Source organism: Oncorhynchus nerka, unplaced genomic scaffold (assembly GCF_034236695.1).
Source record: "Oncorhynchus nerka isolate Pitt River unplaced genomic scaffold, Oner_Uvic_2.0 unplaced_scaffold_1465, whole genome shotgun sequence".
In the NCBI taxonomy this organism is placed as follows: Eukaryota; Metazoa; Chordata; class Actinopteri; order Salmoniformes; family Salmonidae; genus Oncorhynchus; species Oncorhynchus nerka.
The window spans coordinates 1-57,500 of NW_027039848.1; the positions used below are offsets into that span (position 1 = coordinate 1).

General features: G+C 42.8%; 1 protein-coding gene across 1 annotated transcript; it reads left to right on the forward strand.

Annotated features, from left to right (window-relative positions):
- Nucleotides 1-7,963: 7,963 nt before the first annotated feature.
- Nucleotides 7,964-38,449, forward strand: LOC115127868 (NLR family CARD domain-containing protein 3-like). Its single transcript, XM_065015389.1, has 12 exons — nt 7,964-8,069; nt 9,444-9,586; nt 15,413-15,529; nt 16,156-16,233; nt 24,915-25,031; nt 25,297-25,381; nt 25,512-25,740; nt 26,103-27,900; nt 28,228-28,401; nt 36,472-36,645; nt 36,861-36,907; nt 37,316-38,449. The coding sequence occupies exons 2-12, from the start codon at nt 9,549-9,551 to the stop codon at nt 37,846-37,848; spliced, it is 3,390 nt and encodes a 1,129-aa protein (XP_064871461.1). The 5' UTR covers nt 7,964-8,069; nt 9,444-9,548; the 3' UTR covers nt 37,849-38,449.
- Nucleotides 38,450-57,500: the final 19,051 nt, after the last annotated feature.

The window sequence follows — 57,500 nt, forward strand, 5'->3', positions numbered from 1 at the left end:
TCAGGAAGACAGAGAGGTGATCTAGTTACTACAGTCAGGAAGACAGAGTGGTGATCTAGTTACTACAGTCAGGAAGACAGAGAGGTGATCTAGTTACTACAGTCAGGAAGACAGAGAGGTGATCTAGTTACTACAGTCAGGAAGACTGAGAGGGGATCTAGATAATACAGTCAGGAAGACAGTGGTGATCTAGTTACTACAGTCAGGAAGACAGAGAGGTGATCTAGTAATACAGTAGGTGATCTAGTCAGGAAGACAGAGAGGTGATCTAGTTACTACAGTCAGGAAGACAGAGAGGTGATCTAGATAATATAGTCAGGAAGACAGAGAGGTGATCTAGTTACTACAGTCAGGAAGACAGAGAGGTGATCTAGTTACTACAGTCAGGAAGACAGAGAGGTGATCTAGTTACTACAGTCAGGAAGACAGAGAGGGATCTAGTTAATACAGTCAGAAGACAGAGAGGGGATCTAGATAATACAGTCAGGAAGACAGAGAGGTGATCTAGTTACTACAGTCAGAAGACAGAGAGGTGATCTAGTTATACAGTCAGGAAGACAGAGAGATAATACAGTCAGGAAGACAGAGTGGTGATCTAGTTACTACAGTCAGGAAGACAGAGAGGTGATCTAGTTACTACAGTCAGGAAGACAGAGAGGGGATCTAGATAATACAGTCAGGAAGACAGAGAGGGGTGATCTAGTTACTACAGTCAGGAAGACAGAGAGGTGATCTAGTTACTACAGTCAGAAGACAGAGAGGTGATCTAGTTACTACAGTCAGGAAGACAGAGAGGGGATCTAGATAATACAGTCAGGAAGACAGAGAGGTGATCTAGTTACTACAGTCAGGAAGACAGAGAGGGATCTAGTTACTATAGTGATCTAGTTACTACAGTCAGGAAGACAGAGAGGGGATCTAGATTATACAGTCAGGAAGACAGAGAGGTGATCTAGTTACTACAGTCAGGAAGACAGAGAGGTGATCTAGTTACTACAGTCAGGAAGACAGAGAGGTGATCTAGTTACTACAGTCAGGAAGACAGAGTGGTGATCTAGTTAATACAGTCAGGAAGACAGAGAGGGATCTACAGTTGATCTAGTTACTACAGTCAGGAAGACAGAGAGGTGATCTAGTTACTACAGTCAGGGGATCTAGACAGAGAGGGGATCTAGTTACTACAGTCAGAAGACTGTCTTATTTCTTACTATAGTCAGGAAGACAGAGAGGTGATCAGTTGTCAGGAAGACAGAGAGGGTGTGTCTTATTTCTTCTCTCCGTGCGAACCCCGGAGAGCGCCCACGAGGGACTCATGACCCCACAACCCCCAAAATACAGCCTCATCGGCACCCTCTCCAACTCGCCAGACTTTGCTGAGCACTTCCAGTGCCCCACTGGCTCCCTAATGAACTGGGGTCCCTGCTGTATGTCGTGGTAGAGCCTGGCAGACCCACTGGCTCCCTAATGAACTGGGGTCCCAGCTATATGTTGTGGTAGAGCCTGGCAGACCCACTGGCTCCCTAATGAACTGGGGTCCCAGCTATATGTTGTGGTAGAGCCTGGCAGACCCACTGGCTCCCTAATGAACTGGGGTCCCAGCTGTATGTCGTGGTAGAGCCTGGCAGACCCACTGGCTCCCTAATGAACTGGGGTCCCAGCTATATGTTGTGGTAGAGCCTGGCAGACCCACTGGCTCCCTAATGAACTGGGGTCCCAGCTGTATGTCGTGGTAGAGCCTGGCAGACCCACTGGCTCCCTAATGAACTGGGGTCCCAGCTATATGTTGTGGTAGAGCCTGGCAGACCCACTGGCTTCCTAATGAACTGGGGTCCCAGCTGTATGTCGTGGTAGAGCCTGGCAGACCCACTGGAGGGCGCTGTCTGCCTGTGGAGGCTGCATGGAGAACCAAGAGGAGGAGGAGGAGGAGGAGGAGGAGGAGGAGGAAGAGAACTAATCATCTAATGTTTTCATCTAGTAATCTTTTCTTTGTACATGGCGCTGGATTACTTGTGGTTTGTGGGTGGAGCAGACAGATCCCAGGTGAGCAAGAGGAAGCGTGTGGAGAGTAACATTGTTGTCTGCTGATGTGTGTGTAATTCCAGTGTTAGAGGAGGGTATTTTCCTCTTTGTCCGTCACATCCCCCACCCCCTCACCGGTGGGGCACAGAGGCACGTTTTATTTATTGTTTGCTGGACTTGGTAGTGGGCCGTCGCAGTCCTCACTGTGTACCCTGTTTACACAGTAGGCGGCCCCCAAGGGTTTCTGTGGCAGAAGAATCCTACATTGTATATGGCTTCATCTCAAATGTATTTAGTTAAAATTCTATTTCCTAATTTCCTCTATTTGCCTTGAGGCACATAAGTCATCCACAAGAGAGAATCACTGCTTCCGGTCTGCATTCCATATATAGTACAGTATATAGCTCTGGTAAATAGTATTGCCCTGTGGGGTGTCATAGAGAATGATTTGAGATGGAGCCATATCTCCTTTTCTTTCTCCGTTGCTTCACAGGAAGTTGTCATGGAAATTCTAACCAGAAAGGAAGAGAGAGACTGTAGATTCCTCCAAAGATTGGCAAAAAGGGATCTGGTTAATAATCACACAACAGGTGCAACAGTCAAAAGCCCATCAAACAAGAGTTGAGTCTCAGCCTTTATAGGAAAATACAAACTCTTTTGTTTCTGTGGGAGTTTAGCAGGTGTGTGAGGTCATGGTGGGGTCAGAGCGTACAAACAAGTGATAATGGCAGTTTTCTTCTTTGTGCTGATAGAATTGTAGCTGCTGCTCCAGCTAGTCTCTGTTCTCTACATATCTCCACCAGCTCTGTTATCTACATATCTCCACCAGCTAGTCTCTGTTATCTTCATATCTCCACCAGCTAGCCTCTGTTCTCTACATATCTCCACCAGCTCTGTTATCTACATATCTCCACCAGCTAGTCTCTGTTATCTTCATATCTCCACCAGCTAGCCTCTGTTATCTACATATCTCCACCAGCTAGCCTCTGTTATCTTCATATCTCCACCAGCTAGCCTCTGTTCTCTACATATCTCCACCAGCTAGTCTCTGTTATCTTCATATCTCCACCAGATAGTCTCTGTTATCTACATATCTCCACCAGCTAGCCTCTGTTATCTTCATATCTCCACCAGCTAGCCTCTGTTATCTTCATATCTCCACCAGCTAGCCTCTGTTCTCTACATATCTCCACCAGCTAGTCTCTGTTATCTTCATATCTCCACCAGATAGTCTCTGTTATCTACATATCTCCACCAGCTAGCCTCTGTTATCTTCATATCTCCACCAGCTAGTCTCTGTTCTCTACATATCTCCACCAGCTAGCCTCTGTTCTCTACATATCTCCACCAGCTAGCCTCTGTTCTCTACATATCTCCACCAGCTAGCCTCTGTTCTCCACATATCTCCACCAGCTAGTCTCTCTTCATATCTCCACCAGCTAGCCTCTGTTATCTACATATCTCCACCAGCTAGTCTCTGTTATCTTCATATCTCCACCAGCTAGCCTCTGTTCTCTACATATCTCCTCCAGCTAGCCTCTGTTCTCTACATATCTCCACCAGCTAGCCTCTGTTCTCTACATATCTCCACCATTTAGTCTCTGTTATCTTCATATCTCCACCAGCTAGCCTCTGTTCTCTACATATCTCCACCAGTTAGTCTCTGTTATCTTCATATCTCCACCAGCTAGCCTCTGTTCTCTACATATCTCCACCAGCTAGTCTCTGTTATCTACATATCTCCACCAGCTAGTCTCTGTTATCTTCATATCTCCACCAGCTAGTCTCTGTTATCTACATATCTCCACCAGCTAGCCTCGGTAGGGTAGGGTAGGGTAGGGTTGGGTTAGGGTTGGGTTAGGTGTAGGGTTAGGTTACAGTAGGGTAGGGTTCGGTAGGGTAGGGTTGGGTTGGGTTAGGGTACAGTACGGTAGGGTACGGTAGTGTAGGGTTGTGTTAGGGTACAGTACGGTAGGGTACGGTAGGGTAGGGTTGGGTTAGGTTTGGGTTAAGGTTGTGAAAGGGTTAGGGTGGGGTTAGGATTGAGTTAAGGTTGGGTTAGGTTGGTTTAGGGTTGGGTTAGGGTTAGGTTAGTGTTGGATTCGTTTGAAACCTAGCATATGGATGGACATGAGTCTAAAGTTTGAGGATATATAATTCATTCTCTGTACTGACCTGATTGAGTCTAAGGTTTGAGGATATATAATTCATTCTCTGTACTGACCTGATTGATTCTAAGGTTTGAGGATATATAATTCATTCTCTGTACTGACCTGATTGAGTCTAAGGTTTGAGGATATATAATTCATTCTCTGTACTGACCTGATTGAGTCTAAGTTTGAGGATATATAATTCATTCTCTGTACTGACCTGATTGATTCTAAGTTTGAGGATATATAATTCATTCTCTGTACTGACCTGATTGAGTCTAAGTGTGAGGATATATAATTCATTCTGTATTGATGTGTTTTAACCAGACTTCTAGTCCTGTAAACAGAGAAAACAGGGTTAGGGTAACATAACTATTCCCTGGGGAAGTGGGTATCAATACCATAACTATTCTCTGGGGAAGTGGGTATCAATACCATAACTATTCCCTGGGGAAGTGGGTATCAATACCATAACTATTCCCTGGGGAAGTGGGTATCAATACCATAACTATTCCCTGGGGAAGTGGGTATCAATACCATAACTATTCCCTGGGTTATTAACAACATACATGGAGATGTTTAATGTTTAGATGTTTAACACGGTTTCATGTATTTTTATTTACTTAAACCAAAACATTTTAATCATGTTAATTTGTAACTCTCTCTGTATGGCAGATTCTCAGTAGGTTTCCATGGTCCATTAACCTAACAGCCTGGCAGGTCTACACAGTGAGAGGGGGGGAGAGAGGGAGTGAGAGAGAGGGGGGGAGAGAGAGGGGGGGAGAGAGAGGGAGAGAGTTCAACATGTTTTAATGTATTTTTAGTTTTAATCATGTTCATTTGTAACTCTCTCTGTATGGCAGATTCTCAGTAGGTTTCCATAGTCCATTAACCTAACAGCCTGGCAGGCCTACACTGTGTGTGTGTGTGTGTGTGTGTGTGTGTGTGTGTGTGTGTGTGTGTGTGTGAGAGAGAGACAGAGAGAGAGAGAGAGAGACGATGTGCTCCTCAGTGGGGGTTCTTACCGCCTTGATGTTGGGGCTGGGGTACAAAATAGAGGTAGAGTCTGGGTGTTGAAGATGGAGGCCGTCGATGTTGGAGCCAAACCCTGAACGTCTTTTTATAACTCCTTGAGTAGATGTTGTTCAGTTCGCCTTGTTGAGGCTGGAGTTAGAGAGGTGGAGTCTGGGTCTTTAGAGAGGTGGAATCTGGATGTTGAGTCTGGGTCTTTAGAGAGGTGGAGTCTGGATGCTGAGTCTGGGTCTTTAGAGAGGTGGAGTCTGGATGCTGAGTCTGGGTCTTTAGAGAGGTGGAGTCTGGATGCTGAGTCTGGGTCTTTAGAGAGGTGGAGTCTGGATGCTGAGTCTGGGTCTTTAGAGAGGTGGAGTCTGGATGCTGAGTCTGGGTCTTTAGAGAGGTGGAGTCTGGATGCTGAGTCTGGGTCTTTTTATAACTCCTGGGGTCGATGTTGTTCAATTCTGTGGACTCAGATGTGCAGATTAAAAAGTTCTGGGTTGCAGTTCGGTTACAGATTCTCCAGCTGGAGTGTTTTTCTCCCAGTTCCCTCTAGAACCCTCCACATTGTCAATTAAAACGTAGCTTGTATTATTATATAGTTAAAAAACAGGGTTGGGTTTGGGGTTGAGGTTGGGTTAGGGTTAGGGTTGGGGTTGGGTTAGGGTTGGGTTGGGTTGGGGTTGGGTTAGGGTTGGGTTGGGTTGAAGCCAGCATGGTGATGGACATGAGTCTATGGTTTCAAGACATGAAATTCATTCTGTATTGATGTGTTTTAACCAGACTTCTAGTCCTGTAAACAGAGAGAACAGGGTTAGGGTTGGGTTGGGTTGGGGTTGGGTTGGGGTTGGGTTGGGTTAGGGTTAGGGTTGGGTTGGGGTTAGGGTTGGGTTGGGTTGGGTTAGGGTTGGGTTGGGTTAGGGTTGGGTCAGGTTTGGGTTAGGGTTGGGTTAGGGTTGGGGTTGTGTTGGGGTTAGGGTTGGGGTTAGGGTTGGGTTGGGATGGGGTTGGGTTGGGGTTGGGTTGGGTTAGGGTTAGGGTTGGGTTGGGTTGGGTTAGGGTTGGGTTAGGGTTGGGTTGAAGCCAGCATGTTGATGCTGATGTGTTTTAACCAGACTTCTAGTCCTGTAAACAGAGAGAACAACATACATGGACTTGTGTTTAACACAGTTTCATGTATTTTAATCATGTTCATTTGTATCTCTCTCTGTATGGCAGATTCTCAGTAGGTTTCCATGGTCCATTAACCTAACAGCCTGGCAGGTCTACACACACACACACACACACACACACACACACACACACACACACACACACACACACACACACACACACACACACACACACACACACACACAGACACAGACACACACACACACACACACACACACACACAGACACACATACACACAGACACACACAGAGTATTGTGGGAATCTTTAATCAGGATGGCTCATTCGTCAGGTCATAGTCGATGTTTGTGAGAGAGAGGAGTGTGGAGACATTATCACCACCTACCACTAGAGGGCGACTAATACACAGTTTTGTTAGTTTGTCAGTTGTTCATGGTAAGAAAACAAACTGGGAAGATTTGTAAGGATTCTGTAAGGAGGAATGGTCTAAGATCACTCCCAATGTGTTCTCCAACTCATAAAACCTTTTAGAAAAAGGCTCAGTGCCGTTATCCACACAAGGTGAGGTATTGAAAGGGGTGTCAATTTTGACCCCGAACCTTTAGAGAGAAATTATTACTTGTTAAACACAATCTCTTTCTCTGAGCCATATTGTATTAGTAGAAAATCATTTAATTTCATAATTTTGTTTGAGTGTACAATATAGCTCAGTCTTAGAATTATTTATTTTATACAGTCAGTTTTACAAATCTTTATTTACATTTTACATTTAAGTAATTTAGCAGACGCTCTTATCCAGAGCGACTTACATCAAGGGTGTCAATAATGTGGGACCCCATTGTATCCTTCAAAGTTAGAGATATGTTGAACCTGGATCCATCATAATGATTCTACATGTTATAGTATGAACCTGGATCCATCATAATGATTCTACATGTTATAGTATGAACCTGGATCATCATAATGATTCTACATGTTATAATATGAACCTGGATCCATCATAATGATTCTACATGTTATAGTATGAACCTGGATCATCATAATGATTCTACATGTTATAATATGAACCTGGATCATCATAATGATTATACATGTTATAATATGAACCTGGATCATCATAATGATTCTACATGTTATAGTATGAACCTGGATCATCATAATGATTCTACATGTTATAATATGAACCTGGATCATCATAATGATTCTACATGTTATAATATGAACCTGGATCCATCATAATGATTCTACATGTTATAGTATGAACCTGGATCATCATAATGATTCTACATGTTATAATATGAACCTGGATCATCATAATGATTCTACATGTTATAATATGAACCTGGATCATCATAATGATTCTACATGTTATAATATGAACCTGGATCCATCATAATGATTCTACATGTTATAATATGAACCTGGATCCATCATAATGATTCTACATGTTATAGTATGAACCTGGATCATAATAATGATTCTACATGTTATAGTATGAACCTGGATCATCATAATGATTCTACATGTTATAATATGCCATGGCCTTTACTGACCAAAGGTTAAACTGCTGTTATGTTTATGATATAATATGGTGTTGTGTCACTAGACTTTGACCAGATATTATTACATCCAAAGATCAACTGAACCTAGAACATAGATACAGAGACACTTGTCATCAGGAAGGTTCTCTCTCAGCACAATGGAAAATATCTCAATGACTTGACATGTTCTGGTTGTGAATTCAGGCTACAAGGTAAGACTCTTCCCAGGGATTATTGTAAAGTGTGTAGAGACATTAAATGTTTGGTGTTATTTTAGTATAGTGAATGACAGTAAAACACTCAGATCTAACAGTCCATTTCACCTGGGACAGCTACGTGACAGTTCAATCATACAAAATGGCGCTAACTGGGTATAGGCAGGTCACATTCAATAACATGTTGTTCATATAGCTAACTGGGTGTAGTCAAGTCACATTCAATAACATGTTGTTCATATAGCTAACTGGGTGTAGTCAAGTCACATTCAATAACATGTTGTTCATATAGCTAACTGGGTGTAGTCAAGTCACATTCAATAACATGTTGTTCATATAGCTAACTCGGTGTAGTCAAGTCACATTCAATAACATGTTGTTCATATAGCTAACTGGGTGTAGTCAAGTCACATTCAATAACATGTTGTTCATATAGCTAACTGGGTGTAGTCAAGTCACATTCAATAACATGTTGTTCATATAGCTAACTGGGTGTAGTCAAGTCATATTCAATAACATGTTGTTCATATAGCTAACTGGGTGTAGTCAAGTCACATTCAATAACATGTTGTTCATATAGATAACTGGGCGTAGTCAAGTCACATTCAATAACATGTTGTTCATATATTCGTATATCGCGGTTATTTTACAATTTGTATATTTTTTATGTATAAATTGTAAGTCGTCTTTCAGAATATCAGAACATTTGTTGTTTTCTAAATTCCAATGAGCTCCTGCTTCCTGTGTAATTTGGTATGAAACCACTGAACAGACTTTTCTTAACATTGTTATTATGAACTGAATTCAGTAACAGCATCATAATATCATACCTGTTGAACAAAACAACACACTAGAATGAGAGAAATTAATATAAGAGAAAGTGAGACATTATTATTATTAATATTATATATTATATTGTTATTATTATTATTATTATAATTATTATTATATTATATTATTATGGACAAAAGGTGAAAAATATAAATCACGACTACATTTTCATGTGATGCATTAAATCACCTGACTGTTTGGATGTGTCTGTTAGTAAATGTTTTATTTCTAAGAGATAATGAATAAATGAGAATAATTGACCTTCAAGAATTACTGTGTTAACCACAACCAACATGTTGGATCTCTGTTTAGTTGTCACTGTGTTAACCACAACCAACATGTTGGATCTCTGTTTAGTTGTCACTGTGTTAACCACAACCAACATGCTGGATCTCTGTTTAGTTGTCACTGTGTTAATAACCACAACCAACATGTTGGATCTCTGTTTAGTTGTCACTGTGTTAACCACAACCAACATGTTGGATCTCTGTTTAGTTGTCACTGTGTTAACCACAACCAACATGTTGGATCTCTGTTTAGGGGTCAGTTCTCTAAAATGAGTCTCTCAGGAGCGAGAAAGAAGGGGGGCCCTGTCTCTAAAATGAGTCTCTCTGGAGCAAGAGAGGAGGGGGGCCTGCCTCTAAAATGAGACTCTCTGGGGAACATGACACCAAAGTTAAGAGGTGAGATTACAATGTTGTTTGTTTGTAAAACGTGTTTCCACAATTTTTTCACATTTGTTATTTATCAGACAGTATTGCTCAGGGGAACCTTGTCTGTAAAATATTGTTGTTCTAACATTTTAATTAATAGTTTTTTGTGTATGAATTTTTGTTTTTCAAAACGCTATATAGCTGGAATGGAATGTTTGTATCCTGTATATTAGACTGTGATATGTGGTTGTCTCACCAGCAAACACACACACACACACACACACACACACACGCACACGCACACACACACACGCACACACACACACACACGCACACACACACACCTCTATAAATTTTTAGCATGACACAATCATTTAGCCTCTTAATTATTATCTAATATGTTGGCAGCAAAACGTTATAGTTTTTATTCTGATCGTTGAGTATACAGTATATATAGAATATATATAGAACCCTTTATAGGAGGTTAGGAAGTGTCTGAGGATACAGTATATATAGAATATATATAGAACCCTTTATAGGAGGTTAGGAAGTGTCTGAGTATACAGTATATATAGAATATATATAGAACCCTTTATAGGAGGTTAGGAAGTGTCTGAGTATACAGTATATATAGAATATATATAGAACCCTATATAGGAGGTTAGGAAGTGTCTGAGTATACAGTATATATAGAATATATATAGAACCCTTTATAGGAGCTTAGCCTGTCTGAGTATAAAGTATATATAGAATATATATAGAACCCTTTATAGGAGGTTAGGAAGTGTCTGAGTATACAGTATATATATAATATATATAGAACCCTTTATAGGAGGTTATCCTGTCTGAGTATAAAGTATATATAGAATATATATAGAACCCTTTATAGGAGGTTAGGAAGTGTCTGAGTATACAGTATATATAGAATATATATAGAACCCTTTATAGGAGGTTAGGAAGTGTCTTAGTATACAGTACATGTAGAATATATATAGAACCCTTTATAGGAGGTTATCCTGTCTGAGTATACAGTATATATAGAACCCTTTATAGGAGGTTAGCCTGTCTGAGTATACAGTATATATTTAACCCTTTATAGGAGGTTAGCCTGTCTGAGTATACAGTATATATTTAACCCTTTATAGGGCTCTTTGGTCAGAACTCTAGAGGTTCTTCTTCACTGAATTGATCTTCATTATATCCAAACACACTGGTGGTCAGGGAGGCATCTCTTTGTTTGAACGATGGCCCACATCAACTCTGGATGACTTGTTTACAATACAATACATTATAATGCATTACAATACAATACATTACATTACAATACATTACATTACAATACAATACAATACATTACAATACATTACAATACAATACATTACAATACATTACAATACAATACAATACATTACAATACATTACAATACAATACATTACAATACAATACATTACATTACAATACATTACATTCCAATACAATACAATACATTACAATACATTACAATACAATACATTACAATACAATACATTACAATACATTACAATACAATACAATACAATACAATACATTACAATACAATACAATACATTGCAATACAATACAATACATTACAATACAATACAATACAATACAGTAAATTACAATACATTACAATACAATACAATACATTACAATACAATACATTACAATACAATACAGTAAATTACAATACATTACAATACAATACAATACAATACATTACAATACAATATATTACATTACAATATATTACAATACATTACAATACAATACAATGCATTACAAAACAATACATTGCAATACATTACAATACAATACAATACATTACAATACATTACATTACAATACAATACAATACAATACAATACATTACAATACAATACAATACAATACATTACAATACATTATAATACAATACATTACATTACAATACAATACAATACATTACAATACATTATAATACAATACATTACATTACAATACAATACAATACATTACAATACATTATAATACAATACATTACATTACAATACAATACAATACATTACAATACATTATAATACAATACATTACATTACAATACAATACATTACAATACATTACAATACATTACAATACATTATAATACAATACAATACATTACATTACAATACAATACATTACAATACATTATAATACAATACATTACATTACAATACAATACAATACATTACAATACAATACAACTTTGTCTATTAGTTACAGCAAACAACCAAAAATGTCTATTCTGCTCCATTCTTACCCCCCCCCCCCCCCCCCCCCGGAATGTTGATTTACATAATCATAATACAATATGAATATTACTAATTACTAATGTAACCCACAAATCCTGTGTTTAGTTATTGTGTTCTGGAACTTCCCACGTCCCTATACAGAACTGTCCTCATCCCCGTACAGAACTGTCCGCGTCCCCGTACAGAACTGTCCTCATCCCCGTACAGAACTGTCCGCGTCCCCGTACAGAACTGTCCTCATCCCCGTACAGAACTGTCCGCGTCCCCGTACAGAACTGTCCGCGTCCCCGTACAGAACTGTCCGCGTCCCCGTACAGTTCGGTGTGGCGCCAAGCATATTGTCCGGTTACGCGCAGAGTGGACTGAGGTGATCTTGGGGAATAACGACGGAGTTTGTTACAGTGTTGAAACACCGAAGTTTATTGTTCAATTTGCTTTTTTCTTTACGGTCAGAGACAGTATGAGTGTAGCCAGATCCTTTTCACTCTCTATCCTTGTTTCATTTTGTGGTTCACTGGATTCATCATCATCATCGAGACGAGGGACAGAACGACCTGCTAACTAACCAAGCTAGTTGGTACAGCTCGGTAAGCTAGCTACCTACTCTACCAGCAGCATCCTAGTTATCCTAGCTAGTCGGTACAGCTCGGTAAGCTAGTTTGCTACTCTACCAGCAGCATCCTAGTTATCCTAGCTAGTCGGTACAGCTCGGTAAGTTAGCTAGCTACTCTACCAGCAGCATCCTAGTTATCCTAGCTAGTCGTTACAGCTCGGTAAGCTAGCTAGCTACTCTACCAGGAGCATCCTAGTTACCATAGCTACCACTACATCATCACCGGCTGTCTGCATTTCTTGTGGACCGATGGAGCTCCCCGGTTGTTTCTTCCACCTGTTAAATCCCGTGGAGGGCTTCTCCCTCTCTCGTTGACGGATGCTGGCTACCTCTGTCCGGTTCTCCTCTCTTCACTAGATGGACGGTAACTTTAGTGTTTAACCCCTCTGTGTCCAAGGACCAAACTTTTGCATATTATTTTCAGGGAGCCTCAGTAGGCTGAACACATGACGTTTTCAACAATGTTTTTTCTGATAGAAACGAGTTCATTGCATCTGCCATGGAGCCCAGTTTCATAACATTACCTTATCTTATATTATGTCTCTAGTTATGAAGTAATCAGGAAAAACAGGTAACTTATTATACTGAGATGCAGTGCCTTAGACCGCTGAACCAGGGTCTGTAGTGATCCTCTAGTACTGAGATGCCTTAGACCACTGAACCAGGGTCTGTAGTGATCCTCTAGTACTGAGATGCCTTAGACAGCTGAACCAAGGTCTGTAGTGATCCTCTAGTACTGAGATGCCTTAGACCGCTGCACCAGGGTCCTCTAGTACTGAGATGCCTTAGACCGCTGAACCAGGGCCTGTAGTGATCCTCTAGTACTGAGATGCCTTAGACCACTGAACCAGGGTCTGTAGTGATCCTCTAGTACTGAGATGCCTTAGACCGCTGAACCAGGGTCTGTAGTGATCCTCTAGTACTGAGATGCCTTAGACCGCTGAACCAGGGTCTGTAGTGATCCTCTAGTACTGAGATGCCTTAGACCACTGAACCAGGGTCTGTAGTGATCCTCTAGTACTGAGATGCAGTGCCTTAGACCACTGAACCAGGGTCTGTAGTGATCCTCTAGTACTGAGATGCCTTAGACCACTGAACCAGGGTCTGTAGTGATCCTCTAGTACTGAGATGCAGTGCCTTAGACCACTGAACCAGGGTCTGTAGTGATCCTCTAGTACTGAGATGCAGTGCCTTAGACCGCTGAACCAGGGTCTGTAGTGATCCTCTAGTACTGAGATGCCTTAGACCACTGAACCAGGGTCTGTAGTGATCCTCTAGTACTGAGATGCCTTAGACCACTGAACCAGGGTCTGTAGTGATCCTCTAGTACTGAGATGCAGTGCCTTAGACCACTGAACCTGGGTCTGTAGTGATCCTCTAGTACTGAGATGCCTTAGACCACTGAACCTGGGTCTGTAGTGATCCTCTAGTACTGAGATGCCTTAGACCACTGAACCAGGGTCCTCTAGTACTGAGATGTCTTAGACCACTGAACCTGGGTCTGTAGTGATCCTCTAGTACTGAGATGCCTTAGACCACTGAACCAGGGTCTGTAGTGACCCTCTAGTACTGAGATGTCTTAGACGGCTGCACCAGGGTCCTCTAGTACTGAGATGTCTTAGACCGCTGCACCAGGGTCCTCTAGTACTGAGATGTCTTAGACGGCTGCACCACTTGGGAGCCCGTATTGGTTTTCAGAAAAGTGTTGAACTTAAACAAAACGCATGTCCCTGTCCTAGTTTTCAAGATGTGGCCGATTTAAGCAGCCAGAATAATTTGTTTTAATTAAGAATGATTTAATTGTTGTGACGATTTGTTGTATCTAAATGGCTGCTGGGTAATTTGATATGAATTGGAATCTTCATTTGTTGACATCGAATTAAATGAATGCTGCGCAGGTTCACTGAGTTGCAAACCACATGGACTAGCTCATTGATTTGTAGATCTGTCGCAGTTGCTACCTCAGATTATGAGCCTAGCAGGTGTCCGCTTTGAGTTATGTAGTACCTACAGAAGGCCACAGGGAGGAGCAAGAGAGCTATAAACACATAATATTGTTTAGCATTTGAATATTTTGTTAATCAAAACCTGTCTAAGCGCTGTGCTGTTTTTATTTTGTAATTAGTTCTTTTATTATATTTATTATTTCAAGGCACTTGATCAACAAGCCACATGTGTTTTTATTTTTCAAATGTGGTTTGAACTGGGTGACCTGGTAACCTCTATGTGAAAGTCCAGAAATTGGCTTAGGATAGATAGGGCATGTTTGAGACTGATCTAAGGAATTAACCAGAAAAACACAGTTTATTTCTCAGCTGCCTCAATGTCTGTACATTAATTAATAACTTTTAATTGCTAAATATTTATAAAAAATATACAGCCAAATAATCACTAGTCAGATGCTCAAACCTCAACCTTAGTATACATGCATTTTCAAATATTTTCTTAATATCTCATATTGGGACTAAACAGCCTCGGAATAGAAAAGATGAGAGTGCATCCAACGGTTAGCGAATTTACCTCAAAATGACCCTCATTTTCGCAAGAAGGCAGAGTGACGACACAAGCTTTTTGGCGGTGGCTGAGTTGTCTGCTTGTGAGAGAAGTTGGAGAGCGGGTCGATGCTGGTTGATGAATTGACAATGAATGTAGTAGAGGGAACATTTCCTGTGAGGGGGAGTGGTGGTGTATCCAGGGAGAAAACTAAACTAATTTATTGTGGTCTTCTGCTTCCATCTATTGGAATTATGTAGCAACTGCAGTAGTACTGAATAATGTGTCATTTCTTACTAAGGTAGTAATTACTCAGAATTGCTAAATATAACATTTTCTAGTTCATTTTACCATTAAATAACCATTTATAGTGTAACAAACATTGAAACGGACATAAACCAAAAACACCATACATTTAGTAGATGAGAGATGTAATGTTTGTCTCTGCTGTGTTGAAGACCAATCAAGCAGGAGAGACCAGCCTCCCCTGTTCCCAGCTGTGTGTCCATGAAGAGTGACCGGTCTATGAATAAACCTATAGAGTTTAGAGATGGAGACTTTTCTACTGAACAAAGGTAAGAAGAACTCATGGGTCCTGGTCAGTGAGTTAAACAACACTGTCTCTAGTAATTTCTCCTCTCCCATTTTCCCATTTATTGTTGTTGTTTTCATAATCCATAGGCTAATCCTTTTGTCCATTTTCATAGTCTTAAAACAAACACAACATTCCCTCCCTAAGTGTGTGTGTGTGTGTGTGTGTGTGTGTGTGTGTCTGAACTCCCTGGATGAGGAGATGTAATCTCTATCCCTATTGCCTAGTCACTTATACCCCTACCTACATGTGGCTATTACCTCAATTACCTCAACTACCTGGTACCCTGCACATTGACTCAGTACTGGTACTCCTTATAGTCTCATTATTACCTCAACTACCTGGTACCCTGCACATTGACTCAGTACTGGTACTCCTTATAGCCTCATTATTACCTCAACTACCTGGTACCCCGCACATTGACTCAGTACTGGTTCTCCTGATAGTCTCATTATTACCTCAACTACCTGGTACCCTGCACATTGACTCAGTACTGGTACTCCTTATAGCCTCATTATTACCTCAACTACCTGGTACCCTGCACATTGACTCCTTATAGTCTCATTATTGTTGTTTTGTCTTACTATTTCCTTTGTTTTTTTTTACAAGGTACAATGTATCACGTCTGGTGAACAGGTTCCACATCCTCAGTCAGACCAATACAAACAGGATCAGCAGCACAACAAGGTATCAGGTCTGGCGGAGCATTTATCAATACTGATAGGACGGGAAGAAAGGGAACGCTGCTCTCAGATCAGTTTTCTCCATTCAAATCTTTGCTTAACATTATAATTATGTCACAATACTGACCACAGATCAGCTTCTATTATCACCTATGGCTTCAAGTATTGAGGAGGTTTAGTCTAATGCTTACCCAATTAAAATGCACTAAATCCCAGATTTGGCACATCATTGTGTTCATGTTACACATCATTAAATATATTCAGACATATTTCAGACTGCAGCTGACAAGTAGCAAAATAGAACTCAATATACTGAACAATGTGATTGAAATAGGCCTACAGCCAACAGTTCATAGTTTAATGCAGTCATCTCGGTTTTCATTTGAAGCAAATTTGTAGAAGTCCCTTGTTTGAATCAATTGTAAAGACATTGTCAACTTTGTTCTGAATTTATCGGTGTCACAGAGAGACAGATAAACCATGTGATTCTATGTTTAGCAGAGATCTTCTGTGTATAAAGTCATGCGGAAGGGCAAAAAATAATCTAACGACTCACTCAGCTGATCTACGAGTGGTGTTAGTTTACTCAGCTGTTCTAGTGGTCTGAGGCAGGTGTTATATTACTCAGCTGTTCTAGTGGTCTGAGGCAGGTGTTAGTTTACTCAGCTGTTCTAGTGGTCTGAGGCAGGTGGTAGATTACTCAGCTGTTCTAGTGGTCTGAGGCAGGTGTTAGATTACTCAGCTGTTCTAGTGGTCTGAGACAGGTGTTAGATTACTCAGCTGTTCTAGTGGTCTGAGGCAGGTGTTAGTTTACTCAGCTGTTCTAGTGGTCTGAGGCAGGTGTTAGTTTACTCAGCTGTTCTAGTGGTCTGAGGCAGGTGTTAGTTTACTCAGCTGTTCTAGTGGTCTGAGACAGGTGTTAGTTTACTCAGCTGTTCTAGTGGTCTAAGGTGTTAGTTTACTCAGCTGTTCTAGTGGTCTGAGACAGGTGTTAGTTTACTCAGCTGTTCTAGTGGTCTGAGGCAGGTGTTAGATTACTCAGCTGTTCTAGTGGTCTGAGGCAGGTGTTAGATTACTCAGCTGTTCTAGTGGTCTGAGGCAGGTGTTAGATTACTCAGCTGTTCTAGTGGTCTGAGGCAGGTGTTAGTTTACTCAGCTGTTCTAGTGGTCTGAGGCAGGTGTTAGATTACTCATCTGTTCTAGTGGTCTGAGGCAGGTGTTAGTTTACTCAGCTGTTCTAGTGGTCTGAGACAGGTGTTAGTTTACTCAGCTGTTCTAGTGGTCTGAGGCAGGTGTTAGTTTACTCAGCTGTTCTAGTGGTCTGAGGCAGGTGTTAGTTTACTCAGCTGTTCTAGTGGTCTGAGGCAGGTGTTAGTTTACTCAGCTGTTCTAGTGGTCTGAGGCAGGTGTTAGTTTACTCAGCTGTTCTAGTGGTCTGAGGCAGGTGTTAGATCACTCAGCTGTTCTAGTGGTCTGAGGCAGGTGTTAGATTACTCAGCTGTTCTAGTGGTCTGAGGCAGGTGTTAGATTACTCAGTTGTTCTAGTGGTCTGAGGCAGGTGTTAGATTACTCAGCTGTTCTAGTGGTCTGAGACAGGTGTTAGATTACTCAGCTGTTCTAGTGGTCTGAGGCAGGTGTTAAATTACTCAGCTGTTCTAGTGGTCTGAGGCAGGTGTTAGATTACTCATCTGTTCTAGTGGTCTGAGGCAGGTGTTAGATTACTCAGCTGTTCTAGTGGTCTGAGGCAGGTGTTAGATTACTCATCTGTTCTAGTGGTCTGAGGCAGGTGTTAGATTACTCAGCTGTTCTAGTGGTCTGAGGAAGGTGTTAGATTACTCATCTGTTCTAGTGGTCTGAGGCAGGTGGTAGATTACTCATCTGTTCTAGTGGTCTGAGGCAGGTGTTAGATTACTCAGCTGTTCTAGTGGTCTGAGACAGGTGTTAGATTACTCAGCTGTTCTAGTGGTCTAAGGTGTTAGATTACTCAGCTGTTCTAGTGGTCTGAGGCAGGTGTTAGATTACTCATCTGTTCTAGTGGTCTGAGGCAGGTGTGAGATTACTCAGCTGTTCTAGTGGTCTAAGGCAGGTGTTAGATTACTCAGCTGTTCTAGTGGTCTGAGGCAGGTGTTAGATTACTCAGCTGTTCTAGTGGTCTGAGGCAGGTGTTAGATTACTCAGCTGTTCTAGTGGTCTGAGGCAGGTGTTAGATTACTCAGCTGTTCTAGTGGTCTGAGGCACACGTGTATCATTTGTATAGTTCTTTATAAAAAATGCAGTTATTTGTTACATTTGACTGTATGACTGATATATATGATATATATTATTACTGTGTAAAACCTAGCAGTACTACTGATTTCTCTGAGAGTGGGGCAGATATATATTATTACTGTATAAAACCTAGCAGTACTACTGATTTCTCTGAGAGTGAGGCAGATATATATTATTACTGTGTAAAACCTATTAGTACTACTGATTTCTCTGAGAGTGGGGCAGATATATATTATTACTGTGTAAAACCTAGCAGTACTACTGATTTCTCTGAGAGTGGGGCAGATATATATTATTACTGTATAAAACCTAGCAGTACTACTGATTTCTCTGAGAGTGAGGCAGATATATATTATTACTGTATAAAACCTAGCAGTACTACTGATTCCTCTGAGAGTGAGACAGATATATATTATTACTGTATAAAACCTAGCAGTACTACTGATTTCTCTGAGAGTGAGACAGATATGTAGCACTTAAGAAAAAAACATGATTATTTTTTCTTTTTGAAAGGAAACCATCAAGTGATAGATTTTAAACAAATGCATGTCTGTCATTGAACAACCCCATGCCGTGATTAGATAGTGGAAAAAAACACCAATCTTTTTCATAATTTCTTTAAATAATAAAAGCTAATTTAGATAATTTTCTGAAAAAATAAATACTCATGTTATATACCAGGTATCTAAACACAGAGTAAATACTCCTGGTATATACCAGGTATCTAATCACAGAGTAAATACCAGGTATCTTACACAGAGTAAATACTCCTGGTATATACCAGGTATCTAAACACAGAGTAAATACTCCTGGTATATACCAGGTATCTAACACAGAGTAAATACTCCTGGTATATACCAGGTATCTAAACACAGAGTAAATACTCCTGGTTTATACCAGGTATCTAATCACAGAGTAAATACCAGGTATCTTACACAGAGTAAATACTCCTGGTATATACCAGGGAATTAAACACAGAGTAAATACTCCTGGTATATACCAGGTATCTAATCACAGAGTAAATACTCCTGGTATATACCAGGTATCTAAGCACAGAGTAAATACTACTGGTATATACCAGGTATCTAATCACAGAGTAAATACTCCTGGTATATACCAGGTTTCTATCACAGAGTAAATACTCCTGATATTGATACAAATAGCGTGTTTGTGTTCAAAATGTTAAACACAGGTTCTACAAATCCCAGGGCACAAAAAGACACGGTTTTAAAAATCTAACTTTTAAAAGGTTGTATTCTGTTAACTCATACCCAAGTAAAACTGAATGCTCTTCAACTGATCGCTGCCTGCACCCGCCCACCTGACTAGCATCACTACTCTGGACGGTTCTGACTTAGAATACGTGGACAATTACAGATACCCAACCGACTAGCATCACTACTCTGGACGGTTCTGACTTAGAATACGTGGACAACTACAGATACCCACCCGACTAGCATCACTACTCTGGACGGCTCTGACTTAGAATACGTGGACAACTACAAATACCTGGGTGTCTGGTTAGACTGTAAACTCTCCTTCCAGACTCACATTAAGCATCTCCAATCCAAAATTAAATCTAGAATCAGCTTCCTATTTCGCAACAAAGCCTCCTTCACTCATGCTGCCAAACATACCTCGTAAAACTGACTAGCCTACCGACTGTCATTTACAAAATAGCCTCCAACACTCTACTCAGCAAATCGGATGCAGTCTATCACAGTGCCATCCGTTTTGTCACCAAAGCCCCATACACTACCCACCACTGTGACCTGTATGCTGTTGTTGGCTGGTCCTCACTACACATTCGCCGCCAAACCCACTGGCTCCAGGTTATCTGTAAGTCTTTGCTAGGTAAAGCCACGCTTTATCTCAGCTCACTGGTCACCATAGCAACACCCACTTGTAGCACGCGCTCCAGCAGGTATAGTTCACTGGTCATCCCCAAAGCCAACACCACTATGGCACTATGGCCTATCTATTGCCTTAATTCCCTAATCGTACTACATCTGCACACACTGAACACAGATTGTTCTATTGTGTTACCGACTGTCCGTTTGCTAATCCCTTTCTATTGTGTTACCGACTGTCCGTTTGCTAATCCCTTTCTATTGTGTTACCGACTGTCCGTTTGCTAATCCCTTTCTATTGTGTTACCGACTGTCCGTTTGCTAATCCCTTTCTATTGTGTTACCGACTGTCCGTTTGCTAATCCCTTTCTATTGTGTTACCGACTGTCCGTTTGCTAATCCCTTTCTATTGTGTTACTGTCAGTTTGCTAATCCCTTTCTATTGTGTTACCGACTGTCCGTTTGCTAATCCCTTTCTATTGTGTTACCGACTGTCCGTTTGCTAATCCCTTTCTATTGTTACCAACTGTCCGTTTGCTAATCCCTTTCTATTATGTTACTGACTGTCCGTTTGCTAATCCCTTTCTATTGTGTTACTGTCCGTTTGCTAATCCCTTTCTATTGTGTTACCGACTGTCAGTTTGCTAATCCCTTTCTATTGTGTTACCGACTGTCCGTTTGCTAATCCCTTTCTATTGTGTTACCGACTGTCCGTTTGCTAATCCCTTTCTATTGTGTTACCGACTGTCAATTTGCTAATCCCTTTCTATTGTGTTACCGACTGTCCGTTTGCTAATCCCTTTCTATTGTGTTACCGACTGTCCGTTTGCTAATCCCTTTCTATTGTGTTACCGACTGTCCGTTTGCTAATCCCTTTCTATTGTGTTACCGACTGTCCGTTTGCTAATCCCTTTCTATTGTGTTACCGACTGTCCGTTTGCTAATCCCTTTCTATTGTGTTACCGACTGTCCGTTTGCTAATCCCTTTCTATTGTGTTACCGACAGTCCGTTTGCTAATCCCTTTCTATTGTTACCGACTGTCCGTTTGCTAATCCCTTTCTATTGTGTTACTGACTGTCCGTTTGCTAATCCCTTTCTATTGTGTTACCGACTGTCCGTTTGCTAATCCCTTTCTATTGTGTTACCGACTGTCCGTTTGCTAATCCCTTTCTATTGTGTTACCGACTGTCCGTTTGCTAATCCCTTTCTATTGTTACCGACTGTCCGTTTGCTAATCCCTTTCTATTGTGTTACTGACTGTCCGTTTGCTAATCCCTTTCTATTGTGTTACCGACTGTCCGTTTGCTAATCCCTTTCTATTGTGTTACCGACTGTCCGTTTGCTAATCCCTTTCTATTGTGTTACCGACTGTCCGTTTGCTAATCCCTTTCTATTGTGTTACCGACTGTCCGTTTGCTAATCCCTTTCTATTGTGTTACCGACTGTCCGTTTGCTAATCCCTTTCTATTGTGTTACCGACAGTCCGTTTGCTAATCCCTTTCTATTGTTACCGACTGTCCGTTTGCTAATCCCTTTCTATTGTGTTACTGACTGTCAGTTTGCTAATCCCTTTCTATTGTGTTACTGACTGTCCGTTTGCTAATCCCTTTCTATTGTGTTACCGACTGTCCGTTTGCTAATCCCTTTCTATTGTGTTACTGACTGTCCGTTTGCTAATCCCTTTCTATTGTGTTACCGACTGTCCGTTTGCTAATCCATGTGGAACTCTAAATTGTTGTTTTTGTCGCACAGCTTTGCTTTATCTTGGCCAGGTCGCAGTTGTAAATGAGAACTTGTTCTTAATAGGCCAACCTGGTTAAATAAAGGTTAAATAAAATGACAAATAAATAACTTAATTACCAATTATTAGAAGGAAAACTATTTCACTCATATTTTAATACATTTTAGGTCAGATTTCATATAAACCTGTAAACACTAGACAGATACTTTAAGGGTTTTTAGCTCAATCATCTGAGCTGGAGTTTACAAACACAACACATAAAGCCAACACATAAACAAATGTAGTCCCAGATATAAATCAAATTTGGTGACATACACATGATTAGCAGATGTTATTGGTCACATACACATGGTTAGCAGATGTTATTGGTCACATACACAGGGTTAGCAGATGATATTGGTCACATACACATGGTTAGCAGATGTTATTGGTCACATACACATGGTTAGCAGATGTTATTGGTCACATACACATGGTTAGCAGATGTTATTGGTCACATACACATGGTTAGCAGATGTTATTGGTCACATACACAGGGTTAGCAGATGTTATTGGTCACATACACATGGTTAGCAGATGTTATTGGTCACATACACATGGTTAGCAGATGTTATTGGTCACATACACAGGGTTAGCAGATGTTATTGGTCACATACACATGGTTAGCAGATGTTATTGGTCACATACACATGGTTAGCAGATGTTATTGGTCACATACACAGGGTTAGCAGATGTTATTGGTCACATACACATGGTTAACAGATGTTATATGTCACATACACATGGTTAGCAGATGTTATTGGTTACATACACATGGTTAGCAGATGTTATTGGTCACATACACAGGGTTAGCAGATGTTATTGGTCACATACACAGGGTTAGCAGATGTTATTGGTCACATACACAGGGTTAGAAGATGTTATTGGTTACATACACAGGGTTAGAAGATGTTATTGGTCACATACACATGGTTAGCAGATGTTATTGGTCACATACACATGGTTAGCAGATGTTATTTACAATGTCTGCCTAGGAACAGTGGTTAACTGCCTTGTTCAGGGGCAGATTTTTACCTTGTCAGCTCAGGGATTCAATCTAGCAACCTTTCGGTTACTGGCCCAACACTCTAACCACGAGGCTACCTGCCACCTCTACACTCTAACCACGAGGCTACCTGCCATCTCTACACTCTAACCACAAGGCTACCTGCCATCTCTACACTCTAACCACAAGGCTACCTGCCACCTCTACACTCTAACCACGAGGCTACCTGCCACCTCTACACTCTAACCACTAGGCTACCTGCCACCTCTACACTCTAACCACAAGGCGACCTGCCACCTCTACACTCTAACCATGAGGCTACCTGCCACATCTACACTCTAACCACAAGGCTACCTGCCATCTCTACACTCTAACCACAAGGCGACCTGCCACCTCTACACTCTAACCACAAGGCTACCTGCCGCCACAGACATACATGGTATCACTTGTTATACATAATTATTATACATAAATCATTGCCAAAAGCACAAGACATACTGTTGCATGTTGGTCTATATTATTAATGGATTGATCATATAGAAATATAAAACATTCTTTTAACTACTACAATGCAATTACACGTGGAGCAGGAACCACTGACTCACTGCATTATTCTATAGTATTATCAAGACACCTGCTGTTGTTAACTCAGGACAGCTGCTGTTAACTAACTTAGGACAGCTCACCAGGTGTCCTAAATATTGCGTACAGAACTGTCCGCGTCCCCGTACAGAACTGTCCGCGTCCACGTTCGGTGTGGCGCCAAGCCGGTTACGCGCAGAGTGGACTGAGGTGATCTCTGGGAATAACGATGGAGTTTGTTACAGTGTTGAGACACCGAAGTTTATTGTTCAATTTGCTTTTTTCTTTACGGTCGGGGACAGTATGTGTGTAGACAGATCCTTTTCACTCTCTATCCTTGTTTCAATTTGTGTTTCACCGGATTCATCATCGAGAGGAGGGACAGACGAACGACCTGCTAACTAACCAAGCTCTTCGGTACAGCTCGGTAAGCTAGCTAGCTACTTTACCAGCAGCATCCTAGTTATCCTAGCTAGTCGGTACAGCTCGGTAAGCTAGCTAGCTACTCTACCAGCAGCATCCTAGTTATCCTAGCTAGTCGGTACAGCTCGGTAAGCTAGCTAGCTACTCTACCAGCAGCATCCTAGTTACCATAGCTACCACTACATCATCACCGGCTCCCCGGTTGTTTCTTCCACCTGTTAAATCCCGGTGAGGCTTCTCCCTCTCTCGTTGACGGATGCTGGCTACCTCTGTCCGGTTCTCCTCTCTTCACTAGATGGACGGTAACTTTAGTGTTTAACCCGTCTGTGTCCAAGGACCAAACTTTTGAATATTATTTTCAGGGCGCCTCAATAGCAGGTATTGAACCCCGGGTAAATAATCACTAGTCAGAACCTCAACCTCAGTATACCTTCATTATAAAAATCATCTTAATATCTGATATTGTGAGTAAACAACCTCGAGAGTGCGTCTTCCAGACCTCCAATAAATTACATCATTCAACCCTCCCGGTTAGTAAATTTACCTCAACATGCCCTGGAGAAGGCAGAGTAACGACACCAGCCTTTTAGCGGGGCTGACAGACTGACTACAACGCTCGCGTCGCCAAATGAATTTCGTTATTAAAAATGACACACTGCTCGCGCGCTGCAACGAGCGTCTGGAAGTCGGTTCTATTTGTGAAACTCTTCTTATGTTTCCCCATCTGAGCTCAGAGTAGATGAGAGATGTAATGTTTGTCTCTGTTGTGTTGAAGTCCAATCAAGCAGGAGAGACCAGCCTCCCCTGTTCCCAGCTGTGTGTCCATGAAGAGTGACCGGTCTATGTATCTACCTATAAACTTTAGAAAGGGAGACTTTTCTACTGAACAAAGGTAAGAAGAACTCATGGGTCCTGGTCAGTGAGTTAAACAACACTGTCTCTAGTCATTTCTCCTCCCATTTTCCCATTTATTGTTGTTGTTTTCATAATCAATAGGCTAATCATTTTGTCCATTTTCATAGTCCTAAAACAATATTAAACAAACACAACATTCCCTCCGTGTGTGTGTGTGTGTGTGTGTGTGTGTGTGTGTGTGTGTGTGTGTGTGTGTGTGTACTCCCTGGATGAGGAGATGTAATCTCATGTTTTGTCCACAGAAACCAACAGGAGAGATCAGAGTCAGAGATTCTCAGTGGTCAGTCTTCCCAGAGTCATCAAACAGACCTGGCCTCCATATTCAGTGTATGTGGTCCTGTTATGTACATTTGTTTTTGTTTACCTCAAGTAAAGTTGATCTGTCAATCATTCATTAATGTGTTAATGAGAAAGCATTTTATTCTCTTGCTTAACTTATTTACTTTATTTATTTCAGATGCTTGAAGAGAAAATTATGACATTTGTGAAGAACGAGCTGAAGATGTTCAAGAGGATTCTTAGTCCAGAACTCCCAGAAGGCTTTGAGAGTCAGAAGCAGGATAAGGAAGTGGTGGATCCTGAAGATGAGCAGCAGGAGAGCAGTGCCAGAGAGGGGGCTCTGAAGATCACACTGCACATCCTGAGGAAAATGAACCAGAAGGAGCTTGCTGACACACTGGAGAAATGTAAGATCTGTCTGCCTCATGTTGAATGCTGTTTTATAACATTTAAAAGCTGTAGCTAAAGTACAGCTAAAGTAGCTGTGTAACTCAATGATATTGTAGCAGCCTTAACACAACACCTAGTGACCTCATCAAGTAGCAGCAGGGATGTGTTGTGGTGATTCATTTAGAGAGAGAACATTAATAATACCATCAATAATACCAATAAGAATATAATCAGTCACACCAGTCTGTAATGCATTATCAAAACATTTATACAGTCAGTTTAGAGAATACATTATTATAATTTACAACTTTATAACAGTCCTTCAATACTGTAGGCATTAAAACAGACGTAATATTAATATCCTCTGTGTTATTTCTAGATTCAGATGAGCTCGCTGTGATTTGCCAACGTGAACTCAAATCTAATCTAAAGAAGAAGTTTCAATGTGTATTTGAGGGGATCGCTAAACAAGGAAACCCAACACTTCTCAATAAGATCTACACAGAGCTCTACATCACAGAGGGTGGAACAGGAGAGGTCAATAATGAACATGAGCTGAGACAGATTGAGACAACAACCAGGAAACAAGCAAGACCAGAGACTGCAATCAAATGTAACGACATCTTCAAACCCTTAACTGGACAAGACAAACGTATCAGAACTGTGCTGACAAAGGGAGTCGCTGGCATTGGAAAAACAGTCTCTGTGCAGAAGTTCATTCTGGACTGGGCTGAAGGAAAAGCTAATCAGGATGTCCAATTTGTATTTTCATTCCCTTTTCGGGAGCTGAATTTGATGAAAGGGGACAAACACACTTTCATTGAACTTCTCAATCACTTCTCAATGGAAACCAAACAATCAGGAATCTCCAACTTCGACAAGTACAAAGTTCTGTTCATCTTTGATGGTCTGGATGAGTGCCGACTGCCCCTAGACTTCCAGAAGAACAAGATCTGTTGGGACGTCACAGAGTCAACCTCAGTGGATGTTCTGCTGACAAATCTCATAAGGGGAAATCTGCTTCCCTCTGCTCTCCTCTGGATAACTACCCGACCTGCAGCAGCCAATAAGATCCCTTCAGGGTGTGTTGACCAGGTGACAGAGGTACGAGGGTTCAATGACCCACAGAAGGAGGAGTACTTCAGGAAGAGATTCAGTGATGAGGACCTGGCCAGCAGAATCATCTCACACATAAAGACATCAAGGAGCCTCCACATCATGTGCCACATTCCAGTCTTCTGTTGGATTTCTGCAACAGTCCTTGAACACATGCTGAAACATAAGAGAGAAGAGATGCCCAAGACTCTGACTGAGATGTACACACACCTTGTGGTGTTTCATACCAAACAGAAGAATGAAAAGTATCTTGGGAAAGAAGAGACAGGTCCACACTGGAATAAAGAGAGCATTCTGTCACTGGGAAAACTGGCTTTTCAACAGCTTGTGAAAGGCAATCTGATTTTCTATGAAGAAGACCTGAAAGATGCTGGCATTGATGTCAATGAAGCCTCAGTGTACTCAGGATTGTGCACACAGCTCTTTAAAGAGGAATGTGGGCTGTACCAGGACAAGGTGTACTGCTTTGTTCATCTGAGCATTCAGGAGTTTCTGGCTGCTGTATATGTGTTCCTCTCATTCATCAACAACAATGAGAATCTAATGGACAAACTGCAATCAACGTCCAGGAACTTTTCTGTGAGGATCAAACAAAGGCGTAAAGTTACTTTCTACAAGAGTGCTGTGGATAAAGCCTTACAAAGTGAGACGGGAAACCTGGACCTTTTCCTCCGCTTCCTTCTGGGCCTCTCACTGGAGTCCAATCAGAAGCACTTACGAGGTCTACTGACAAAGACAAGAAGCAGCTCACAGAGCCATGAAGAAACAGTCAAGTACATCAAGAAGAAGATCAGGGAGAATCCCTCTCCAGAGAGGTGCATCAATCTGTTCCACTGTATGAATGAACTGAATGACCATTCTCTAGTGGAGGAGATCCAAAGCTACCTGAGATCAGGAAGTCTCTCAGAACCCAAACTGTCACCTGCACAGTGGTCAGCTCTGGTCTTTGTGTTGCTGACTTCAGAAAAGGAGCTGGATGTGTTTGACCTGAAGAAATACTCCAGATCAGAGGAAGGTCTTCTGAGGCTGCTGCCAGTGGTCAAAGCCTCCAGAGCTGCTCTGTGAGTAAATAAAATGCCATATAAGAACTAATCATCAGGAACAAATAAAATGAAATGACATTTAAGAACTAATCATCAGGAAGAAATATTCAGTTTAGAGAACAATATGTATTATAATATGTAAATAATATTATATTGAATAACATATTCAATAAATTCATTGATTTTCACATTAGTATAACAATATGACCATACAATTCTAGGAGATGGAAGATGAATCTATATGTTGTTTGAGAGAATAAACCAAATGCATCCACCATTGTCCTTCTACACTACTGGTGTTAAATTAACAGTGTGTTTGTGAAGTCATGATGATCTGTTTGTCAGGCTGTCAGGCTGTGGAGTCACAGAGGAAGGCTGTGCTTCTCTGGTCTCAGCTCTGGAGTCAAACCCCTCACACCTGAGAGAGCTGGATCTGAGTAACAATGACCTGAAGGATTCAGGAGTGAAGCTGCTCTCTGCTGGACTGGGGAATCCCCACTGTAAACTGGAGACTCTGAGGTCAGTATTCCTGTAGTTGGTCAACATGTGATAACTGTTACCAGATCCACATGTGTTTACTCACACATAGTCCACACCATATGTGTTTGGACAGTGAAGCTTACAGTTTTAAATTTGGTGCTCCATCATTTTGAATTTGAGATAGAATGTTTCATATTAGGAGACAGTACAGAATGTCACCCTTTATTTAAAGGTATTTTCATGCATATATATTTTATGTTATAAATGAAAACCCTTTATGTATCTAGTTCTCCCATTTGAAGAAGTCATAGTATTTTGGATAAATTATTTTAGTCATACGTTTAGTATTTGGTCCCATATTCCAAGCCTGTAGTGATTACATCAAGCTTGTGATTCTACTAACTTGTTGAATTAATTTGCAGTTTGTCTTGGTTGTGTTTTAGATGTTTTCCTAATAGAAACTGAATGGTGAATAATGTCCTGTCATTTTGGAGTCACTTCACTTGTATTGTCAGTAAGAATAGAAGATGTTTCTGAACACTTCTACATTCATGTGGATGCTACCATGATTATGAATAATCAGGAATGAATCGTCAATGATGATGAATGAGAAAGTTACAGAGGCACAAATATCACACCCCCTCTGTTGGTAATGGTGAGAGGTTAGCATGTTTTGTTGTAGCCTCTGTTATTGGTAATGGTGAGAGGTTAGCATGTTTTGTTGTAGCCTCTGTTATTGGTAATGGTGAGAGGTTAGCATGTTTTGTTGTAGCCTCTGTTATTGGTAATGGTGAGAGGTTAGCATGTTTTGTTGTAGCCTCTGTTATTGGTAATGGTGAGAGGTTAGCATGTTTTGTTGTAGCCTCTGTTATTTCACTCATTATTATCATGATTCATTCAATATCTGTTTTTTTAATCATGGCATCCTCTGTTATTGGATGAATCTAGTTATTGGTAATGTGAGAGGTTAGAGACATGTTATCTACTCACTTATGAAGAACATTTCTCCAGTCATCATCCACTATTCAGTTAATAATCGACAAAACATAACCCAAAATATATCCAAAACAAACTATGAATGCATTAATGTCACCTCATATGAAACATTTGATTTCCAAACCATTAATTTATGAATAGATATGGAAGGTTTCAGGACACTGATATATCTGAATATGTTGAAAAAATATACTGCCACTATTTTCCCCACCAAAGAATATCAGTGTGATTTTAATATGATTTGACTCTTTGCAGGCTGTCAGGCTGTCTAGTCACAGAGAAAGGCTGTGCTTCTCTGGTCTCAGCTCTGAGGTCAAACCCCTCACACCTGAGAGAGCTGGACCTGAGTAACAATGACCTGAAGGATTCAGGAGTGAAGCTGCTCTCTGCTGGACTGGGGAATCCCCACTGTAAACTGGAGACTCTGAGGTCAGTATTCCTGTAGTTGGTCAACAAGTGATAACTGTTCACCAGATCTATACATGTTTCTATATTTCATTTGAAAAAGTCACAATTACATGATGTTCTCTTTGCAGGCTGTCAGGCTGTCTAGTCACAGAGGAAGGCTGTGCTTCTCTGGTCTCAGCTCTGAGGTCAAACCCCTCACACCTGAGAGAGCTGGACCTGAGCTACAATCACCCAGGAGACTCAGGAGTCAGACTGCTCTCTGCTGGACTGGAGGATCCACACTGCAGACTGGAGAAACTCAAGTATGTAGAGGGTTTAAGTCAATTTTCATATCAGACATGTTGGACTTATCAGGCTGGTTAAGACAAACATTCTGACCACCACCTGGACAAAGTTATATGCTGTGTGTGTGTGTGTCCAGTGTGTGTCCTGTATCTGTCCATTGTGTGTGTCCTTTCAAACACACACTGGACACACTGGCAAGACACACTCACTGTTATTGGTACACTGGACACACTGGCAAGACACACTCACTGAACATTCACACTGGACACACATAGGACACCAACAGGACACACACACACACACACACACACACACACACACTGGACACACATAGGACACCAACAGGACACACACACATAGGACACCAACAGGACACACACACACACTGGACACAATATTTTGCTCATTACCTTCCACAGCAATAATTGTTTCACCACAGGGGTGTTGTGGTTAACTAACTGGATATTCTGTTAATTTTCACATATCAATCACAATTAAAGCTTATTGTCCTTCTACATGTACATTCTACTCATTAAATCAACAGTGTGTTTATGAAGTCATGATGATCTCTTTGCAGGCTGTCAGGCTGTCTAGTCACAGAGGAAGGCTGTGCTTCTCTGGTCTCAGCTCTGAGGTCAAACCCTTCACACCTGAGAGAGCTGGACCTGAGCTACAATCACCCAGGAGACTCAGGAGTCAGACTGCTCTCTGCTGGACTGGAGGATCCACACTGCAGACTGGAGAAACTCAAGTATGTAGAGGGTTTATGTCAATGTTCATATCAGACATGTTGGACTTATCAGGCTGGTTAAGACAAACATTCTGACCACCTGGACAAAGTTGTATGCTGTGTGTGTGTGTGTGTGTCCTGTGTGTGTCCATTGTGTTTGGCCATTGTGTGTGTCCTTTCAAACACACTGGCATACTTTACACACGCACACACTGGACACACTGGCAAGACACACTCACTAAACACACACTTAACACACACTGGACACACTGGCAAGACACACTCACTAAACACACACTTAACACACACTGGACACACTGGCAAGACACACTCACTGAACACACACTTAACACACACTGGACACACTGGCAAGACACACTCACTAAACACACACTTAACACACACTGGACACACTGGCAAGACGCACTCACTGAACATTCACACTGGACACACATAGGACACCAACAGGACACACACACACACACACACACACACACTGGACACACATAGGACACCAACAGGACACACACACACACACACACACACACACACTGGACACAATATGTTGCTCATTACCTTCCACAGCAATAATTGTTTCACCACAGGGGTGTTGTGGTTAACTAACTGGATATTCTGTTAATTTTCACATATCAATCACAATTAAAGCTTATTGTCCTTCTACATGTACATTCTACTCATTAAATCAACAGTGTGTTTGTGAAGTCATGATGATCTCTTTGTCAGGCTGTCAGGCTGTGGAGTCACAGAGGAAGGCTGTGCTTCTCTGGTCTCAACTCTGAGGTCAAACCCCTCACACCTGAGAGAGCTGGACCTGAGTAACAATGACCTGAAGCATTCAGGAGTGAAGCTGCTCTCTGCTGGACTGGGGAATCCCCACTGTAAACTGGAGACTCTGAGGTCAGTATTCCTGTAGTTGGTCAACAAGTGATAACTGTTCACCAGATCCACATGTGTTTACCAGGTTACACATAGTCCACACCATATGTGTTTGGACAGTGAAGCTTACAGTTTAATGTGGTGCTTTGCTCCAGCATTTTGGATTTGAGGTAGAATGTTTCATATTAGATGACAGTACAGAATGTCACCTTATCTTGGTAATGGTGAGCGGTTAGCATGTTTTGTTGTAGCCTCTGTTATTGGTAATGGTGAGAGTTTAGCATGTTTTGTTGTAGCCTCTGTTATTGGTATCGGTGAGAGGTTAGCATGTTTTGTTGTAGTCTGTTATTGGTAATGGTGAGAGGTTAGCATGTTTTGTTGTTGCCTCTGTTATTGGTAATGGTGAGAGGTTAGCATGTTGTTGTAGCCTCTGTTATTGGTAATGGTGAGAGGTTAGCATGTTTTGTTGTAGTCTCTGTTATTGGTAATTATGAGAGGTTAGAACGTTTTGTTGTAGCCTCTGTTATTGGTAATGGTGAGAGGTTAGCATGTTTTGTTGTAGTCTGTTATTGGTAATGGTGAGAGGTTAGCATGTTTTGTTGTAGCCTCTGTTATTGGTAGTGGTGAGAGGTTAGCATGTTTTGTTGTAGTCTGTTATTGGTAATGGTGAGAGGTTAGCATGTGTTGTTGTAGTCTGTTATTGGTAATGGTGAGAGGTTAGTATGTTTTGTTGTAGCCTCTGTTATTGGTAGTGGTGAGAGGTTAGCATGTTTTGTTGTATCCTCTGTTATTGGTAATGGTGAGAGGTTAGCATGTTATGTTGTATCCTCTGTTATTTGTAATGGTGGGAGGTTAGCATGTTTTGTTGCAGCCTCTGTTATTGCTAATGATGAGAGGTTAGCATGTTTTGTTGTGGCCTCTGTTATTGGTAATGGTGAGAGGTTAGCGTGTTTTGTTGTATCCTCTGATATTGGTAATGGTGAGAGGTTAGCATGTTTTGTTGTATCCTCTGTTATTTGTAATGGTGGAGGTTAGCATGTTTTGTTGCAGCCTCTGTTATTGGTAATGATGAGAGGTTAGCATGTTTTGTTGTAGCCTCTGTAATTGGTAGTGGTGAGAGGTTAGCATGTTTTGTTGTAACCTCTGATATTGGTAATGGTGAGAGGTTAGAATGTTTTGTTGTAGTCTCTGTTATTGGTAACTGTGAGAGGTTAGCATGTTTTGTTGTAACCACTGTTATTGGTAATGGTGAGAGGTTAGCATGTTTTGTTGTAACCTCTGTTATTGGTAATGGTGAGAGGTTAGCATGTTTTGTTGTAGTCTACTGGTTAAGTATTTTGTGTTTATCTTCATGTTTGGTCAGGCCAGGGTGTGGCATGGGGTTTTTGTATTGTGGTGTGTTTTGTCTTGGGGTTTTGGTGTGTATTGGGATTGTAGCTAGTGGGGTGATCTAGCAAAGTCTATTGGTAATGGTGAGTGGTTCTCAATCAGAGGCAGGTGTTTATCGTTGTCTCTGATTGGTAACCATATGGTGAGCCATATTCTGCAGTGTTTTGGTGGGTGATTGTCCTTAGTGTCTTTGTTCCTGTCGCTGTGTTAGTTGACACAAGTTATAGGCTGTTTTGTTTTAGTTACGTTTATTGTTTTGTAGTGTTTGTATTGATTTGTTGTAACGTTTGTTTATTAAATTATGGATGCAATCTACATGCTGCATTTTGGTCCGACTCTCCTTCACTAAAGAGAACCGTTCCAGACTGTTTTGACTGATACTGCTTTTTAACCTGTCTGTTCAGTCTTTAAAATATTTGTACTATACATGTTTCTATCTACAAGCAATACTTGGATAATTTGTCATTTCTAATAATGATGCATTCATTTATGAATATATGACATGTTTCAGGACACTGATATATCTGAAAATATTCTGCCACTATTTTCACCAAGAATAGCAGTGTGATTTTTAAATGATTTGACTCTTTGCAGGCTGTCAGGCTGTCTAGTCACAGAGGAAGGCTGTGCTTCTCTGGTCTCTGCTCTGTGGTCAAACCCAACACATTTTTCGTGCAGAGGTTACAGTGTAAACAGGGAAAGCTCAAATTAAGGTAACATTTTAATACAACCTGTCTGTCTTTGTATGTCTTCTGTGTTTCAGACTCACTGGCTGTAAACTCACAGACACATCCTGTAAAGTGTTGGCCTCAGTTCTCAGTTCAAACCCCTCACACCTGAGAGAGCTGGACCTGAGTAACAATGACCTGAAGGATTCAGGAGTGAAGCTGCTCTCTGCTGGACTGGAGAATCCCCACTGTAAACTGGAGACTCTGAGGTCAGTATTCCTGTAGTTGGTCAATAAGTGATAACTGTTCACCAGATCCACTTTTTTTTTTTTTTTTCACCTTTATTTAACCAGGTAAGCAAGTTGAGAACAAGTTCTCATTTACAATTGCGACCTGGCCAAGATAAAGCAAAGCAGTTCGACACATACAACGACACAGAGTTACACATGGAGTAAAACAAACATACAGTCAATAATACAGTAAAAAAAAACAAGTCTATATACAATGTGAGCAAATGAGGTGAGAAGGAAGGTAAAGGCAAGAAAGGCCATGGTGGCAAAGTAAATACAATATAGCAAGTAAAACACTGGAATGGTAGTTTTGCAATGGAAGAATGTGCAAAGTAGAAATAAAAATAATGGGGTGCAAAGGAGCTAAATAAATAAATTAAATACAGTTGGGAAAGAGGTAGTTGTTTGGGCTAAATTATAGGTGGGCTATGTACAGGTGCAGTAATCTGTAAGATGCTCTGACAGTTGGTGCTTAAAGCTAGTGAGGGAGATAAGTGTTTCCAGTTTCAGAGATTTTTGTAGTTCGTTTCCAGTCATTGGCAGCAGAGAACTGGAAGGAGAGGCGGCCAAAGAAAGAATTGGTTTTGGGGGTGACCAGAGAGATATACCTGGTGCGGCGTGTATAACAACATGAAGTTGAAGCAAAGAATCAATATTTGCAGTGTTGACCCTTCTTTTCCAAGACCTCTGCACTCCACCCTGGCATGCTGTCAATTACCTTCTGGGCCACATCCTGACTGATGGCATGCTGTCAATTAACTTCTGGGCCACATCCTGACTGATGGCATGCTGTCAATTAACTTCTGGGCCACATCCTGACTGATGGCATGCTGTCAATTAACTTCTGGGCCACATCCTGACTGATGGCATGCTGTCAATTAACTTCTGGGCCACATCCTGACTGATGGCATGCTGTCAATTAACATCTGGGCCACATCCTGACTGATGGCATGTTGTCAATTAACTTCTGGGCCACATCCTGACTGATGGCATGCTGTCAATTAACTTCTGGGCCACATCCTGCCTGACTGATGTTGGTACCATTCTTTATTCATGGCTGTGTTCTTAGGCAAAATTGTGAGTGATCCCACTCCCTTGGCTGAGAAGCAACACCACACATGAATGGTCTCAGGATGCTTTACTGTTATTATAGTGTATTAAAGTAGTCATACGTTTAGTATTTGGTCCCATATTCCATGCCTGCAGTGATTACATCAAGCTTGTGATTCTACTAACTTGTTGAATGAATTTGCAGTTTGTCTTGGGTGTTTATCACCATAGAAACTGAATGGTGAATAATGTCCTGTCATTTTGGAGTCACTTCACTTGTATTGTCAGTAAGAATAGAAGATGTTTCTGAACACTTCTACATTCATGTGGATGCTACCATGATTATGAATAACAATGAAATAATCGTGAATGATGATGAATGAGAAAGTTACTGAGGCACAAAGATCAGAATAAATGCTGACCTCCCCTGTTATTGGTAATGGTGAGAGGTTAGCATGTTTTGTTGTAGCCTCAACTATCTCACTCTATTATTCATGATTCATTCAATTCTCAATCATGGCATCACAGTCTTGATGTAGTCATTATGATCCATGAATATGGGACCAAATTAATTGTTACTTTAATACACTATGAGTGAATTGGTGAGAATACTTATGACTTCAAATAGACTCGATACATTTTCTAAATTTTGAAACATATATGTATTAAAATATCCTCAAATAAATGGTGACATTATATACTGTCACCTCATATGAAACATTTGATCTCAAATCCAAAATGCTGGAGTATAGAGACACATTTAACATGTTAGCTTAACTGTCTAAATAGATATGGTGTGGACTGTATACTCAATACAATCTAAATCTGATTCCTCACTGTCTAAATAGATATGGTGTGGACTGTATACTCAATACAATCTAAATCTGATACCTCACTGTCTAAATAGATATGGTGTGGACTGTATACTCAATACAATCTAAATCTGATACCTCACTGTCTAAATAGATATGGTGTGGACTGTATACTCAATACAATCTAAATCTGATACCTCACTGTCTAAATAGATATGGTGTGGACTGTATACTCAATACAATCTAAATCTGATACCTCACTGTCTAAATAGATATGTGTGGACTGTATACTCAATACAATCTAAATCTGATTCCTCACTGTCTGTCTTTTGACTGATACTGCTTTTAAACTGGTCTGGTCAGTCTACTATAATATTTGTACTAAACATTTTTCTATCCTCAGGTAATACTTTGATAATTTGTTATTTTAATAATGATACATTCATTTATGAATAGATATGGCAGGTTTCAGGACACTGATGTACCTGAACATTTAGAAAAAATGTACTGCCTCTCCACTATTGCCACAATTTTCACCACCAAAGAATATCAGTGTGATTTTAATATGATTTGACTCTTTGCAGGCTGTCAGGCTGTCTAGTCACAGAGGAAGGCTGTGCTTCTCTGGTCTCAGCTCTGAGGTCAAACCCCTCACACCTGAGAGAGCTGGACCTGAGCTACAATCACCCAGGAGACTCAGGAGTCAGACTGCTCTCTGCTGGACTGGAGGATCCACACTGCAGACTGGAGAAACTCAAGTATGTAGAGGGTTTATGTCAATGTTCATATCAGACATGTTTGACTTATCAGGCTAGTTAAGACAAACATTCTGACCACCACTCACACACTGGATAAAGTTATATGATGACTGACACAATCACATACTGTGTGTGTGTGTGTGTGTGTGTGTGTGCGTGTGTGTGAGTTCAGGTGTATCCTCAATGACTGTCTGTTCTTTTGCTTACCGCTACAGTGTGGAACATGGTGGAGAGAACACAATGACACCTGGGCTTAGAAAATGTGAGTGTTGACTGAAAGAATTGACTAAGAATAAGTCTTAATTCAAGTTAAGTCAAAGTCAAAGACCACCATCATTACTGACTTGGTCATATTAAATATCAGCTGTAGTTCTACAGAAGCAGAAATCAGGGACACCAAAGTTTACAAAGAGTTGCTTTGACTGTGTGTGTGTGTGTGTGTGTGTGTGTGTGTGTGTGTGTGTGTGTGTGTGTGTGTAATTAATGGGAATAAGTGTGTTTTATATTACCATACAGTATAACATATAATCATTCAACAAGTCTCATGTTACCTTAACTTCTCATTTTGATACCTAGAAACATCTACATTAAATGAATTAGTGAAAAGTGAGTTAACATTCTAATGTGAATGATGATGATTTCTAATATTGTGTCTGGTTTCATCCATCAGATGTCTGTGATCTCACACTGGACCTAAACACAGTAAACAGACTCCTCTCTCTGTCTGAGGGGAACAGAAAGGTGACATGTAGGAGAGAGGAGCAGCCGTATCCTGATCACCCAGAGAGATTTGAGGACTATGAACAGGTGCTGTGTAGAGAGGGTCTGACTGGGCGCTGTTACTGGGAGGTAGAGTGGAGTGGGAGAATGGGGGCTGTTATAGGAGTGACATATAAAGGAATCAACAGGAGAGGAGGGGTTAAGGACTGTTGTCTTGGATACAATGACAAGTCCTGGAGTCTGTACTGCTCTGACAACAGTTACATTGCCTGGCACAATAATAATCCCACTACCATAGACGTCCCCTCCTCCAGCTCCCACAGAGTAGGAGTGTATCTGGACTGGCCAGCCAGCACTCTGTCCTTCTATAGAGCCTCCTCTGACACACTGACCCACCTGATCACATTCACCTCCACATTCACTGAGCCCCTCTATCCAGGGTTTAGGGTTTGGGGTGATGACTCCTCAGTGTCCCTGAAATAATAACTTGACACACCTACACACACACACACACACACAGGACAAACACACACTCTGAACACACACACACAGTGGTCACACACACACACACACACACAGGACACACACACACTCTGGACACACACACACTCTGGACACACACACACTGGACACACACACACACTGGACACACACACACACTACACACACACACACACACACACACACACACTGGACACACACACACACACTGGACACACACACACACACACACACACACTGGACAAATACACACACACACACACACACACAGTGGACACGCACACACACACACTCTGGACACACACACACACTGGACACACACACACACTGGACACACACACACACACACACACACACACTGGACACACACACACAGACAGACACACACACACAGACTGGACACACACACACACACTGGACACACACACACACACAGACTGGACACACACACACACACTGGACACACACACTCTGGACACACACACACTCACACACACTCTGGACACACACACACTCTGGACACACACACACTCTGGACACACACACATACTCTGGACACACACACACATACGCTGGACACACACACACAGGACACACACACACACACTGGACACACACACACACACACAGGACACACACACACACACTGGACACACACACTGGACACACACACACACACACTGGACACACACACACTGGACACACACACACACTGGACACACACACACTCTGGACACACACACTCTGGACACACACACACTCTGGACACACACACACACTCTGGACACACACACACACTCTGGACACACACATACTCTGGACACACACACACATACTCTGGACACACACACACACTCTGGACACACACACACATACTCTGGACACACACACACACACATACTCTGGACACACACACACACATACTCTGGACACACACACACACATACTCTGGACACACACACACACATACTCTGGACACACACACACACATACTCTGGACACACACACACATACTCTGGACACACACACACATACTCTGGACACACACACACACACACACACACACTGGACACACACACACACACACTCTGGACACACACACACACACACTCTGGACACACACACACACACACACTCTGGACACACACACACACACACACTGGACACACACACACACACATACTCTGGACAAACACACACACACACACACTGGACACACACACACACACTCTGGACACACACACACTGGACAAACACACACTGGACAAATACACACACACACACACACTGGACACACACACACACACTGGACACACACACACTGGACACACACTGGACACACACACACTGGACAAACACTGGACACACACACACACACTGGACAAATACACACACACACACACACATACACACACACTGGACAAACACACACTGGACAAACACACACACACACACACACACACACACACACACACACACACACACACACTGGACACACACACACTCTGGGCACACACACACACACACACACACGCTGGACACACACACACACACTCTGGACACACACACACACACACACACACACACACACACTGGACACACACACACACACACACTGGACACACACACACACACTGGACACACACACACACTGGACACACACACACACACACTGGACACACACACACACACTCTGGACACACACACACACATACTCTGGACACACACACATATACTGGACACACACACACATACTCTGGACACACACACACATACTCTGGACACACACACACATACTCTGGACACACACACACATACTCTGGACACACACACACACATACTCTGGACACACACACACACATACTCTGGACACACACACACACATACTCTGGACACACACACACACATACTCTGGACACACACACACACATACTCTGGACACACACACACACATACTCTGGACACACACACACACATACTCTGGACACACACACACACACACTCTGGACACACACACACACACACTCTGGACACACACACACACATACTCTGGACACACACACACACACACTCTGGACACACACACACACACACTCTGGACACACACACACACACACACTGGACACACACACACACATACACTGGACACACACACACACACACACTGGACACACACACACACATACTCTGGACACACACACACACACACTCTGGACACACACACACACACTCTGGACACACACACACACATACTCTGGACACACACACACACACACTCTGGACACACACACACACACACTCTGGACACACACACACAGGACACACACACACACACACACAGGACACACACACACACACACACACTGGACACACACACACTCTGGACACACACACACACACACACACACTGGACACACACACACTCTGGACACACACTGGACACACACACACTGGACAACACACACACTGGACACACACACTGGACAAACACACACACACACAGGACACACACACACTGGACACACACACACTGGACAACACACACTGGACAAACACACACACACAAACACACACACACACAACACACACACACTGGACACACACACACTCTGGACACACACACACACACTGGACACACACACACACACACACTGGACACACACACTCAGGACACACACATTCTGGACACACACACACACACTCTGGACACACACACACACTGGACACACACACACACACTCTGGACACACACACACTCTGGACACACACACACTCTGGACACACACACACACATTCTGGACACACACACACTCTGGACACACACACACACATTCTGGACACACACACACTCTGGACACACACACACACTCTGGACACACACACTGGACAAACACACACACACACACACAAACACACACACAGGACACACACATACACACTGGACACACACACACTCTGGACACACACACACACAGGACACACACACACTGGACACACACACACAGGACACACACACACACTGGACACACACACACACTGGACACACACACACACACTGGACACACACACACACACACACTCTGGACACACACACACACACTCTGGACACACACACACACACACTCTGGACACACACACACACACACTCTGGACACACACACACACACACTCTGGACACACACACACACACACTCTGGACACACACACACACACACTCTGGACACACACACACACTGGACACACACACACACTGGACACACACACACTCTGGACACACACACACACACACTCTGGACACACACACTCTGGACACACACACACACACTCTGGACACACACACATTCTGGACACACACACACACACTCTGGACACACACACACTCTGGACACACACACACACTGGACACACACACACACACACTCTGGACACACACACACACACTGGACACACACACACACACTCTGGACACACACACACACTCTGGACACACACACACACTCTGGACACACACACACACTCTGGACACACACACACTCTGGACACACACACACACACTCTGGACACACACACACACACTCTGGACACACACACACCACTCTGGACACACACACACCACTCTGGACACACACACACACACTCTGGACACACACACACACACACTCTGGACACACACACACACACTCTGGACACACACACACACACTCTGGACACACACACACACACTCTGGACACACACACACACACACTCTGGACACACACACACACACACTCTGGACACACACACACACACTCTGGACACACACACACACACTCTGGACACACACACACACACACTCTGGACACACACACACACACACTCTGGACACACACACACACACTCTGGACACACACACACACACTCTGGACACACACACACACACTCTGGACACACACACACACACACACTCTGGACACACACACACACACACACTCTGGACACACACACACACACACACTCTGGACACACACACACACACACTCTGGACACACACACACACACACTCTGGACACACACACACACACACACTCTGGACACACACACACACACACAATCTGGACACACACACACACTGGACACACACACACACACTCTGGACACACACTGGACACACACACACTCTAGACATACACACACATGCGCGTCTTTCTATAGTTGTGAGGACCTCTTACAACAACACTGTTAAAATACCAATGTGATCATGTGTTGTCTTTTATGTTGAAAAACAAATTGTATAATTATATATGGACATACGCTCCATAGTTGTACAAGTAAACAAGGATATATTGTACTTTTCATAATAAAACATACTTGAAACAAGAAAAGGCTGTTAATTGTGAAAACAGTTTGTTTATTGATTTTACGTTTCCTCTGTCAGGTTGATGTTAACCTGCGACTGGTTGAAACATGAAACAAATATGAAATGAAATACAAAACAATTAAATATGTGGAATAGAATTAAACTAATTGTACAACAGAGTGTTGTAATGCAGGGTTACTATAGCAACAGAGTGATGTAATGCAGGGTTACTATAGCAACAGAGTGTTGTGATGCAGGGTCACTATAGCAACAGAGTGTTGTGATGCAGGGTCACTATAGCAACAGAGTGTTGTAATGCAGGGTCACTATAGCAACAGAGTGTTGTGATGCAGGGTCACTATAGCAAAAGAGTGTTGTAATGCAGGGTCACTATAGCAACAGAGTGTTGTGATGCAGGGTCACTATAGCAACAGAGTGTTGTATTGCAGGGTTACTATAGCAACAGAGTGTTGTAATGCAGGGTCACTATAGCAACAGAGTTCTCTCTGCTCTCTCTGTTCTCTGCTCTCTCTTCTCTGCTCTCTTTCTGCTCTCTCTCTCTGCTCTCACTCTCTGCTCTCACTCTCTGCTCTCTTTTCTCTGCTCTCTCTTTTCTCTGCTCTCTCTCTCTCTCCCACATTCTGCTCTCTCTCTCCCACATTCTGCTCTCTCTCTCCCACACACTCTGCTCTCTCTCTCTCCCACACTCTGCTCTCTCTCTCCCACACTCTGCTCTCTCTCTCCCACACACTCTGCTCTCTCTCTCCCACACACTCTGCTCTCTCTCTCCCACACACTCTGCTCTCTCTCTCCCACACACTCTGCCCTCTCTCTGCTCTCTCTCCCACACTCTGCTCTCTCTCTCTCCCACACACTCTAATCTCTCTCTCTGCTCTCTCTCTCTCCCACACTTTTTTCTCTCTCTATCTCTCACTTTCTTAACAGTGGTGCAGTTTGGACAATCACCACTTGATGGCAGTGTTCAACCAGAAGTGATGAAAATAACATCACTGCAGAGAGAGAGAGAGAGAGAGTCTAATATACTGATATACAGTAACATTCAGAAAGTATTCAGACCCCTTGACTTTTTACACATTTTGTCACGTTAAATCAAATCAAATCAAATCATATCCAATTTTATTTGTCACATACACATGGTTAGCAGATGTTAATGCGAGTGTAGCGAAATGCTTGTGCTTCTAGTTCCGACAATGCAGTGATAACCAACAAGTAATCTAACTAACAATTCCAAAACTACTGTCTTATACACAGTGTAAGGGGATAAAGAATATGTACATAAGGATATATGAATGAGTGATGGTACAGAGCAGCATACAGTAGATGGTATCGAGTACAGTATATACATATGAGATGAGTATGTAGACAAAGTAAACAAAGTGGCTAGTGATACATGTATTACATAAGGATGCAGTCGATGATGTAGAGTACAGTATATACGTATGCATATGAGATGAATAATGTAGGGTAATTAACATTATATAAGGTAGCATTGTTTAAAGTGGCTAGTGATATATTTACATCATTTCCCATCAATTCCCATTATTAAAGTGGCTCGAGTTGGGTCAGTGTCAATGACAGTGTGTTGGCAGCAGCCACTCAATGTTAGTGGTGGCTGTTTAACAGTCTGATGGCCTTGAGATAGAAGCTGCTTTTCAGTCTCTCGGTCCCAGCTTTGATGCACCTGTACTGACCTCGCCTTCTGGATGATAGCGGGGTGAACAGGCAGTGGTTCGGGTGGTTGATGTCCTTGATGATCTTTATGGCCTTCCTGTGACATCGGGTGGTGTAGGTGTCCTGGAGGGCAGGTAGTTTTCCCCCGGTGATGCGTTGTGCAGACCTCACTACCCTCTGGAGAGCCTTACGGTTGAGGGCGGAGCAGTTGCCGTACCAGGCGGTGATACAGCCCGCCAGGATGCTCTCGATTGTGCATCTGTAGAAGTTTGTGAGTGCTTTTGGTGACAAGCCGAATTTCTTCAGCCTCCTGAGGTTGAAGAGGCGCTGCTGCGCCTTCTTCACGACGCTGTCAGTGTGAGTGGACCAATTCAGTTTGTCTGTGATGTGTATGCCGAGGAACTTAAAACTTGCTACCCTCTCCACTACTGTTCCATCGATGTGGATAGGGGGGTGTTCCCTCTGCTGTTTCCTGAAGTCCACAATCATCTCCTTAGTTTTGTTGACGTTGAGTGTGAGGTTATTTTCCTGACACCACACTCCGAGGGCCCTCACCTCCTCCCTGTAGGCCGTCTCGTCGTTGTTGGTAATCAAGCCTACCACTGTTGTGTCGTCCGCAAACTTGATGATTGAGTTGGAGGCGTGCGTGGCCACGCAGTCGTGGGTGAACAGGGAGTACAGGAGAGGGCTCAGAACGCACCCTTGTGGGGCCCCCGTGTTGAGGATCAGCGGGGAGGAGATGTTGTTGCCTACCCTCACCACCTGGGGGCGGCCAGTCAGGAAGTCCAGTACCCAGTTGCACAGGGCGGGGTCGAGACCCAGGGTCTCGAGCTTGATGACGAGCTTGGAGGGTACTATGGTGTTGAATGCCGAGCTGTAGTCGATGAACAGCATTCTCACATAGGTATTCCTCTTGTCCAGGTGGGTTAGGGCAGTGTGCAGTGTGGTTGAGATTGCATCGTCTGTGGACCTATTTGGGCGGTAAGCAAATTGGAGTAGGTCTAGGGTGTCAGGTATGTTGGAGGTGATATGGTCCTTGACTAGTCTCTCAAAGCACTTCATGATGACGGAAGTGAGTGCTACGGGGGGGTAGTCATTTAGCTCAGTTACCTTAGCTTTCTTGGGAACAGGAACAATTACATTTACATTTAAGTCATTTAGCAGACGCTCTTATCCAGAGCGACTTACAAACAATGGTGGCCCTCTTGAAGCATGTGGGAACAGCAGACTGGTATAGGGATTGATTGAATATGTCCGTAAACACACCGGCCTGCTGGTCTGCGCATGCTCTGAGGGCGCGGCTGGGAATGCCGTCTGGGCCTGCAGCCTTGCGAGGGTTAACACGTTTAAATGTCTTACTCACCTCGGCTGCAGTGAAGGAGAGACCGCATGTTTTCGTTGCAGGCCGTGTCAGTGGCACTGTATTGTCCTCAAAGCGGGCAAAAAAGTTATTTAGTCTGCCTGGGAGCAAGACATCCTGGTCCGTGACTGGGCTGGGTTTCTTCTTGTAGTCCGTGATTGACTGTAGACCCTGCCACATGCCTCTTGTGTCTGAGCCGTTGAATTGAGATTCTACTTTGTCTCTGTACTGACGCTTAGCTTGTTTAATAGCCTTGCGGAGGGAATAGCTGCACTGTTTGTATTTGGTCATGTTGCCAGACACCTTGCCCTGATTAAAAGCAGTGGTTCGCGCTTTCAGTTTCACGCGAATGCTGCCATCAATCCACGGTTTCTGGTTAGGGAATGTTTTTATCGTTGCTATGGGAACGACATCTTCAACGCACGTTCTAATGAACTCGCACACCGAATCAGCGTATTCGTCAATATTTTTATCTGACGCAATACGAACCATGTCCCAGTCCACGTGATGGAAGCAGTCTTGGAGTGTGGAGTCAGCTTGGTCTGACCAGCGTTGGACAGACCTCAGCGTGGGAGCCTCTTGCTTAAGTTTCTGCTTGTAGGCAGGGATCAACAAAATGGAGTCGTGGTCAGCTTTTCCGAAAGGGGGGCAGGGCAGGGCCTTATATGCATCGCGGAAGTTAGAGTAACAATGATCCAAGGTTTTACCACCCCTGGTTGCGCAATCGATATGCTGATCAAATTTAGGGAGTCTTGTTTTCAGATTAGCTTTGTTAAAATCCCCAGCTACAATGAATGCAGCCTCCGGATAAATGGTTTCCAGTTTGCAAAGAGTTAAATAAAGTTCGTTCAGAGCCATCGATGTGTCTGCTTGGGGGGGGATATATACGGCTGTGATTATAATCGAAGAGAATTCTCTTGGAAGATAATGCGGTCTACATTTGATTGTGAGGAATTCTAAATCAGGTGAACAGAAGGATTTGAGTTCCTGTATGTTTCCTTCATCACACCATGTCTCGTTAGTCATGAGGCATACGCCCCCGCCACTCTTCTTACCAGAAAGATGTTTGTTTCTGTCGGCGCGATGCGTGGAGAAACCCGTTGGCTGCTATCGGATAGCGTCTTCCCAGTAAGCCATGTTTCCGTGAAGCAGAGAACGTTGCAGTCTCTGATGTCCCTCTGGAATGCTACCCTTGCTCGGATTTCATCAAACTTGTTGTCAAGAGAATGGACATTGGCAAGAAGAATGCTGGGGAGTAGTGCGCGATGTGCCCTTGTCTGGAGTCTGACCAGAACACCGCTACGTTTCCCTCTTTTTCTGAGTCGTTTTCTTGGGTCGCTGCATGCGATCCATTCCGTTGTCCTGTTTGTAAGGCAGAACACAGGATCCGCGTCGCGGAAAACATATTCTTGGTCGTACTGATGGTGAGTTGACGCTGATCTTATATTCAGTAGTTCTTCTCAACTGTATGTAATGAAACCTAAGATGACCTGGGGTACTAATGTAAGAAATAACACGTAAAAAATTCTAAAATGGATTAAATGTGTTTTTCCCCTCATCATTTTTTATGTAAACATTTTTATTTAAAAAAAACTTAGATATCACAGAGGGAGAGGGAGAGTAGAGAGTCAGAACAGAGGGAAAGAGAGAGAGGGAGGGTAGAAAGTCAGATCAGATGGAAAGAGAGAGAGAGAGAGAGGGAGGGTAGAGAGTCAATCGTGTAAAATATGAAAAGGAATTGGCATTTAAACAAGATATGGAGCGTGCTAAAATCAAATTGCAACAAGAACGTATAGAGTTGGTTAGGGAAGGAAAGATCTCAGGGGAGAGTTTGTTTTGGGAAGGTGACCCAGATTTACCTAGGGGTAGTTCCGCTTTTGGTCGTGCCCCAGAGACATTTGATATTGTTGGGAACTTACGGTTATTGCCTCGGTTTAATGAAAGGGACCCCGAGACATTCTTTTCGTTGTTTGAGCGGGTTGCTGACGCTAGGAGTTGGCCTGATTCTGACCGCACTTTAATGTTGCAGTGTGTGCTGACTGGTAAAGCGCAGGAAGCATATTCAGCTCTTAGTGTACACGATAGTGCCAGTTATGATAAAGTTAAAACAGCTGTGTTACAGATTTATGAATTGGTCCCTGAGGCTTACCGCCAACGATTTAGAACTTTAAAAGGGATGATAACCAAACTCATGTTGAGTTTGCGCGACAGTTGTCTTTACAGTTTAATCGCTGGTGTTCCGCCTCTGCAGTTGTGACTTTCCAAGGGCTGTGTGAACTGATTATGTTAGAGCAATTTAAGGACACAATTCCTGATCGTATTGCCACGTATATTAATGAACAGAAAGTAAAGAATGTTGCTGAAGCTGCAGTTTTGGCAGACGAGTATGTGTTGACTCACAAAAGTGTCTTTGCAGAACCCCGTATTCGGAAAGAGTGGGGGCGTTCGGATAGATTTGGCTTCGCTCACCGAGATACTTTGGTTCTCGGGCAGAGTTCTATTCAACTAGGGTTGAACCTGACTCCCATGGTAAAGCTGACTTTGGGCAGGAGTGTCACTACTGTCAAGGTTCAGGGCATTGGAAAAACGAATGTCCACTTCTCAGGTCAAAGGGTGCTTACGCTAAATCTAAGCCTACTGCATTAGCTGCACCTGTTCCACATCAGTTCATTCATGACTCATTTCCTCAGGCCCAGGAGAATGTGAAAGTCCATATTGATCCAGACTATTTACCTTTCATTACAGAAGGTTTTGTGTCTATGTTAGGAAGTAAAGACCTAGTGCCAGTGAAGATCCTGAGAGACACAGGTGCCTCTGAATCATTTGTGTTGGAGTCTGTGTTACCCTTTTCTGCTGAGACTGATTCGGGGAATAGTGTTCTAATTAGGGGAATAGGTTTGAACACTCTGTCAGTTCCATTGCATAAACTGATGTTGGATTGTGGGCTGGTGAAGGGTGAAGTTGTTGTGGGTGTGCGTCCTTCGTTGCCTATTGAGGGTATCGATGTTATCCTTGGGAATAACTTGGCTGGTGAGCGTGTATGGCCTGTCGTGTTTCCATCTCTAGTGGTTTCCACTAAGCCGTCATTTATTGGGATTCCTGATGAGAGTGTACAGAGTTTCCCAGAGGTGTTCTCTGCGTGTGCAGTGACACGTTCTATGAGCCGTGGCGAACTGGTCACTGCGCCGACTAAGGATAATAATACAAAGTATGTCACTGTTTTCCCTGTTATCCCGTTATCTGTAACCCGCTCAGATCTAATCAATGCGCAACGGGATGACCCCACGTTGGAAGAGTTGCGTGATCAAATTGTGCCTATAGAACAGTTGGGAGATGTCGCCCATGGCTATTTTCTCCAAGAGGATGTCCTGATGAGAAAGTGGGTGTCTCATGATAGTGTTTTTCTGGGGGAGGCAATTAGTCAGGTTGTTGTACCAGTTAAGCTTCGTGAGTTGGTGTTGGAAACTTCTCACAGCGACGTTGCTGGACATATGGGGGTGAGGAAAACCTACAATCGCATATTAAGACATTTCTTTTGGCCTAGATTAAAGAGGGATGTTTCTGATTTTATCAAAACTTGTCACACCTGTCAATTAACTGGTAAGCCTAATCAAGCTATTAAACCAGTACCATTGTTTCCTATTCCTGTACTCAGCCAACCTTTTGAGTATCTGATTATTGACTGTGTGGGTCCTCTGCCTCGTTCTAAAAAGGGTAGCAGTTACCTGTTCACTGTGATGTGTCAGACCACTAGGTTTCCTGCTGCCTATCCTCTCCGATCTATCACGACTAAATCGGTGTTAAAAGCTTTGACTCAGTTTCTCTCATTGTTTGGAATCCCTAAGGTCATTCAGAGTGATCAAGGATCTAATTTTACCTCTAATCTGTTTGGTCAGGTTCTTCAACAGCTCCATATTAAACACAATTTGTCTAGCGCCTATCACGCGCAAAGTCAAGGAGCACTGGAACGTTTCCATCAAACACTTAAGTCTTTGTTGAGAGCTTATTGTACTGAGATGGAGGATTGGGAGGAGGGGTTGCCTTGGTTACTGTTAGCCGCTAGGGAAGTTTCACAGGAGAGCACAGGTTTCAGTCCAAATGACCTTGTGTTTGGACATAGGGTGCGTGGACTTTTATCTGTTCTCCAGGATGACTGGAAGTCTCCCGAGCCTCCTCAGTCCCTGTTATCGTATGTGTGTGATTTCCGGCGACGGCTGTACACCGCTGGTGAAATGGCTAAAGAGAAGTTATCATCTTCACAGGAGAGGATGAAGGGCATATTTGATCGCCGAACTGAGCCTCGTCACTTTAGTCCAGGTGACCAGGTTCTTGCTCTGCTGCCAATTGTTGGTTCTCCTTTTCAAGCCAAGTTTCAAGGTCCATATACAGTGGTGCGCCAGTGCACTGAGCAAAATTATCTAGTTGCCACTCCAGAACGGAGGAAAGCACACCAGCTGTGCCATGTAAATCTGTTAAAACCCTATTATGCACGTTCCTCTGAGACTGAACAGTGGGATTCTACAGAGGACGGTAAACCTGTTCTTTTGGCTGATACCGTTGTTTCCTTGGGTTCTTGTCGTGCTAGATCTGTGCATGAGGAGGAAGATGTTCCTGGTCCTGACGATTGTATATTGCAGGGTAGATTGAAAAATTCAGAAACACTGGATATTTTAGACAGTCTTCTCACTCACCTACCTGTTGATGGGCGGAAAGAGATAGTTGGTCTGATTCAGAGATTTCCAGGTTTGTTTTCTGATACACCTACACGTACAAACTTAATAGAACATGATATTGACATTGGAGGTGCTGACCCCATTCGTCAGCGCTTCTATAGAGTTTCTTCAGAGAAACTACGTTGTCTGGATGCTGAGGTCAAGTACATGCTGGAGAGTAAGATAGCAGAGCCTTCTTTCTCCAGTTGGGCTTCTCCTGTATCTTGGTCAGTAAACCGGATGGAACAAACCGTTTTTGTACGGACTACCGTAAGGTAAACAGTGTCACAAAGCCAGATTCATTTCCTCTTCCTCGGATGGAGGACTGTGTTGATCAAGTCGGTGCAGCTAAGTTTGTGAGCAAATTTGACCTGTTAAAAGGCTATTGGCAGGTGCCACTGACGAGTAGGGCACGTGAAATCTATGAATCGTTGGAAGTGACTATGAATCATTATGAGTTGTAAAAATTAAGAAGGACCCTGATGTTCTTTTCGTTGGAGCTTGTAGCTGTTGGTCTTTTGTGCCATGTTCCTGAATGTTTACGAGACTGACCATTGTTTCGGGTTGTCATGTTCTATCTTTCCTGTCTGTTCCCTCCTGGTCTTGTGTTCTTCTTTCCTCTTAAAATATTGCTTCCTATGCACAAAGGTTGCTGAGGTCTGGGGAGGAGGAGGTTGGTTGGTGCAGGTGGTGTGAACACATAACCCCTTGTCAATTTGGGACGCAGAGGCCTGTGTCAATTTGGGACGCAGAGGCCTGTGTCAATTTGGGACGCAGAGGCCTGTGTCAATTTGGGACGCAGAGGCCTGTGTCAATTTGGGACGCAGAGGCCTGTGTCAATTTGGGACGCGGGAGGCCGGTATGTTGTTCCGGGGTCCTTGTTGGTCCCCGGTTTTATGGGGGGGAATGTGACGACCCTCCCACTCTTGTCTGCCGTATTCTGTCTTTGTTCTTGTTTCCTTATTAGGATGCCGGTGGGCGGAGTTGGGAGGGTCGTCAGCTACATGGGAAACACCTGGGCCAGGTGTCTCCCAGGATAAATAGACCTCTTCCACATTCATGGAGGAGACTCTCTCCATGCAGACACCCTTTGTAGATTGTGTTGTGGTTCTTGGTGGCCGTTTGTTTGTTTGCTTTGGCACCTTTCATCACCCTGCATTATCACATTCATGCATGCAAAACACTCACTTACACTACTGATTACTGATTACACACACCATTGTATATTATACTTAGTTGCTTTAGGTAATAAATACATATTTTGCTACTCCTTATCTCCACGTTGTCTCCCTTTGTTACGGGCTTTGAGCCGGTTCGTGACAACTGGAAATACATTGATACGTCATTCAGTAACATTTATAGAGCCTTATAACTGGAAATACATTGATACGTCATTCAGTAACATTTATAGAGCCTTATAACTGGAAATACATTGATATGTCATTCAGTAACATTTATAGAGCCTTATATCTGGAAATACATTGATACGTCATTCAGTAACATTTATAGAGCCTTATAACTGGAAATACATTGATACGTCATTCAGTAACATTTATAGAGCCTTATAACTGGAAATACATTGATATGTCATTCAGTAACATTTATAGAGCCTTATAACTGGAAATACATTGACACGTCATTCAGTAACATTTATAGAGCCTTATAACTGGAAATACATTGATACGTCATGCAGTAACATTTATAGAGCCTTATAACTGGAAATACATTGATATGTCATTCAGTAACATTTATAGAGCCTTATAACTGGAAATACATTGATATGTCATTCAGTAACATTTATAGAGCCTTATAACTGGAAATACATTGATACGCCATTCAGTAACATTTATAGAACCTTATAACTGAAAGCATTTTTTTTTTTCACTATTGTGACTGATGGGATTAAATAGGTTAATTTTAGGTCTTCTGAGATCTCTTTTGTTCGAGGCATGGTTCACATCAGGCAATGCTTCTTGTGAACAGTAAACTCTGACTGTGTGAGTGTTTTTTTATAGGGCAGCTCTAACCATCATCTCTAATCTCGTCTCATTGATTGGACTCCAGGTCAGTTGACTCCTGACTCCAATTAGCTTTTGGAGAAGTGATTAGCCTCGGGGTTCACATACGTTTTACAATCTACACTGTGAAGGTTTAAATGATGTATTCAATATAGACAAGAAAAATACAATAATTTGTGTGTTATTAGTTGAAGCAGACTGTGTTTGTCTATTGTTGTGTCTATAAAGATCAGATCACATTTGATGACCAATTTATGTACACATATCAACACATACATTTTATAGTTTTATCATTTAATCATTTTCGGGAGCAGTTTCATTTTGTTTTTGACGTTGTGTTTTCAAGTTAACACGTAACATTCAGCATTACACTGTTCATTCTGCTCCTCACTGTCTATATAGAGTTAACACGTAACATTCAGCATTACTCTGTTCATTCTGCTCCTCACTGTCTATATAGAGTTAACAGGTAACATTCAGCATTACACTGTTCATTCTGCTCCTCACTGTCTATATAGAGTTAACACGTAACATTCAGCATTACACTGTTCATTCTGCTCCTCACTGTCTATATAGAGTTAACAGGTAACATTCAGCATTACACTGTTCATTCTGCTCCTCACTGCAAGACTGAGGACATCAAGCATCTAGTGTCTCGTGTTGACGTGTGTTTCTGTGTTTAAATGTTTATATTTATACTGGACAGAGAAGGAACCCTGGGGTCTTTTACAGAATGCTAATACACACACACACACAGACACACACACACACACACACACACGCGTGGTACATTATATCAATGCTGGGACCTTTTGCCATGAGCTGTTAAAGCCATCATCAGTCAGGGTCGTGATGTCACAGTAGTGATGATGTCACCACTAAGCGCCTCAGGTGTTGTGATGAGTCATCGGCCCTGGACGGGCTTTTACCCTCTTCTCTTTACTCCCCCTCTTTCCTCCTGTTACGGATACAGGTATCCTGTGTCTGTGTGTGTGTGTATCCTGTGTCTGTGTGTGTGTGTATCCTGTGTCTGTGTGTGTGTATGTGTATCCTGTGTCTGTGTGTGTGTGTATCCTGTGTTCTTTTCTCTCCTTCTCCCCTCACAGGTGAAAATCATCACTCCCCAATCAGTCAACAATCAATCATCAATCAGAAGACACACCTCCTCCTGTTTCCTACCCAATCACAGTTCCTTTCCCTTGGTTTAAAAACCCCATCATTTGTTTACTCAGCAGCTCAATCTCTCTGTAAATGCCATGTCTGTAGGTCTCTGTGTTTCACTCTCGCTTTGTGTATTAACCTCTCTTTTGTTTGAGCACCTCCATAGCACTTTGTCATCACCTGTGAGTATTGTTTTGGTTATGGTGTTTGTTTGCTGCTGGTGGGAAAAGGGGGAACCAAGACAAGTCGCCCATGGGCATACACTACCCGTAGGTAGACTTTGTTAAATACACTAGTTAGAACTGGGCGGACCACCCACTGTATTTTTGGTTAGTTGGTTAGCTGCTGTTAAAGTAGGCTAGTCTAGCTTAGGGGTGTTTTTGAATACTTATTGTTTCTTTCCTTGAGTCAAACCCTGAGTTTGACGGTATAATTTCAGTTGTAGTTATTTGTGTTCTCACTTTTACTTTGTCACTATTAGAATTTGCATGAGTGTCTGTGTGTGTGTATGTGACGAGTCTCATTACCATCCCCCTAGACTGTCGGGCCAAAAGGGATTCGTAACACAACCAATAGCAACACACAGAGAGAACCTGAGTGAAGGTCCTGAATGGCAATATCCCCAGTCCCTTTGGTCAGTCTACCACATACCTGTTAGGAGTGGGGATAATGTGTGTGTGTGTGTGCGCACGAAAGAGAGAGTGTAAAAAAAAAGAAAGAAAGTAACAAAGTAGGCAGAAGGAGAGATAGAAGGAGAGAGAGAGATCTTGGGAGACGTTGTGAAGGGGTAAGGATAAGGACATGAATTTCAACCAGCCCCCATTACCCTCTGCTGTCCAAAACACTGGGAGAGGATGGAGACTGGACGTCTATTTAAAGCCACTGTTAACAGCCTATAACAAGACTGGTCTACCTGACTGGGGTTAACAACCTGGGGTCTATAAGGAGACTGGTAACAACTAGAGGAGATAGAGGAGATAGATAGAGGAGACTGGTAACAACCTGGGGTCTATAGAGGAGACTGGTAACAACCTGGGGTAACAACCATGGGGTATATAAAGGAGACTGGTAACAACCTGGGGTCTATAGAGGAGAGACTGGAGACTGGTAACATCCTGGGGTCAGGAGACTGGTAACAACCTGGGGTCTATAGAGGAGACCTGGTCTAACAACCTGGGGTCTATAAAGGAGACTAGAGGAGACTGGTAACAACCTGGGGTCTATAGAGGAGACTGGTAACATCCTGGGGTCCATAGAGGAGACTGGTAACAACCTGGGGTCTATAGAGGAGACTGGTAACAACCTGGGGTCTATAGAGGAGACTGGTAACAACCTGGGGTCTATAGAGGAGACGGTAACAACCTGGGGTCTATACAGGAGACTGGTAACAACCTGGGGTCTATAGAGGAGACTGGTAACAACCTGGGGTCTATAGAGGAGACTGGTAACAACCTGGGGTCTATAGAGGAGACTGGTAACAACCTGGGGTCTATACAGGAGACTGGTAACAACCTGGGGTCTATAGAGGAGACTGGTAACAACCTGGGGTCTATAGAGGAGACTGGTAACAACCTGGGGTCTATAGAGGAGACTGGTAACAACCTGGGGTCCATAGAGGAGACTGGTAACAACCTGGGGTCTATAGAGGAGACTGGTAACAACCTGGGGTCTATAGAGGAGACTGGTAACAACCTGGGGTCTATAGAGGAGACTGGTAACAACCTGGGGTCTATAGAGGAGACTGGTAACAACCTGGGGTCTATAGAGGAGACTGGTAACAACCTGGGGTCTATAGAGGAGACTGGTAACAACCTGGGGTCTATAGAGGAGACTGGTAACAACCTGGGGTCTATAGAGGAGACTGGTAACAACCTGGGGTCTATAGAGGAGACTGGTAACAACCTGGGGTCTATAGAGGAGACTGGTAACAACCTGGGCTCTAGAACATTAACACTTGTGTTCAGCTGCTCGGCCATGGATACACATTTCAACAAGCTAACAGTTCTCGGGTCTGAAGTTGCTTCCAGAGGCAGTTTGTAGTGAGTGTTACATCCGAGGACAGACGATTCTTACTCTCTACACGTTTCATCACTCAGCAGTCCTGTTCTGTGAGGTTGTGTGGCCTGGCACTTCTCGGCTGAGCTGTTGTTTTTTCCTATGTTTTTCCACTCCACATAAACAGCACTTACAGTTGAACGGGGTTCAGCTCTAGCAGGGCAGAAATCTGACGAACTGACTTGTTGGAAATGTAGCATCCTATGACGTTGCCACTTTGAAAGTCAATGAGCTCTTCAGTAAGGCCATTCTACTGCCAATATTTGTCTTTGGAGATTGCAATTCTGTGTACTCGATTTTATACACCTCTCAGCAACAGGTGTGCCTGAAATAGCCGAATCCACTAATTATTCCACGTACTTTTGTACACATAGTGTATGCAGCAGCCAATCAGATACACATCCACAAACACAGAGTGTACAAAACATTAGGAACACCTGCTCTTTCCAATACACAGACTGACCAGGTGATTCCAGGTGAAAGATATGATCCCTTATTGATGTAACTAGTTAAATCCACTTCAATCAGTGTAGATGAAGGGGAGGAGACCTGGTTAAAGAAGGATTTTTAAGCCTTGAGACAATTGAGACATGGATTAATGTGCCAAAAAATATTCAACAGAAACTCTCAAAAACCTGGGATATTTTAATGCTGACTGTACTATACAGACTCTGTTTATCAAATCTTTCGTTGTGAGTATTTAAAAATGTTGTATTGTTTGTTGGTTTGGCAATGACACTGTCAGCGAGAGAAATATGCTGAGAAGGATTATTCACCACAGCAAGCAAGGTACTAGGGGTCAAACAGACAGGCCTGGATCAGATCATTAAGGTCAGGGCCCTCAGCAAGGCACTGGGAGTCAAGCAGACAGGCCTGGATGAGATCTTTAAGGTCAGGTTCCTCCCCAAGGTACTAGGAGTCAAACAGACAGGCCTGGATGAGATCTTTAAGGTCAGGTTCCTCCCCAAGGTACTAGGAGTCAAACAGACAGGCCTGGATGAGATCTTTAAGTTCAGGGCCCTCCCCAAGGTACTAGGAGTCAGACAGACAGGCCTGGATGAGATCTTTAAGGTCAGGTCCCTCCCCAAGGTACTAGGAGTCAAACAGACAGACCTGGATGAGATCTTTAAGGTCAGGGCCCTCCCCAAGGTACGAGGAGTCAAACAGACAGGCCTGGGTGAGATCTTTAAGGTCAGGTCCCTCCCCAAGGTACTAGGAGTCAAACAGACAGGCCTGGATGAGATCTTTAAGGTCAGGGCCCTCCCCAAGGTACGAGGAGTCAAACAGACAGGCCTGGATGAGATCTTTAAGGTCAGGGCCTCCCTTCCCAAACAGACAGGTGAGATAGGAGTCAAACAGACAGGCCTGGATGAGATCTTTAAGGTCAGGGCCCTCAGCAAGGTACAGCAGGAGTCAAACAGACAGGCCTGGATGAGATCTTTAAGGTCAGGGTTCCCCCCAGTAAAGGGGCCAGAGGAGTCAAACAGACAGGCCTGGATGAGATCTTTAGGCCAGGTCAGGGTCCTCCATAGTAGGAGTCAAACAGAAAGGCCTGGATGAGATCTTTAAGGTCAGGGCCCTCAGCAAGGTACTAGGAGTCAAACAGACAGGCCTGGATGAGATGTAATGTTCCTACCCACCCAGTAAGGCCAGCAGGATAATGTTCCTATCCACCCAGTAAGGCCAGCAGGATAATGTTCCTATCCACCCAGTAACCCAGTAAGGCCAGCAGGATAATGTTCCTTTAAGGTCAGGGCCCTCCAGTAAGGCCAGCAGGTTCTATCCAAAATAATTTTAGACCTAAGCCCCACCCCTGTACCTGAACGTTGAACTACTCCCCTCTGGGCTCGGGTTAATGTTCCTATCCACCCAGTAAGGCCAGCAGGATAATGTTCCTATCCACCCAGTAAGGCCAGCAGGATAATGTTCCTATAAGGCCACAGGATAATGTTCCAGTAACCCAGTAAGGCCAGCAGGATAATGTTCCTATCCACCCAGTAAGGCCAGCAGGATAATGTTCCTATCCACCCAGTAAGGCCAGCAGGATAATGTAAGGCCCTATGTTCCACCCAGTAAGGCCAGCAGGATAATGTTCCTATCCACCCAGTAACCCAGTAAGGCCAGCAGGATAATGTTCCTATCCACCCAGTAAGGCCAGCAGGATAATGTTCCTATCCACCCAGTAAGGCCAGCAGGATAATGTTCCTATCCACCCAGTAACCCAGTAAGGCCAGCAGGATAATGTTCCTATCCACCCAGTAAGGCCAGCAGGATAATGTTCCTATCCACCCAGTAAGGC

Coding starts and splice junctions, on each gene's coding strand:
- LOC115127868 (XM_065015389.1), top strand. CDS start 9,549: ATGAGACTCTCTGGGGAACATGACACCAAAGTTAAGAG. Junction 25,032..25,296: donor GACTTTTCTACTGAACAAAG/GTAAGAAGAACT, acceptor TTTTGTCCACAG/AAACCAACAGGAGAGATCAG. Junction 36,646..36,860: donor TGCAGACTGGAGAAACTCAA/GTATGTAGAGGG, acceptor TTACCGCTACAG/TGTGGAACATGGTGGAGAGA.